At 42.7% G+C, this 60,948-nt stretch overlaps 2 protein-coding genes and 1 non-coding gene across 4 annotated transcripts; 1 reads left to right on the plus strand and 2 right to left on the minus strand.

Moving 5' to 3' along the window:
- Positions 1-13,935: 13,935 nt before the first annotated feature.
- On the minus strand, positions 13,936-15,203 carry LOC125739085 (transcription factor LBX1-like). The gene is made up of 2 exons (XM_049008826.1): positions 14,891-15,203; positions 13,936-14,417 (listed from the first exon to the last, which is right to left on the minus strand). The coding sequence occupies exons 1-2, from the start codon at positions 15,201-15,203 to the stop codon at positions 13,936-13,938; spliced, it is 795 nt and encodes a 264-aa protein (XP_048864783.1).
- Positions 15,204-35,317: 20,114 nt separating this feature from the next.
- LOC125738871 (solute carrier family 2, facilitated glucose transporter member 9-like) lies at positions 35,318-50,545 on the plus strand. 2 transcript variants are annotated; one of them, XM_049008358.1, is made up of 13 exons: positions 35,318-35,362; positions 35,573-35,694; positions 37,932-38,030; positions 39,455-39,615; positions 40,229-40,353; positions 40,793-40,938; positions 41,026-41,158; positions 41,763-41,950; positions 42,850-42,960; positions 43,386-43,487; positions 43,589-43,664; positions 49,445-49,572; positions 49,727-50,545. In XM_049008358.1, the coding sequence occupies exons 2-13, from the start codon at positions 35,650-35,652 to the stop codon at positions 49,979-49,981; spliced, it is 1,569 nt and encodes a 522-aa protein (XP_048864315.1). In that variant the 5' UTR covers positions 35,318-35,362; positions 35,573-35,649; the 3' UTR covers positions 49,982-50,545. The 2 variants fall into 2 exon arrangements, with proteins under 2 accessions (XP_048864315.1, XP_048864316.1); XM_049008359.1 differs by lacking the exons at positions 35,318-35,362; positions 49,445-49,572; positions 49,727-50,545 and adding an exon at positions 43,713-44,215 and having other exon boundaries at positions 35,474-35,694; positions 43,589-43,608.
- A 2,817-nt stretch (positions 50,546-53,362) lies between these two features.
- Positions 53,363-53,435, minus strand: trnav-uac (transfer RNA valine (anticodon UAC)). Its single transcript has one exon. It is a non-coding gene; the product is annotated as a tRNA-Val (tRNA).
- Between the last annotated feature and the right edge of the window lie 7,513 nt (positions 53,436-60,948).

Consider the following 60,948-nt stretch of genomic DNA (forward strand, 5'->3'; position numbering starts at 1 on the left):
TCACGACGACGGACCGGCTCATCCCACTTGCTACTGGTCTGTTTGTGTAACTCCCTCGCAGCCCAGCTCTGTGCAGGGAAATTCCTGTGTTGGACAGCTGGTCCACTTTCCAGTGAACAATGTGCCCCCCCCAGTCATCCAAACCTCCCTGAACATGCAGTTCTGAGTTGGAGAATTACATGACGGCCTTTAAAATCCTGTCTTGCACCCTTTGCACTGATATGTGGATCTTTGCATTCATCGTAATATACAGAGACTTAGCCATTGACCAGAATACTGACTGGTCATACTGGCTACAGATATGCTCCCATAGGACTGTGTCCAATATTCCTGGGTAATATTAAAGAAATATTGAAGAAATTCATGCAAATTAAACAATGCAATTCAAATATTACCCATACAAATAAACACATACCGTATATAATTGCTTATGTTTAATTTGCATGTATATTTAATTTATCCTTTACATTCATTCTTTCATTCAGTCAGTCATAATTCATCCACTGATTACTTAATTTTTTCTTTCATTTCTCCAGTTCATTCAGAACACTGTTGATACTACAGCTACTGGAGAGAAAAACGGTGTTCCAGAATAATAGTTCTTATTTGACATAATTTCAGTAATTACATGCCTTTAGCGCAAGCGGGGCGGCAAATTAACTGAACCACTGCAATGCACTGGGGCTAATTTATCTTAATTAATTAGTAGTGGCCTACTCCAAATATCCATTCGTATTTCTAACGCATTAATACCACCTCATAAATATATTAATGGTGACATTGTAACAGATCACAACAATAATATCTCATTAAACAAATGACTGGTCAGCCCTCCAACCCCCCCCCCCCCACACACACAGACACACACACACAGGATCTCCACAACAAACACCTGTCTGTCATCAAGGTGCACACGACCCCCCCTTCCGACATCCAGTAATGCAGCAGCTTTCTCCAAAACAAACATGTTCTCCAGCCCAAACGCACAACACGGGGGCAGCCAGCATGGTGGTGACGCAGGGCCTCAGGGGCCGGGCTGGGTCTTAATGAACCCCACTGACGGGTCCTGGCTGTGGGGGCACTCTGCACACCTCCCTGGCGGACAGGCTCAGTCATCATTGGCGCCCAGCTTTGAGGCTGCTGTCAAGTGGAGCGGCTGAAAAAAAGCTGCGGAAAAGGTAACTCTAAACGTCTGTAAATGGGTAATGAACCCGGTCAGACCAGCCCAGTTTCAAAGCAAATTTAGGCTGACAGGTGTGAAGCACAAGAGAAACATAATGTGCATTTTAGAACATAGTCCATCTCTTCTGCCACCCCCTGGGTAAATTTTGCTGACTGGATTCCTGAATTTTTATTTTGGGGCTGTTATGAAATGCTGAACCTACAAGGGTAGCCATGTCCATCTGACATCTCTATCTTGGACTGGTGAATAATGGTTTCTGAAGGACAGGGTGTGGGTCCCCTACAGAGAGGGACGTAGCCACCCAAAAAGTTTGACCGCGGGTGAATGAAATGCCGACAGCAAAGGGTTAACTTGGCAGTACCACGGCGCAGGGAGTGAAACAGTCTGGCTATATCTTAGAGTTGGCAACAACAGTTGACAATGTGGAGACTTAACCTCCGCTACCACGAAACCATAAATATCCATGATGGAGACCACGAGCTTCCTGCTAACACCGGAGTCCTCTCATAGACAGGAAGCCGGACCAACGCTGTTGTGAAACCATTTTGGGAAGAAAGACAAATGCATATTCTGGGAAAATGAGCTTTAACCTTATATGAACAACTCAACATTTTTTTTTTAAAGTTTATAAAAATATGTTCTAAGATTTTCTGGGACCTTACTGGACCACTGAGATACAGCAGTAAACAGTAAACAGTAAAAAAAAATCTATTTGCATCAGGATAAAGACGCTTATTAAATCTGATCACACCTTTGGTTTATGGCAAGATACTGTTGCCTTTTTGAAATTTGAAGTGATCACTTCATGTTCAGCAGAGATGTATTTCTGCACTAAAGACTTAATGACGATCATTTCAATCTTCAACTGGAAACAGCATTTCCAGAAAAAGGTTGTAAAATTCCCTTTCAGCTATGTCAGACAAAATCCCTGTATGCAGAACTGTAATTACACTGAAAGGTCTGTCTCTCTGGTCAGTGTTTGTGCCTGACTGCTAGTCCTCATCACGGGGGGGGGGGGGGGGGGATTCTCTCTGCTCCTTAAATGGCATCACAGCACCAGCCCAGAACAGCGTCTGCTGAGAGGGACGTGCATTCACTGGGCGAGTATCAACCTGACAGACACCGACAGTGTGACGTTTCCCACTGTCCCTTAGGGACGGCCACTTTCATCATGTTTAATTGCGCAAAGTTTTGTAAAACATCGCCGGAACACAAAAGCAGTCAATTTGGAGGTAATTAAAGCAGCCTTCACCGTCAGGAAGTCCGCCTCGCTTAGGACTAACGCCTGTCTGCCTGACAGGCGGAAGATTGATTACCCGGCCCGGCTTGCATTTATAACTTGATCAGCCAAATTAAACCCTTGACTGCGGGGGCCCATCTGAGGTCTGGGTGCGGGAAATTAAATTTAAGCAGCCGTTCACGCATCACCCCCCCGCCCTGTCCATCTCCCATCCTGGCATGCTCTGTAGCGGTAAGTGTATGAAGCCACGTTGTGGCCCCGCCCATCAAGCTTAGGGAGGGGCACGCGGTGACAGACGATGGATGGACATTAGCGGAGACATATTAACGGACTAAAGACTTAGCGACGATGTTTGTGGGGGGGGGGCTTTGCAGCTGGACAGGCAGGCGAGGCACACTTTATTAGCTTACCTCAGATTAATGGGGATAATCATTAAAGTGATGGTGATGGATTACTGTGTTCAAGCTGGCCCACCTTCCAGCTCAGCGAGAGAGCGAGGCGCCAGGTACCGGGGCAATCTGCAATGAAGGGCTTAATAAAGAGACGCACAGAGGCCGGCCAATCACAGCGCGGTAAACTGGGCCTGACCGTGAGGTCATTGCTATTTCCTTTCTGTGGAGGGGGTGGCCAGTGGTAGGGCTGGACAGCAGCACAGGCACCCCCTGTTGGCCAAAGAGGGCAGATCATTATTTATTACTTTGCCCTCCTGCAATTAAAGGGAAGCGTTTGCACCTGAGTTATAATAATATGTAAAAAAAAAACCCACTATAAATATATAAACCTTAAACACCTTCACCTTATAGTCCCACACCAAGCAGGGTCCTCATTGTTGACAAAATGACTACGAAGCATAACAATCACACCTTTAAACTGACTTTGGATTGTAAAAGCGGCAGAGAGACGGGAATCCCAGATAAGTGAAGTTAACTCAGCGAAATCTCTCCCCACCAGCTTATTTCTGCTAGTTAATGTATCCAGAACCAGGTTAATCATCAACCCAGCCTGCAGAACAAATGTTACAAAGGTCAAATATTCCCCAGAAATACATTTGAGATATTACAATAAACAGAACATTAATAAAACTTAATATAATTCATATAATTAATAAAAACATTCAGCTAAATTATATGTGTGTGTATATATACATATCTATCTATACATATACATAAAATAAAATATTTGATGAACATTAGAACAAGCAGGGATAGAAAATGAATGAATGAATGAATTATTTAACTAAATAATGAATGAATGAATACGATGCAGGGGCGGCATGGTGGTGCAGTGGTTAGCACTGTTGCCTCACACCTCTGGGACCCGGGTTTGAGTCTCTGCCTGGGTCACGTGTGTGGAGTTTGCATGTTTTCCCCATGTCATTGTGGGGTTTCCTCCGGGTACTCCGGTTTCCCCCCACAGTCCAAAAACATGCTGAGGTTAATTGGAGTTGCTAAATTGCCCATAGGTGTGCATGCGTGCAGTGAATGGTGTGTGAGTGTGCCCTGCGATGGGCTGGCCCCCCATCCTGGGTTGTTCCCTGCCTCGTGCCCATTGATTCCGGGATAGGTTCCGGACCCCCCGCGACCCAGTAGGATAAGCGGTTTGGAAAATGGATGGATGAATACAATGCATGACCCTGTGAGCCCCACCCTGGGTTATTCCTTTCCTTGCACCTGTTGGTTCTGGCTCCAGACCCCCACAGCTCTTTGCAGAGTGATAGAAAATGTTCACAGATGTATGAATGAATGAATTAATTAATGAACGAATGAATGAATGAATGAATATAAACATAAAACGATGCAATTTTTCTCAACATCCAATATGTTGTCTTTGTTCTATTTTCAATTAAATATGGGTTTGTGTCATTTGTTTTCATTTACATTTTAAACAGCATTTTCTGGAAACGGGGGTTGCGCTTGTGTGGATGATATTTGAAGTGTATTGCGTAATCTGTATGTAGACATGAATTTCTTGAATACTGGTATATGACATACATGTTGGTACATGGTATGGTGTGCGTCACGTTATTGTGACTCCGACCCTCGTGCCCCCAAAAGCCTCCCACTCCATTCAAGAAATTTGCAGAGACAGGAAATTGTATCTCTGAGGCAGCAATAAAGGTGTCGTCCCCAGGCTCCGCCTTGGCCAGCGCCGGAGCTACTGACACCCCCCCCCCCCCCCCACCACCACCACCGCCACCGCCACCAGCTGATGGATCTCGCTGTCAGGGCCGCTGGCAGATAAAGACGAAGTACGCGCACGCTCCTGCGAACGCTGCGCGTTGGCCGAACCGGAGACTCATGTTTGAGCTCGACAAGAAACGAACGTCCGGAAAGTGAGGTACGAGGGGATTTTGCGAGCCGTGGCTGAGCTCTCGCCAGCAAAGCCTCCGTCGTCACCAAGTCCCCGGTGAGGGTGGCAAGTTTTTCTAGAAAGCAAGAAAGGAGGCATTAATTTTGCAGTAACGCTACTGGTTGGGTACTGAGGCATCATACTACACACAGTGGTCGGATTATTACCGATACGCATGCTGGTGCAAACGGTCTGATCCGACCAAAGGTGAACCATGTGACTATAACTGAATACATACAGCAAGCAGACAGGGTCACAAGATTCCCATACCGCTCCACTGTGAATTTGAAAAGCTAAAACAAGTGATCTAAGCTATTTAGAACCTGGTGCGATTGTTAGTGCATTAGTGGCGATTCCAATATTTGAGAAATATTTGGCGGGATTCCCATGCAATACGGTGCTTAGGTTTCACAAAGAGTTCTATGATAAAGAAGGAATCGTCAGCCGAACACATTTCTGCAGCTGACACCATCTCGTTAATGACACAACTCAATGGAGAATAGCCAGACTCATTGAAGGCCTCAAGGGTATGACCATGGTGTGCAGAAAGGTTTCCCTGAATTCACATCTCATCAACCCTCAGTGTGGTTCTCAAGAAAATAGTAGGTCTTCCCAGGTATTCAAATGGTGTACCTAATAAAGTGGCCACTGTACATGAGCGTATATGAGGTCTCGCACAGCCTTGTTCATTTACAGCCAGACTACCCAAAACAAATGGGGGCCCCTCCAGGCCTTGAAAGCAAAGTGGGACTGGGGCTGGGGCTTGAAATGCCCTATAGATTAAAACTGATTTTTCTGAAGACAAAATTGAGACTGATCATTCACTGACATTCGTATGCTCAGGTGACACACATCGGGTTCCTGTGCTCAGGTGACACACATCGGGTTCCTGTGCTCAGGTGACACACATCGGGTTCCTGTGCTCAGGTGACACACATCGGGTTCCTGTGCGGACTGTGGCACATGAGTAGCGATGAATCCATTTTGACTGAAACAGGTCAGGGTGCTGAAGGAAACTGGAAGAGCAAACCGGGGGGATTTCGAGGATGAATCAGATTCCCCAGTGTTTTATCCTGTATTTAAGACAGCAGCCAATCGCATTTCATTGAGTGTACAGTGACCCAGACCACAGGAAGCGCCGGGCTTCAGGCAAGTGTGAGGTGGGGGGGGGGGGGGGGTGGGGGGGGTGCGGCCATCTTGCTTAGGAAGTGAGTTAGGAAACTGGGACTAACATACTCATGCAATGCACCTGCTACTTGGGGTGTAATTATTATAAATGTATGGCTAATGTTTCCTCTTGGCCCCACCAGTCCGGCTCAGACCCCATACCTGATCAGAGCAAGACTCACAGCGGGATGTACCTTGTGCACGACACACATGCACATATGGGCGAGGCGACGGTGCGGCCTGAAGATTGTAGAACAACTATGCGAGTCGCAGATTTAAATCATCATAAATCACAGAACGCCGCTGGTCAAAGTCACTCCGTGCTGAAAAGCCAGGGCCTCGCTTTCAGCGTCTCGCGGTTAGCAGGCCGTCACACGGGTCCTCCAGCGACGCCTGCAGCTCAGTGTTGACAGCTGCCGCCTTTTGGATACTGTTCTGCTTGAGGAACCGTATGCATCAGCTTAATCCCCAGCTTGTCTGCAGAATACTCAGCGGGTCACAGAGAAAAAGCAGACGCAGGCCCCAGGGCAGAAAACATCAGTTCTTTGCAACATGAGGCCAAAGGTCATTAGTCAATGGACTTTGTCATTTTGCTTGAACTCTTAAGACACTTAAAGAGAGGAATACTTTTAAGATATTCTCTGTTGAGTCTCCTACGCGACACTGAACCTGTTGACCATTGAGAGTGAGGCATACGGTCTGCCATCTTACACAGACCTGCTTGGAGGACTGGCTCATTGATGAAATCTGACTGGAACCACAGATTGCGATCTGATTTTATTATGGCAGAGTAATTTCCTCATTTTTCTTACATTAACATCCTGGGGGGTGGGGGGGGGGTTGGGTAGCCAGTCAGCCTCTGAGGTTATTTTTTTCACTACTCACTAGCTTTTGGTTCCTCTCCTCTGTTGTATTCATTCACTCATTCATTCATTCATTCATCCTTTTTTCTTTCCCATTCCAATAAGCGTAGTAATGAATTGCCACACTCTTGTCAAGTGCCTTTGGGCAATTCTTTTGTGAAAGGCGCTATATAAAATAACATCGAATTGAATTTATTCTGACGTTCAGCTTCTCTCCGTTTGTGTGGCTGCAGGTTAATCTGATAATTATGGGCTCTGTAATTACAGTCTGACTGTTTGGTCTGACCTTACTTGTTGTATTACTTAAACTTTCACTAAAGATAAATGGCCCTGTGCTGGTAATGATACCCCCCAGTCACAGCTAGGTGTATACCATGGGGTTCATCCAGTTTTGACCCCCCCCTCACTGACATGAGCTGTCAGTGGTGAGGCCCAGTAAGTGACAAACCAGCCCGGGTTTCCGCACAAGGGCTATGGCAGTTTTTGCTTCAACCAACCAGCTGAGCATAAAAAGCCACATTCACACTGTGCTCAATTAGTTGACTGAGACAAAACTTTGGTCTGGATCTGTACTTTCCAGACCTGAACCTTCCACCTCTGCTCTATGGAGACAACTACTCCACCTGGTGCTTACAAGACTTGGTGGAATTCAGAAAACAGCAGGTATGTAATGATGCTCACCTAGCTCTCACTATACACACCAGAGCTAACCTTCATCCTACCATCATTGCCATGGCTGTCAGCTGTTGAGGGATATTAGCCAATTCTACGCTGGGAACAAAATTGCGATCATCATTCTATTAAATGGAATTATGACAACTGTCCACCAGGGGGAGCCAGAGAACTGTCTATCATCTCATGGTCGCGCTAATAAAGTTATGTCCACCTGTCACTTAAAAATATGCTAATAAAACCTCAAAAAAAACCTAAAATGATTAAATATTAGCACTGACTGTAATAGTCTGCCAAATGTCGCTTAAGAGAGGCAGGAAAATGGTCTAGACATGTAAAATTATAATAGAATATCAAATAATTCAGTACCTAACTGTGAGATTTTTGAGTAACTTAATATGTTTAGTTTAGCAGCAAATTTAATTCCAACTTACTGGCAGCTCAAACTTTTCAGAATTACTACGAGACATTTTAAGATTATGAAAACCAACAGAAGGTGGCGCCGTTGCTTCAAACCCAGCGTTTGGCTCCGTTACTGCCGTTGAACGGCCTCTCCGTTCGTGTGTAGGTACTCCGTTTTCCTCCAGAAGGTCAAAAATACGCAGTTATATGAATTGGTGTCCCTAAATTCCCTATAGTGTGTAATTGTGTGCTCTGTCATAGACTGACATCCTGGTGGCTGAAACACATCCGATCTCAAATCTTTAAGGCTAACACCACATTAAAATTTAAATCACCAAATTAAAATTTAACCAAAATCGAACCCCTTAAATGTTATTTTTAAATTATTACCGTAACGTGAGGGTTTTTGATAATCTTCATTCGGGTGGGGGCGGTTAATGGTTTCCCCCCATATATAGCCTAGCCTCATAAACAATTACGGAAGATTGATTGTGTTAATCAAAACGCGATTACCAGCACATTGCGCGGTTAGTAATAATAATTGGTAACAAACAATGGCACTTGATGTAAACGAAAACAGTTCATTTGCTTTCGATCTGTTTCAGTAAGGCCGCTGCCTTTCAGTATAGTATGTGCAGTTAATCAGCACACAATTAATTAATTAGTGATGAAGAAAGAAAATACTTGAAAATATGAGAGATCTGAAGTCTTACCTGCATGCAATCGCATTTCTCGTTAAATGTAGCGAAAGCCTGAAGCTTGTCGCGGCGCACAATTCCCGCAGCCTTGACCATGCATGTCTGCACAAACTCACCAATCGCAGTATGGTTCAATTTAACCTTGACATGTTTAAAAAGTACAAATCGTGCATTTTTAGTCTCAATAGCAATTCATTTATTTTGTTCATTCTAAGTTACTTTCAGCATGGTCTGACAGTGGAGCTGAGTAATATTTTCCTTAACCGCTCATGCGTCCTCGAGTAGGAAAACTAATGTATTTGGATGTTTTGGGTGTTAGGCTGCTGATACCAGCACTGTAAAGCAGGAGCTCTCAGTGCCCGGTCCACGGCCAAAACTCCACTGAGGCTTTTGCGGAGGCGCTGCTTAATTTCCCAAAAAAAAGTACACGCTTTAAAAGTATACGCCCCCTCAAGTTCACGCTTCTGAAAAAACGAGAACGATTCAACTCGTGAAATCGGACTGTGAATTTGTGCACGACGCAAAGCGGTCCGCGGCCATCGAACGGTTGGGAACCCCTAGAGCAAAGTATAAATGGTTATGAAGGACTCATGGAAGAGGCCTAGCACTGGAAATTATTTAAAATATGTTGATATAAGAAATGTAATTAATATATATATATATATATATATATATATATATATATATATATATATATATATATATAAACATTGTAGGCCTAGGTCTATACATGAAAGTATAAAGATAATACAGTAATAATACAGTATATTATACTAAAATGGGTTTTAAAAACATAACATAAATTAAACGTAATTCTAACACGCCGTAAATAAGTATGTTTTCCACAAGATGGCGGTAATACTACATATTTCGTTGCGATTTTCTGGAAATTACACTGGCCGTTCAAATGCACATGGGTAGGTTATCCTTGTACAATACAGTGTTTTTATGCTGGTTGTGGGTTTTTATGTTGGTTACGGTGGAGTCAAAAATCCAAGCAGTGAAAACTGGGATTACTAAGGACTTATTAGACCGTACATTTCACAGCTACCACCCCAAATTATGCTGGTACGTATTAATGATTGTAATTCGATCCAGCCAGTCTTCAGGTAGGGCCTGCAGTCTGATTTTTACCTGTCATGTACGCAGTAGCTGCTTGATGTGTTTGTCAACCAAACGATAAAGAACATATTTAACAGGCTGTCTCATAGTACAGCACAAAAACAACCAAAGACATTTTACTGTATTTTACGAGTATTTTCTTTTCATCGGGGGCGTTGATTGGGAGTGCAATGTGCTGTAAGAGATGGTGTCACACTCGATCGCGGGCAGAGCGGCGATCGTGCGGGCGAGCAGGCAGAAACGGGCAGACAAGCCGTAATCAGGGCAAACAAGGGGTTTATTCCGAAAGACGGGGCAGGGAACAGAAGACGCCAACTAACATCAATGACAGACACTGGATTAGTACACAACAGGAACTTAAATACAAGAAACAAGGCAGCAGGAAACAAGACACGACTGGGCACGATCAGGAAATCACACGTGGGTAATTAGGGGGCGTGGCACACACGAGGAGCGGGCGTCACAGATGGTAATGGGGAACCTATATAAGAGATGCATTTTTTTACGAATGTACTGCTAACGTGAGAGAACGGCATGAAAAATATTCCTGTACGATCTGGTAGGCCTATCTGTTCATTATTCACAATACAATTATACTTTGAAAGTTTTATTTGGGAATCCGCCTCTCTCTCTCTCTCTCTCTCTCTCTCTCTCTCTCTCTCTCTCTCTCACACACACACACACACACACACACACACACACACACACACACACACACACACACACACACACACACACACACACACACACGCACACACGTGTGTGTTTGTGTGTTGAGCAAGCTTCGTTCCCCCATAACTTTCAAACATGCTGCCTGATCAGCGCGTTTTGAAAATTGACGGGACATTTATGTTTATACAGCCAAGCGCGCTCGTTATGCAACTTTGATTTTAATACACTATACACGAGGTTTAGCAGCAAGGGAGGGAAAATATTTGGCTCAAAACAATATCACCCCGACCCAATTTTATACCTAAAAGATCAAATAAGTTGTCATTGATATGAAAATTCGACGGAATCAGTCTTTCATACTTCGCTTTGGGGAGAGCAATTGATCAGAACTTAAAGAAAATTAATACATATATCAGCGTTGGCAGGAACATGATCACGTTCAATCGACCGTAGAATTGAAGTTTGAAATATCACGCCGATCTCCTGTAACATCATGAGTAAACTTTCAAATCCATTGTATTTAATGATCAATCGGGCTTCCCATTTACTCTTATACAGTTAATTTTCCGTTATATACTTCTGTAATGTGACTTGTGAAAATGTATTTGTGGTAGAGAAATCTATTAAAATTATAGTTATCAAATAACTGGTTCAAAACCATCAATCGTCTGGAAAATTGTGTGATTCTGCATTTTGTGACATTTAATGTACAACGCACGAATGTATAATAATAATAATAATAATAATAATAATAATAATAATAATTTGAGGTCAGCCTTTAACCACTTGTGTAACGTCACTTCGTATTACAATAAGACATTTATTTATTATTTATTTCACAACTTAGTCATTTTATTTCAGAATCTTTAGTGTTAAAGTGAAAAATGTTAGAAACATCATGTATGTATGCATCTTTGCATTACAGTGCGTAATGTAGCCTATATAACTTAAATTAATCTTTTGAAAATCAAATCCTGAAGTATATAGAACATACGGATGTGTTTGTATTTGGAGAATATTTATTTATTTATCACTGCTACAGTATCTGCTGTAGCGCTGTATTCGTAGAATGGGATAAAGTACTTCGTTATCACTCGCTTGGGTTAATTCAGAATTTTTCTGATTTTTCTGTCTGGAATTGATAGTGAGCTATCCCAAAATTCATCTCGAGCCTAACAATTTGTCAATATTTTTAACGAGTAGCCTCGACTAACATTCAAAAGAGTCTCTTCAATAACAAAAACGTGAAGAAGACCAACATAAAAACTTAAAATATATATTCATCTTATTGAAATTTTCACTTAAATATCCCAAAAAAATAAGCATGATATTTAGCTTGCTGTGAAATTGATTAAAATCCTACAAAGTAGGTTTCTCAGACGCATGCAATTTGGTAATATTCCCTCAAATATCCTCATATATAAAACAGACGGAACTCCGCATAAATTACACACAAATATCAATATTTATTAAAATGATATTACAAAAATAACAATAATAGTTGCAAGGCAAACACCTACTTACAAAAAATCGGTATATGTCAATATTTTCTATAGAAAAAACACATCATAATATGCTTCTAACATATAGACATGTCCCTTATGGTTAGATTGTTACAACCTAATAATAATAATAATAATAATAATAATAATAATAATAATAATAATAATAATTATTATTATTATTATTATTATAGTCATTGAGTTGTTGTAAACGTCTGTCAAGTTTTATAATGTATAAAATTCCGTACACTTCCGATTTTTAAATGGCCTTGGGTTCAGAATCTATTGTATAATTTATAAATCATTTAGAAGAGAAAATAAACAAGCTGCATAAAAGTTGCAAATATTTGTATGAAACATACATGAATAATTTGATCGTTTAATATCACTCAGTTAAACCGAATAAATATTCATGCGAGGTTTGTTGTCTTCTCTGTTCGTTTTATAAATGTATTATCCGTAATGATAAATTACTATAAATAAAACCGTACAATAGAATTGAATATAATATAATATTTACTTTGATTTGGCGTGTTTCCAGTATGTCAACAATATTGGATAACAAAACGATTTTTAAAATGGAGACAAAAATCTATGTTCTTTTTCAAAACAGACACATTAGTTTGCCGTCTATATTTAAAATGCGTTCAAATGGCGGGTTTCATTGTAATTCATAGACTTGTTCAGCACAGCCTCTGAAAAGAGATTACGGCGTCGGCATTAACCAGCACAGATGTCGTAGGGTCTATATACGCATTATTGCTTTTGTGAAACGGTGTAAGCGTTTTACGGACAGGGTTAACTCAATTCATCAAATTGTCTAAGAATTGTGAGGAGAATCAGGAACCATATGGTGCCCAAACGTTAGCCTGCTTTTTTGTCAGTAGCCTTGCTCCGGTTTTAGGGCTCGGGGCCGCAGGAGCCTTCGCGTGCCCTATTGTGAGGACCCCGCCGGGGGACGCTGCTCATTTGTTACCAGTTTTCACGCTTCGCTATAAAAAATACAGCCTCATCCCTTCAACAAAAAAGGGAGCTACAGTCTCAGACAAAGTCAGCCCTCGTCGTTCTGTTTTCCTGCTTTGCCTTTTGAACACATGTTTCTCTAACACTTTTAATTCATAGCGGGAAACCGCGCGCTGAAAGTTCATCATGACAGGATGCACGTTTAGATTGAATCTACGAATGTTAATTTTGTAATAATTATGGATAGTTTTCATTTAAAGTTACCTTAATTTAATAATTAAGCAGGACAAATCAGCGGTACTATTTTTATGTAAACGATACGAAAATGAACATCATTATAAATGAAACATTGCAGTGAAACAAAGTAACGCCAACAGTTAGTGGCAGGATGCTGCAAGTTTTATATAAAATGCAAAAATATTTATGAGAAATTTGGTTTTATTTATGCTTAACAACACATTTGGCTCTGCTTTGAATAGCATAGTCATCTGGAAAGGCACTTACATGAAAAATTAACATAAATGGACTTTGAAAATTAAATTCAGCTCAATCAAAAGAGATTAACAATAAAGAATGATGACATTTAAAAGGGCAGCAAAAATAATGCGTTTTGATCTATATGTCTTTAGAATCTTCTGGTGAACATAAACATTACATTACGGTAATATAGTATATGCTACATACAGTAGCATAATATGTTCTATAACCCTATTCATATTAAGTTTTAGTAAATGGAATAACGTATTCAAAAATGAAGTCAAACGAAAAACAAGAAATCCCAAATGACATATCACATGTAGAACACGTACGGAAGCGCGCTTAACTGAATAGCATCATACAAGCCTATATATGATCTTTGGTTATTGCTTTTATTTTGAACATAAAGTCTATTTAAAGTAAAAATGAAAAAATATTAGTAGATGACAGAGTTTCTGTGGATGCATATAAATATAATATCGTTACGCCGACCATGCTCACTTTTAATATATTTGTTAGAAAAATCTCTTGAGACTTAAAAAATGTTGGCGCCATAATGTCATTAATACCAGTCTTCCAAGAATGACTGCGGCGATATTATAATTATAATGGATTAATTAAGCAGTCAATCATCGACATCAATTTCCACGTCTTCCTCTCCGGAACACCCTTTACTTGAGTGGCTGGTAGAAGGAGAGTATAGGGACGTCTCCCCATCGGCCGAAATTTCGTTTTCACGCCTCAGTAGCGTTGGAGACCCTATGTTTGAATTTCTGAACGTTCGCCTGACACTTTGCTCGAGGTCTGCTAGTTTGGCTATTTTCTCAAGCGGTACTGCACCAAGTGCTTTTGCTGATTCCACGTCCGCCTTCATTTCCTCCAAATCCCTCTTGAGTTTGGCTCGGCGGTTCTGAAACCACGTGATGACTTGAGCATTAGACAGCCCGAGATGCTGAGCGATTTGATCGCGGTCTGCGGGGGAAAGATATTTCTGATACAGAAACCTCTTCTCCAGTTCGTAAATCTGGTGATTGGTGAACGCTGTCCTGGACTTCCTTCGCTTTTTAGGGGTGTTACGCTGTCCAAACAGCGTCATCCCGTCCCTTCCTGGGTAGGTATATGAAACTGGAATAAGTCACGGCTATACCCAAACAAACTTAAAAATATTTTCTAATCATGATTCATGTGCACACAGGCCGGGCGTCCTAAAATTTCCCATTTTATTAAGTATGTGTCATACAAACTATCCATGCAACATAGCCTTTACCGTTTTACATAATCTGTATATATTCTTTAATGTAACGATTGTTGCATTTATTAAATGCAAAATATCTTTTCATATGACGCCCAACCGATCAAGGCCTACTGAAAATAATCGACAAAAATTTATACGTTTGTTATGCGTGTGTATTTTTAGCTGTTGTTTGCAAACTGCTTGTTAAAAAAATACATTTCATTGAAAATATATTTTAAAAAAATAGTAAATATTTTAATATTGCAAGTTGGGTTATATATGGATATGTATATAAATAATTTTGCTGTACTGTGTGGCATATAATATTAGGGAAAGCAGGACATACCCTCCGCCGCTTGAAGGACACTCACTTCCAAACCCTTAAAGGTTTTGCTGGCCAGTTCTTCCAAGGCGCACAAAGGCGATGTCTGAGAGAAAATGACCCTTTTAGGCAGGGGGGTCACCGGGTGAATGAATTGCTTGGTAGCAGAAAGCAGGTGCGATGTCCCACAAATCGTGCTATCACGCTTCACCGAGGGTTTGCTGAGAATGTCCTCTATGCTGAACGGAGTTGGGGGTTTGATAGAATTCCCTGGCGGCGGAGGAATTCTGCTTCCATCTTCAGCCGAAGAACTTTTATGATCTTCATTGGATGTCATCGTTCACTCTTATACCCCCTCTCCTGTCTTTTATGTTTTATAATGTCAAACTGTCGGATGAAGTTTTAGATCGAAATATCTGTGACATTACAACTACCAGTCAAAAGGTTCGCGCAAAGGTTTCGCCTTTGCAGTCCACGATTTCCAGGGTACTGCTCACCCACAGCGTATGGCAATCCGGGGGACTGAAATGCTTTAGAGGAAACAGTGACGCTTTAAGTCACTATCGATCGGAAGGTGCACGCATGGACCATCTCCCGCGCTGTAGTCCAATGCGGGCAGCAGTAAGCACCGTTAATTAAAAGGCAGGACCAGTAGGAGGAGCCCAAGCGAAGCCCAACGCCGTGTCCTCTTCTTAGAGTGAAAGTGTGGTTTTCATAATATTAATTATACGAACAGAATTTTTTGGTTCCTCATTTGTGTTTTACGCCTCGTAAGTTAAGTCCAGTCTCTCCAACGCTTTTTTTTTGTTGAGCTTGAGATCAGATGCTCAGCCATTGTTAGTATAGGCGGCGGATAGCCAAGTGGGTTTGGGTAATCAGAAGTCTGATGACAGGCTAGAATGGAAACAGCGGGAACGAAACTGACAAGTTGCCGGATTAGATTCACTCAGTACCGCCGTCTGTGTTACCAACCGCAAAATGCCACCTTTCATTGTTGTAGCTGCAATGTCATTTAAAAACCCGGCAGGTGCACTCTAACCATGGCCTGGGCTATAACCAATGAATTCAATTTGCATTAAACTTTAAACGTTACATTTATTTAAGATCATTACTGTTGTTGTTTTTAATACTGAAGTTGACAATAGACTACAATATCGCTGGGCCGTTACAATATTTCAGATTACAGACAGATTGCATTTTCTTATAGTGAATAATTAATTTCAGACTCAGGTATTTCAAACCGGAAAGGTGACAAGGATCAGGATTTTGTAGTTGATTGCGTCAAACTACATCGAAATGTTAATTATTTTGGGAAGACGTAGAAGTTGCAAAGATTCCATGATTTATGAAGTGTCAGTATCACAGCTTACAAACGGGTGGTAAGGAGCATTTTACTATAGGCTAGACATATAACCTACTAGACTAGTAGCCTTGATATTTAAGGAGCACGAGATTCTAAGGTGCTGTAATATAAGCTTAGCGCTGGTCTCACGTATACAGTCCACGGATGGACATGCGCGTTTTCAGTTTCATTCAAACCCACCGGCCTGAATTAATTTATGTGTAACTAGTAGTTAAATCTATCACTCATCCCTCTATAATACGGCCACTGAAGTGTAAAGTATAAATATTTTGTATGGCACGTAAAATGCCAATTTTGTAATTTAAATGTACTACCAGATTGAAGCGAAAACTGTATATTTACAGTATAATTAAGTATAATTAAGATGAAAATTCCGAGAATAAACGTCCCGCTGCGGCGAACTGACAGAAGTCAGAAGTCTATATCTAGGGGTTGAAATGCGAAGAACAGTAAGGGCTTTCTTGTTAATAAATATAAAAATAAGATGTCGATACAGACTGCGACATAGCTCAGTCACGTTGTATACATAAACAGTACGGAAGGACAAGAAATTATGGATTTAAAGTTTTTGGTAATCGAGAAAATATTTGCGCGTGGGTAGAGGTGCGATTGAGAACTGGTGGGTCATTAAACATCAGGATTAGGATCAGTTTGCAATGCCTAATCAAACCCATGTGCGTTTGACTTGATATTAAGCTATCATATTAGACTTAATAGGGCTGCACCTGAATATACAGAACCACTTGAATTGTATTCTTTGTGTACTATGTATATAGAAAGTTATAATTCATGTTGGAGCAGTGTGTACACAAACAAATAAAACAATTGATTTTTAAGTTTTAAATGCAATATTATAATTATTTAAGTAAGACACGGATCACTTTAACAAGCAGTAAAATCACATAGTTCAGAACAGTGGGAATATTCCTTAAAGTAATGTCTGCGATTAAAAATCGGACAAAACGCGAAATATTAAAGTAAACCGAAACACAGTTTGATTCAATATGTTAAGCAGTAAAGGGATGAGTCGCGAACCAAGCGATCTGCTCACAACTGACGCTTTTTTCGCACCTGAACACGTGCGGTTCTAATACTTTTCCATGTATAATGAAACGTTACGACTATGAACACACGCGACGTCAACCTTCATCTAGACAAAAAAAGGATTGTTATTTATGCTGTAATTAAATACACAATGGAGAGAAAGATTACATATATTTATCTTAAACTGAGTTGTTCGTCTAAGATTTGAAGAAATGTTATTTTTTACATTTTGTAAATGCTTAGACATACCATAAATATCGAATGGGAGTAACGTAACAATATAATAATAATAATAATAATAATTTATTATTATTATTATTATTATTTACCTCGACAAAACGAGACATATATGTCTATTTGTGTTAGTCTGTTTACGAGCAACATGCATGAACGACAAACTACAAACCCATATTCAAAATCAGAAAATCTTTTTGCAGTCGTTTGCTTTTTTGACTTCTTTAGTGAAAGGGTTTCTTGCCTCTTCACGATATCAAAAATGCCTGACAGTCTAAAGAATACTGAGCGACTGGTATCACAAAAAGAATCAATACTGGTATATTTATTAATAATACGTTATTTTCTGTACTCTGTACAGATTTATTGCATATGTTGAGTCAGTTGTTATATTATATAAACATGTTTTCGGTTTTTAATTAACTGTTTTCTATTTGTGTTTTTGGTTTTACTTATACAAGTAAAATAATACCAGGCAGTCCGTAATGTTGAGAGGAAATTTTACGTTTTAATGATGAAATACGCAATTCAAACATTTGGTTATAATGCATAGACTGTTCACATGGTCATCAGCGTCATAGTTTCTGCATGGTTGACTATAGAGTCCATTCCTACTTCTTCCAGATTTCGTTCAAAACGCTCCGTTGACGCGCAGAACATCGATCGGTAATTCAAGGAAAAGCAGCTATAGGCAAGGGGAAAGCGGAAGATGCTTGTTCTACAGTTACAATTATGAATTTCGGGTCCTCTCCCCCTTTTGTATGCTATGCTTGCCTTTACGAAAGACTCTAGGCTATAATTACATTTTATTTGATCTTATTGCAAGATATACTGAGGTTTCCTGCCATTTTCCCGGTAAGCAGAGCAGACGCAAAACAGATCTAAACGGTTCTGTGACATATATAATGTTCAGAATTTTGCGGATTTTTTTTTAATTTAAATTTATTGAAATTCAATTTTTGTGCACGGTCTTCATCTGGTCATCACTTCAAGAACAAATGTGATCCTCAATCATTTCAAAACGGTTTCCAGACAAGTCTTAGGGCCCCGGTTATCCAGGAGATTTGATGTCACGTGCATTCATGCTTTGGTGGGATGTGCGCAGTGAAGACGTACTTTGTTCTGCATTTATAGAAAATGACTGTCCTGTGGTGTCTGATCATGAAATCATCGTTCGAGAACTTCCAAGAAGATTTCAGTCACCGTGCTAAGAGTTTGGTCAACTTACTCAAAGTCTGAAGGTACTTGTTTAAACATTGGAAACAGCTGCCTCTGTGAAGAAAAAGCATCACTTTCATTCTCCATCTACCTGGAACCTTAGCAAGCCACAGACCATACTTTGGCAGACTTAAAAAGCGGTGGTAGGCTTAGGTCACCATGACATCATCATTGTTGTTGACCTGAATCTGTTTTTAGCTTTAGACCCCCTGCCTCTGGATTTCTGGCACAGGCCGTCATGCCATTTATGATGGTCGAGGCGGGGGGGGGGGGGGGGTGTTTCGCAGGCCTTCAGAATGTGGCAGCGGCCCAGAAATGGGTCCCCTTGAAGTCAAGAGACTCTTTCCATTGGATTTGATCTTGCATCACGTTACCGCTCCCTGAGGAACCTAATGCTTGTCATTTTACACAGTGACTCGGGAACAAGAGCGGGTACTGGACAGCGGCGCTGCCAAAAGCGACAAGAGGTATCGATTAGCCCGTGCACAACTATAGCATAATCCTCAATGCGATGTATGTGTAATTCTGGAGGATGCTATGTCCCTAGACCTGCCCGTGAACATGAGAAGGCACACATGTGGCCGTCAGAGACCGACCGGCATCCAAGCTCGTTTAACACGGACGGAGGTGTCTATCATTCATCTTTATATTCGCCGATTCGCATGGCTGCTGACGTGCGTGTGTGTTATACTCCTGTAAACACACTAAACCCACTAAATAGATTAATAAGTGACACGTTGTCTTTAGATCATGAAGGTATCAGAGCTGCAGTCAAAAATAAGCTTGTTTTTGACACGGTGATTTCAGATATAGTGCATGTGTCTGGACTACAATAAATATTTAATGGCAAACCGCTAATCCAGGCCATTATTTTTTTTTTACATAAAATCACATTTTAGAGAGAATTTAGCATTTTTATTTATAGCACATCACAAAAATGTTAAAATCTTGACGACTTACCCTATAAAACTAACCCTTTATTAATGGGGTCTAAAATTCATACACATAAAGAACGAATGGTTGTGTCTGAAAGATACTGAAATGTTGTTTTAATATTTCACGATCAGAAAGGGCTTAATTTAGGGTATATGAAAATTTAGATGCCAGTAAAAATGTGAGTTATATGATTTTTAACAAACTGTATTGGGAACAGTATGACTTTTCTTAAAGAGGTTCTTTGTTTCATATGTGATACTGAGGGTCTCATTCCCTGTTCAGTTCTGTGCTGTGAGGAAGGGGGGGGGGGGGGGGCAGTGTCTTTGCTGAAAACTGTTTGCTACCTTGTTTATTGCTTCTCTAGTATCCATCTCTCTTATTAGCAAATTATATTCAGATGTTTCAGATCAGATGGTTCACCTTCTAAAAGAGTCTTATCTTGCCAATTTTGCTGAAAGTGGTTCAGATTATGGAGCAGATACCTGGAGATGCTTGAACACCATCATTTTGCCACTATACAAGCAGGAAGCTGAACACAAAGCGCCAGTCTACCATGGAATGAGGCACAACTCCAATCCAACACATCCACCATATCAACTGCACCCTTGTTACTGATCCAACTCTCCGTTATTCGAACAGCTGCAGTGCATTTCCATACTGGTCCACTATATCCGTATAGTCTAGTTCCCACAATCTATTGTTAGGGATACTTTCGATGTGCATCCCATTCCCTGCATGAGTGTGTAACTCTGCTTTCCCCCATCTACACACGGGTCTGCTTTTCTCTGCACCCCCAGACCTCTTTTTGAGCCCGGTCCGTGCTTCCAACTCCATCTCAGATCTCTGAGATTCTGATTTTTAGCTTCCTTTGCATTCGGATCCCCAATTTTGTAGGTCCCCGCATTACACATGATCCTGTTGAGCGGATAAGACATAGCAAACAAATCACCATGGTATTCCGGATATTCTCTTTCTGAGGGTTTTGAATACTGCAGACTATTAATGGCGGTAGGATTTTGAGGGGTTTGGAGGTGTACAAGCAGGAAGAGGAAGAGGGGCAGATTCCAGGGTAGCTTTTTGTTGGAAAGTTCGGAAATCGGAAGGAAGAAAGAAGGATTTCAGAAGAAAAATACATTGACGGAAATATCGACCAGGGGATAATAACGGCATCAACTGACACCAAAACTACCCCATCCACTTCCACTAGTTTATGAAGACATCCATCTGGTCTGTATTTCATCAGCTTCCACAGACCAAGCGTCAGCCGATGGCATTTGTGACCGCGGTGGAATGTAGAAAGCAGGTCGCCAAATCACATTTTACTCTTACGTAAATCTCTGGTCCCCAAAGTAGCCGTCCTCGCAGGCCTTTGTGTAGGCAGGTTTTCAGAGTACTGAAGCACCTCAGTGCTTCTATGAAGTACGCATTACAACAGCTGAACCAATCTAAGAGTCTCTCTAAGCAATGAAGCTGTTTCGAAGAGCCACTGAACCAGAGCAGACTGCCGCCTGATTTGGAGCGGGATGGTTGAGAATACTACTCAACGCCAACTTGGCCCATGTGAGTGCTGAGTCGCGGAAGGATCCCGTCATGTCATGCAGATGAGGCTGAGACAAATGGCGATGAGGAGGCCGAGGAAGATGATGAGGTGCACGACAATGGATGTTGGCATCAGCAACCGAGATATGAAGTGGGTGATGTGGAATTTGTAGCAATGATGGCATAGACTCAACAAAGCTCATGACTGATAAGCAGGCAGAGACCAATAAAATTTGAAAGGAGCAATTTATGCAACTTGACTTGAAGTTAGATAATTTATTGTGTCTATATTTACTGTTGAAAGCTCAGGGTCAACCAGGTTGGGGTGGATACTATATAGAAATAGACCTAAAGTGAAACTGAGAATAAAGGTGGCTGTAGGACACATGCTCTGAATTGGATAACCTCTACAGTCCATCCAGAGTATATTTATTTCAACTAACCCAGCAATGCCCAGAACTATTAATGGCCCAGTTTACATATATAATGGACAATTTGTTTTGATTCCGCCAATACATAAATCCAAAAGATGTAAATGTCAGACTTCGGCACTGTGCTCCTTCAAACACGTAGGAAAGCCTTTGAACATTCTCTGCGCTCTTTCATAAGCCCCTGAGTTTCTTTCACACCAGGCGAAGTCTGGAGCCATGCCCTCTGACCTCCCTGTCTGCTGTAACCCAATCCCTGTAGGTCGACTCCACCAGCCCATGTAGCAGCAGCCAGCCGCCAGTGCTGTGCATGCAAATATGGCCCTAAGAGCCATGACCGGCCTCTCCCACAACCCACAGCTGATTGGCTTAGGAGGGATCATGCAGATTTATTGTTGCCAGTCTTGATAGATTTTTGACAAGCGTTTGTCCAAATGAAGCGGTGTGGTGTGCAAGTCCATGCAGAATGTTTTCTATAGAAATATTATGCCTCTGAAATTCTCTTGGCAGTAATTTAATATGAAGTAACTCGAATAGAGTCGAATAAACTTGTAGGCCGCTGTCCATCTCATGTGCTTTTTTTCCTCCCAAAGATAAATAAGACGATGATACGTTTGACGGAATTTGAATGGTGTGAAAGCTGTCCCTGAGATGGATGACCAGAAGGTCAAATACGGTGACCTTGGTCATTAGCCTTGGCTGTTGGTCCATTTCATCCATGTTGTCATAGCTGTTTCCCCTATTGGTAGAAAGCTTTTGCTCAGTTTTATAAGGATGTCTGATTGTATGTTATCGGAGTTAAATTAACATTAAATGGAGGACAAGTAAAATTTTTCTATATGAATTTGTCTACCTGCCACCCTGCATAGGACAAGCGGATACGGAAAGTGAATGAACAAATGAATGAATAAATGAATGAATGAAGGAATTTGTCTGTGTATTGTATTTGCAAACTATGAGCTGTAGATCTTTATATATTAGGCCTAATCAATTTTGCATTCTGTGTTAGAAATCCTTCATAATATGTCGTATCTACTTCTAAATTAGGTTGCCATCATATACAGTCTTTCTGCAATGCATCATCCCATATACCCAGCTTCTGTCATAGTAAACGGTCATTCATGCTTAGATCTTCACACACCGGTTGGTGGGTCTGAAGTTTAAAGCATTTCTGTACCATCTTTCACTTCCTGCCCATTTTTAAGATGTAATTTATAACTTTGTTCTCCTTCAGATTTCATCCCAGTCCTGAAGAACTGCTATAAAATGTGCACAGACAATTACTTAAAGAGAACCCAGAGATCTTTGGGGTAAAACATTTATCATGGGAAGGCTACTTGAATGTGCTGTTGAATCAGTTCTGTTAGCGTGTGGGTTATGGTCATATGAGGAAATATAGACGTTACAGAGCACTGTTCTGCAGCATTTAAGATGTGGCTTATCTAAGGAGAAACCTATCTGGGAAAAAAGCCGAAGGAAATAGATCCTTTGGTTCCATTTAGAATGTTTGCTTAATCGAGAGCAGAGGTGGACATAGACTAACACAATCCTATCTCACTGGCCAACGCCATTGGACAGATCTAGCCTGGGGAGGTATCTGCCTCACTATCCTGCCTGACCCCTATGTTGTGTCAGCTGCAGAGCCAGGTCCTTTCCATCCCATAATCTCCACGCTTGCCGGAGACGCTCAACTGACCTGACCCGACTCACAGTGCCTCCGTGGACAAACACCAGCAGAACCAGGCCCGTCTGGACCGCCACGGCACCGGCGATGAGCCACTAGTGTTCTACCCACCTGTCTCCTTCTCCTCTGTCAGCAGAGTACAGGAGGATTAACCCACAGTAACCCCTCCCGTGGATTTTTGAAACACCTCCCAAAGAAAAGCTCTGGCTCAGGAGCTGGTGGTCCGGCGCTTCCCCTGAAGTCCGTCCACGACGGGCCCCTGAGACAGCTCTGCGTGGGACTCTTTCATCAGCAACTGGATTGGCCAACCATAATTTGGCCGAGAGTTAAGCAACTGTACTACCTTTGTGCCAACTCTGTTACTGAATTCTACATAACTGCACATTGACTTTGTTGTCACTGTGCTACGACTTGCGTCTGAATATGTGACATACTAATCAGCATTCGAAAGATGAACTGATTTTCTTGACAGTTTTTTTTTTGTTTGTCAATTTGCTTTGTATCTCAACAAGTTGAGCGACGTTGTGACCTTCAGTCCCAGGAAGTGCACACATAAATCGTGACCTTTAGCTCTACTGCAAATTGCTTTAGCTAAAAGTGTGAGATGAATCTATTGTGACGATTTTCTAATTGTTTATATCATATTAACAAATTAAAATGATAATTTACTAAGGTATGCTGAAACCTGCTTAAGTCGCCAACTTCTGTATTTACAAAATCAGCTTATTGCTTTTAAATTATGTGTATTTCAACGTCTTGAACATGCAGGCTTCGTGTGTTTGGGCTGAGCGTACTCTAACATGCGTGGAAAGCTGTGTTAGATGACATGCCTATTGAATCTATTTTTCATCATCAGCACCTCTGCTAATTTTAATACTATACTAGATAATACTAATACTATACTAGATATTAATACTATAAAGTGTATTGGGTATTTTTTTTACTAACACTAATCACTGACATCACAGTATGCGTCCTCATTGGATACATTTATTACTACATCTGTCCCTATTGGATAGACTTATTATCGTGTCAGTTTTTATTGGCTAAACCATTATTTATCCGAGATGCAGAAAGAGTGACAGCAGAAGATTCGCCTTCTCGGTCAGCTTGTCTGCTTTAAATCATATTCATAATCATATCTCCCTCTCAGTATGTTGAAAGGAGAATTTGGTGAGATGATGGTCTTCATCATATTACTGGTCAAAGCCATTGTCTGGCTCTGGGGTAGATGGAGCAGCTTGGCCCCTGTCATTAGCTGTTCATAAATATCAGCCCCCCCCTCTCTTTTCCTGTAGCCACTGCATTCAGGGTTGAAGAAGTGAGCAGGTTCATGATTTATTTAGGTCAAGTTAAGCCCCAGATTTTTATGGGCACATAAAACGCAATGGGTTTGCCTTGACACGCCAACCTAGTAATTGTATCTGTGTTCCCACATGAAGTGTCTTGGTTTTATACCTAATCTAGTGTTAATGAACCCATTATTGTAGAATAGATGATGAATAGAGTACAGGGTTGCCCTAATGGGGTGTGTTTCATTGGCAGCCAAACCGACAATCCTTTATTTCCCCACTTCTGTATGCTCGCGTGTGTGAACACAACTGTTTTATGCAACTACTGATGAGGTTATTGGTTGAAAATGAGCTTAAGTTATGGTCCAGAGATCTGAGAATGAGATATAGATGCAGAGTAAGGATCTTAAATGTTACACTGTGGGACTGGGTCAACATAATGGCAGAATTTCCAGAATGACTCAGTTCAACGACAAAAATGTGATTTAGATATGAGAGCATAGCACTAAGCCTCAATTTTAGGTGTCATCTTTGCAGCAAAAGACTAAAAAAATAGACTTCAGTGTAAAAAACTCATTTAGCAGGGACTGTAGATTCTTCTTGTATTCTAGGGGGAGATAGTAGAATGCTAATTAGCAAAGTTAACTAATTCCAAATAAAGTACTACTTTTTAATGGACACAGAGTCCTCAAAGAAACAATAAATTATGAAAGTACTAGAGAATGGAATGTGATGCTGCCGCTGGATTCAACAGCACCCCCTAGAGGCCCCTTTGAGAATGACAAGACTGCATAAATTTGTATAAATAAGAAAACTTGTTGCTGTAAAAAAAAATTTGGTTCCCCTGGAATGCTGAACAGATCCTCGGAAAAGGAGGATGGGATGGTCTAATCAAAAACCAACAGATTTAGAAACCTCTGAACGTGATACCTCTTGTGAGTCTTGAGAAAATATTATATACTATCTATGTTTTTGTAGCATTAATTAGTAATAATGGATTACAGGTAATGTGAGATTATGAATATATGTTTTAGGTGAACTATCTGATGAAATAAGCCCAAAAAGAAACAAGTATTCTCTGGAATAATTACAGTGGTCAAAAAGACTCTGTCAGAACAACTAAGGGTTTGTGCTTTCTTTCAACTTTGTTCTGTTAGAAATTAACTCAGAATTTTGCAGATAACCATAGTTTTTGAGTGACCGCAATTTAAGGCTATATTGATAGTGCATTAAATATTTATTAAGAATGTAAGAGCATATTAAAGTTTATTTTAGGAACAATTATTTCGTTTCTATTTGTGAATATTTTAAAAACTTTACAGAAAGGCACACAGTACTAAGTATGTTTTGCCAGAGTTCACAGGCTCAAAACACATTGGGACATGTGGAGAGGATTCTGCTCTCTTTCTCTGATATGGAAAAATGGTATCAAAGCAAGTGGACCCCAGTATGCCTGCTGACTGCTGCTTTACTCTAAAGAGGGACGTTCCTGAGGCCAAGAACAGCAGGAAATCATACACTTCTAGGCACATATACTGCAAGTATACGTCTAGTGTAAAGATTAATCATGTGTGACTCAATATCCTTATATGATGACAAAACTTGATAACTGGAATCTGCACAAAAAAATTACTGATCTGTTTTGATTTGTGTGACTAAAACAAAGTTAAAATTTGTTCACCAGTGTTATTACTTCATAATCGCAACTAAAACTGCAAGCGGATGAAAGAAAAATGGTCAAAAATGAGGCGGGCGCTTTACTTTCAGGGAACAGATAATATAGCATTATACTATGGTTTAATTATTAATTAACCACAGACTTAGTTACATACTGATCTCATGTTAATTCATCATTAATGAATACTGAAGCATGTTTTATCTCAGGCAGTTACTATACTTGTGACTGTATGTGTTAATTCTGTAAACCTTTGCGAACTACTGAAGGAACAAGTAATGAACAACACAAGTGAAATACTGGGGTCCGTGTTAAAGCTAAGTGTTTAATTAAAGCTGCCTTAAGCGGCATGTTGCTGAACCCCACCCTGCTCTGACGGAGATGGAGAAGCTTGTCAGAGGGGCTGTGGTTGGGAAATAATGCGAGTCTCTGATACCATGTGACTTTCAATTGAAAGTTTTAATTAGTCCACGGGTCAGTGCTGGCAAATTGAGAGGGTTGACGTTCATGCAGTGCCACTAGCATCAGGGGTGGCTGGTCACAGGGTGCAGCCCACATTGGGAGAAGGAGCTAATGAGCAACACATTAATCAGGCATTCATGTTAGCTGTGAATCTGTAAGGGCCCGCTACTGCCCCCTAAAGGCAGCCAGCCGCTAGTGCGCCCAGTGTCAGCAAACCCACACAGATATTAGCGGTCTGGTCAAAGGCTCATGCATTAACTTCAGGCATGGCTGCCTGCACTGTGCACTCCCTTGACATTCAGATGTTTTTAGTTGGCTGACGTTACATGTTTTGTTTTACCTCATCATCAATGCAACAGAAACAAAAAAGAGGAGAAAGGCTGGACAAATTTGGATAAAATATAAATGAGATTATACTCATTCACAATAGTATTAGACAATCAGCTCATTCCCCACTTATAAGAGATCTCAAAGTACTGGCTCATCACATGTTTGTAATTCATTATTAAATCTGGCCTATTGATCAATAACTTTACAGAGAATAAAGATCGATGTGACGTCGTTCTGCTGATCTGTACCGGCAAACTCGGCAAGTATCACAGACCGCCAAGTCACTGGTCTGGCTCTTAGGAATATTCACCATGACGCCTCACTGACAGCGGGGAAGCACTGCAAGAAGCCGATGTGACTGGGAGGCAAGAATGCGATTCAGTAGCAGGCAGGTTCCTGTGTGTGTGTGTTGGTGGGGGGGGGGGGTTCAGCTTCATACCCTGAGATATAATCCTGCAGGCACCTCTGACTTCAGAGTTCAGGGTGATGAATGCAGAGGTGTGGGGAGTTGAGACCCCCCCCCCCCTCCCCCATTTGTGGGCTCATCTGGTGAGCTGCTGGTACTCTGGCCAATGCATCAGCCTGCTCCTGGGGGGCTACACCCACCGATAATGATCTCCTAATAATTGTGCCAGTCTTTTCAAATGCACACACAACATTTTAGCTGTCAGGATTTAATCAGTCAAGGCGGCAGTTGTCAGGGGTCTCCAGTAGGAATCACTGACCCCAGGCAAAAACAAGAAATTGCTCTAATATTTGAAAAGGATACATCTGTTTCATTTAATTTTAAATGCCTATAAAGTCCTTGTGGTTCGTTAAAGTCACTGTAATTTGTTTTAATTAGTACATCAGTATTAGATGGACTGTTGAATTACAAATTAGATACCTAGTAACAGACAACAGTGATGATAATTAGGTACATTCTTCAAAAGCAACCATAATCATACATTTGACAGTAATGGTCTAATTAAACTTACTTATCCATGTCTCTGTTAGTAACTTATTCCAGTATGTGGGCAGATAGATATATTCAATTAAAAATGAACATGCCACGTGAAGCAGTAAGGTACAAACAAAAATAAATCTTGTACGTGCGTCTTGTGAGAACTTCTTGCAAGCAGATTTTCTATTCAAGGATGATGCTTCTATGGTGCTATATCATGCACGGGTTTATTAATAATCTCATTAGTTTTACATTTATCCGAGTGTAAGGAGTTGGAAAGACTAGACGAAATAACAAAATTTTAAGTGTAATTGTGGCAGATCAGGCAGATTATGACAATAGCGGACCCCTAGTGGTCGTGAATTCATAAAATCAGTAATGAAAATGGAATTGGATACATACAACCGCACGGTGCTGTACTATAGAAAAGCTGGTTCGGTTCGGCTCGGCTAAGGGGAACACGGGGAGTTTGTGAAGAAGCCTCCGAGTTTCCTCCTTGGGGTTTTCCCTTTCCCATCCCATGGGAACAAGACAAAACGAAATCATTCTTGAAGACAAAGGAATCCCGTGGGGGTGGGAACAGACCAAAAAAGTAAATAAATAGCAAGGACCGTGGATATGTTCTTTTAGGCATTTTAGAAAAAGTAAAGAGCATCGGGTGGGAGAAATGCGCGTCATTACCCCGCGCCAATAAGGACATTATATTTCTATAAGCGTTATGTTTTGATCTGTATATACATTAGGCCACTTAAAAAAAATTGCTTATCGTCCCCTCCCGACCCGCCGAAATGCCTCCGACCCGAATTATTTTTTATTTCGTAAAAATAGCATGGAAAATTTGAATTTCCCGCGCATTCCACATCGACGATTGATCCACATTGTGTAATCCTAGTCTTGGAATGGTTTCATGAACCTAAATCTGTCTCTACCTGAGATGGGCTGGTGCAAAGATTTAAATCTGGGGAAGTGATGTGGTACATGTTCTTAGGTACTTGTTTGTAGAGTTGCATTTCCTTGTTCAACCATTCAGGTTCCTGTATTTTGTAAATTCCTCGTGCTTTAACATGTTTTAATACACTTTCTTTCTAGATATATATTTTAAAATCTTGATTGTTCATTTAGAATGGGAATGACAAACAGAATATTGGTTTCAAATAGTATCATTTTTATATTCACGAATGAAACAGCATAAAGTATCCAAATCCATAGTTGGGAAGGCATTTATGAGATACACATGGATCAAGGAATTTACATTCTTGTATTTTCTTACATTTAATATATTTGAAACGCAACAAACTGGAAGAACTGAGGAGGCGTACTAAGTAGGTCTGCTCTCTTCGGTATGTATTTTCAAATATGTATTTTCTTACATATTTGAAAGTCCAAACAGTCAATCAAAATTTGTAAAAAAAAAAATAATAATAAAAAAATCCCTCCCCCCCTACCCACCTCCTCCAAAAAAAAGGACGAGAACCAATTTTTTTTTTAAGTGGCCTTAGTCATACGAAAGCCGAACGGTAGCTAATTACCTTTTTAAACCAGAGCTTCGTTCAGTTTCATCAGTACAAGTTTCTCATCGATTGTGAAAGCATATGTGCGTTTCTTCTAGTAACACCGGTCAACAAAGATTCTGTTAGAGAACAGTTAAGAGGTGTGTTACAACGCATTATGTAATAACTCGACGAAATGTGGAGTCCCGGGCTGATTACTGACTTCTGCCAGACCCTTAAGGGAGCATTTCTTTGGGGCAAAAAACGGCAGAAAATCATACAGCGTGACGTTTAGTTATATGTCACTCAAAATGCTTGTGTGATGGAGATATTACAATTAGATAATTGCCAAAATACTGTACGACTCACCTGTTTGATTCCTCTGAAACTAAAAAAGTGTTGGGTGTTGTAGTTTTTATTGCAGACGCATGATGAGTTGCGAGTTTCGTCGGAAACATTGAATTTTGCATCAGGTAAAACTTCCTCCCTAGCACGGTTCCAATAAAGCACTTAAAAGTCTTCCGGATCATTTTATACTCAACCGGCACGCTTTTAGCAAAGGGAATCCAACGGGATCCAAACGATTGGGATCCTTCCTGGAACGCAGTGGTGAATCTGGCTGGATTCTTCATATGATTGTTCCCAGCCTCCTTTCACATTTCAGGCACTCTTACTTTAAATTATACATGACATAATTTCCATGTAACAGAGGTCACGAATTTCATTATTTTGCATGGTATACTCTCATATAGTAGGCATTTTAAATTTTAATATCAGTTCCATTATTTTGTTCTGGATGAGCTGTGTACGGGTTAGGATGTTATCCGAAGGTCGCAGGTTCAAATCCCACTGTTGGCACAGCAATTTCACCGTTGGGCCCTTGAGTGAGGCCCTTAATCCCCAAGATCTCCGGCGACTGTCTGACCTCACCTTCTCAAGCAATACATGTTGCTTTAGATCAGGAGTAGGCAGTCCTATCTGCAAAGGGTCAGTGTGTTTGCAGGTTTATCGAGTAACCTTTAGGTCAGCTGTTCAAATCCAGGTGTGAGGACTCTTCAGCCAATCAGTCTTCTAATTAGTTATTTAATTACTGCACAATAGCCCTTTCTGGATGAGATTGCCCACCCCTGCTTTAGATAAACGTGTTCGATTCAAACGCTGCCGACAGTCGGAATGACTTCGGAATGACACACTTACCTCCAGCTATTCATTTCCCCCATACTGCTTCCTTTGACATGTCAAATCAAAAACAAAAAGCATGTGCTTTATATAGAAATTCAGTTATAAGTACTGTATGTGTTTATATGTCTGCGGAAGTTTTGTCTGCTTGTCGGAGTGCCACCGAGAGAGCCAGGGAGCAGATCAGGAACATTAGAGGCCTTCTGTTGCTCAACTGGCTTTGCACTTCTGGCCTGCTTACTGATCACAGCCACTTCAGGGGCCAAGCGCTGGTCAGCAATTCCAGCTGGTTTCCTGCCTTCAGGTTCACGCAGGGACAGATTACGGACTGGGCCAGCGGGGCAGCTGCCCAGGGGCCCTTGGGGTGCAGGGGGCCCGTGGGGCCCCTAGCCCAAAACAATTTGCAACGCTTATCAACAATGTATTTTCGTTTGTCTATTTTAGAGGGCCTACATTCTTTGATCCTCTGCCTACAAGGGCCCCTGACCCTATAGGGAGGGTGTTTGGCTGCCAGGGGCCCTTGAATTGTGGTGGTTGTGGTGGTGGTGGTGGTGGTGGTGGTGGTGGGGGGGGGGGGCCCTCGCGAACGTTTTGCCCAGGGGCCCACACAACCCATAATCCGTCCCTGGGTTCACGAGACCAGGACTCACCACCAGCACCACCTCTGCTATGGCAGCTCCTCTCCCACCACACAGATAGACTTTCTCATAGAAGGTCAGCTCACCCAATCAATACCCGTAAGTGTCTTGTATGTTTCTCCTGACAACTCATGCCCCTATTGATTAACCATCACTATACTGAATGTGCTCTTTTAAGTGGATTGCTGCAAAAATAAACTCAATTGCGAACTACACCTACAGCAAACACGTTATTGATCCAAAGGTGCTATTGTGTTATTCGAAGCTGGAATTTGGCCAATAAGATTGGTTTTATTAATTGCACCCTTTCTAAAGGGTATGTTCCTGTCGGACGTTGCATGGTATTTCAAACTATGTGGGAAGAAGATTGTCAAGGATTTTTTAAATTATGATAAAAATTTGATGTTTGTGTGGGGAACAGTGATTCACAGATATCATCGCCCCAGCTTTTGGGGAAGGGGTATGTAAGGTGTATCATGTGAATCACTTTCATGGTCATCGCCCTGGGCTGACCTTATTGGGGGAGTGGCCTCATGCTTCCATTTCATTGGCTGTAGTTGCAAAAGTCCAAGAGCCAAATAGCAGCCTGCATCTCAAAGAGACGGCTGTCAGGAATCCAGGATGCATGGTTACAGAAGGAATTGGGACTGAGGCAATATTCCTTTTTTATGGTGTTGGTGGCAAGAAAAGCTCATCCTCCTCCACAAGGTAGTAAATAAAACTGTAGCTCAGTCATTGAGCAAACCTGGATGTCTCATTGAGAAAACAGCTAATTTATTCATCACAAATTGTAGTCAATACTAAGAGTCTGACTTGCACACATTTGTGGATAATTCTGGGAAGCACCTTCTAGTGTCAGCAGCACACTGGTGCCTGTCCTGACCTTCTTCTTTTTCTGAAAGTACACAGTACTTATAGAATACAAGATAAATACAATTAAATGTACACCAGTCATCATTACTGTGACTGTAATAGTGACAATAAAGATCTATCTATCTATCTAGTAAGGCTTAGGTGTTCCTCTGTCAGCAAAGTCAACTCAACTTTTTGAGCAAATATCACACTACCAGCTTTTAAAAGACTCAGGATTATACCAGTGGCCTGTACTACGAAGCGGGGTTACTGGCCTATCGGGTAGCTTGTCGAATTTATGGTACCACAGTTTAAATGGACTTCATATTCGTTCACTTACATTTTGCCCAGACTACCTTAAATCCAACAAGGTACCCCGATAAGTCAGTAACCCAGCTTCGAAATACAGGCCGCTGATTTTCAAGGACAGTATTAAACAGATTACAGCTTGGAAAACGGAGCCATACTCACAGGCTTGCAGAATTAGCTAAGATGAAAAACAGGTGAGTCATAATTTTAACGACATCACACTATCACTGTGTTCCCCAGCTTTACTGTAACATCTGCACATATGAGTCATAACTGGCCCTGCGGCTTAACAGAACTGATTACTGTTGCTATAATTATTTTTACCGCAGTGCATTTCAGCTGGTCTCTGATGAGGTTTAAATAGCACTTGGGACTACGGTACGGACGACAGGCCCATATCACACTGATCAGTCTAACTTAACCTCGCTGCCGTCGATTCCCCGCCACATGCCGCAGTGTTAACCCAGTGAGACCACCGTGTTAATCAGTAATTACGGTAACCAGGACCTTAAAATATACTCAAATAATTTCTAATACTCACTGGACTTTGGATTTGCCACGGTCACCCTTCCTATACTGGTATCCCATTCAAAGCATAAGCGCCTGTTTTGTCTCTCTCTCTCTCAGTGGGTGCCCTAAATGATTCACACACCCCCCCCCCCAACACATAAACACTCCGTAACCTATCCATATTGACATATACAATTTAACCACTAGCAATCAGAGCTAAACAGTGCAGAAACTTGGTCAATGTTACACACCACAAAACAGCACGATGGTGCCAGGGAAGTTGGCCAATCACATTAAAGCTTTTACACCAAAGGTATTCGAACCTTCCTGTGGGTGCTCGGCCATCTCTGCGGGTGCTCCAGCCCTGTCATGAGTCGAAAACTGGTTGGAATAGGCTTCAGGCCTCTGCCCCTTGCCCCCGACCTCACCCCCACCCAACCCTTGTCCAAGTTTACATCAGATTTACAATGTGAAATTAAAAAGGACCAGTTTAAGAAACTGGTGTCATTGGTGGTTAGTCTGTAATTCATGAGGAATTTGAGAAATAAACCTTTTTGGTTTTCTAGTTTCACAGTCTATGTAATAACCATCCACTTAATGTGTAATGCACGAGAAACACACAAGGGGGTGTTATCTGGTCACGATTCCACCCCCCACCACGCTCTCTCGGGACGAACAACGAACTTGTCTTTCAACAGAAGTGGTGACAGTGACTGACGAGATACTGGGAGGAAATAAGTGCAACCATGTGACCTAACAGCATCGCGGTCGCACAGAAGCAAACCTGAATCATTCATTACTGACAGCTGCAGCAGTACCCGGAAGTCAGGCCCATTAACCTCCATCAAAGCGTAATTTCAGGAGTTCGGAAAGCCATCCAACGGAATCCATTATCGTTATCTTTATCGTAATTTTAATGCATTGCCATTAAAGTAATAATCCTCGTATTCGCCTCCTCTAAAGTAAAAGCAAACAGACCACGACAAACAGAGATATAACGTGGAGCACCGCCCATTTCCCTAAAAAGCCTATAACGAAAAAAATTCAAGAATCACTGAATAACTTGCGGCTCGACTCATAAATCTGACGAATTCATGTATATGAAGCAAGAACAATTGTTGGTAGAGTGTAGTGTATACAAAAACGGCCTTTACAGCGCAAGGGCGCACGATGAAACGTCACCAAATCCTCTGACACTGGATAAACCATGTTAGCAGAACTTTTGCACCTTGAAACATTTCATAAAGCTCGCAGAAATCACTTACAGTGTGCTGGCGTGGGCCGTGTATAGATAAGCTGTAACAAGCTTATAATTAAGCTCACTAAAAACACAGAATCCTGCATTAAAATATAAAGCTGCCAGTCTTCCTATAATTACAGTGCCGTATTATTAAACACAATATCACTGCATGGGACATACAGCTGCAGCCGAGGAAATAAACGTGGACAACTGATCGAAGTGGATATAGTTTACAGGACTTTTGTTCTTCCGAGCATTCAGAGCCCCAAGATGTAAAATTGTGCCCAAATAGTGCATTTACACATATTAGGCTAATTTATTGACATTGTTCAATATATTGTCCAGAGTATTAAATTTCCATACTCACATTTTTACTGCCTCTACTTTTATATTATATATCAATTTATATTATATACCACTCTGTCTACATAAATAACACCTAGAAAGTACATGATTATATTTTCTAAATAAAAGATTAGCCCAGTACATGCTATCATGTTTTCTCTGAAACGTCTTGCGTGACGGTTCACTAGCAAAAGACAGGATTTCACGTATAGGAAAAGGGATTGCCTGAATGCAGCCTGTACGCACAGGCCAACCTTTCATTACGGGTTGAAATTTCATCCACGGGATTTGCGGCTATTAAGTCCATAATCTTTGCAGGAAATTTACTGTTATCGCACCATCTGTTGCTGTAACCCACCTGTAACAAGTGTTAACAATGTTAATAGGCTCCACAGGCCTAATGCAATACTATGTGCGTCTAAGTAAAATGTTCTCAGCATAAAGCCGTCATTCATGAATGCAAAAAGGAAAAAGGAATGTGACATTTTCTTACAAGAGTTTTGGCAGCGAGATATTCCATAACTGCTCTATCGTTTTCCATGGTTTACTGATTGGCGTTTTGATTTTTGTGCAATAGGACTATAATTGCTTATATTTTTGTAGTTGTATTTTGCGTTTTCGTTGGTTATTATCTGTTCCGGTTTGTTAATTTATGCTGTTAAAAGTGATCCAGGGTCGTAGAAGACATCGCAAGAACGGATTGTAAGAAATCATGGAGAAGCAATTAAGTCACAGAGAACAGTTTGCTCTGGTCAAAGAGGAAGGCACGTGTCACAGGACTAGACGTTAGTAAATTAACTTACCGAACTGATTACAACCCTCACACTGATGATCACGTTGCCGCCCACCATGTGATTACGGCTAGTTTCTGCTCCTTAATCATGGGGTATTGCTTATCTGAAGACCGCCCGTGTATTTTACTAATGTGAAGAGCTTTTCTGAGTGTAATCTGGACGGAAACGGTCAATTGAGAGTGACCACGCCTGCTTTTACAGACTGAGGTGAACAAAAATGCCAGACGCTCTTTAACACACCCCCGGCTGTCTAAATGCTTCTCTTCTCACTTCCATAAATGGCTGAAGAAATATTGATACCGCCTTCGGGGAAAATTCGATCGGTAAGTCAGTATCATTGGACATATTCATAGTATTCCATGTTAAAACCAGTGTTAAGCAACCTATAGTCTATATGTAATCCTTGAACGGTCACAATTAGTCCGCTGGGGTCATGGTGAATTTCACGTATAGGAACATACTATGTATTGGATAGTAGATACCTCATATATGAGAATTGGTTGGTTAAGTTATTGAGTTTTTTCCCCCGTAAAATTATTGACATTTTAAATAAGAAGTTAAATATATAATCTTGTTATAGGATTTTTTCTATCCATAAATTTAAGAATTATAATGATTAAATAATTGTATCAAATGATAATTTAATAAGTATTATTAATTATAGCGGTATAGATAACATGCTAATCTATTTCATATAGAAAGTACTAGGTGACGTTCTTACATATCCAATATATTTCGATGACACTTGGCTCAAACTTCTATGAAAATGAAGTACAACACTGACTTTGAAACATGTTCATACTATGTGTATTTGCTTATCAGGAGAGTTGCTCTCCAAGATGGTACGAGTATCGGTCAGTTTGTCCACTGTATGGGAGAACAGCTGGGTTGAATTCCAGCACAAGTCTATTTGATAAATGGATTAAAAGTTGTTTTATTACGTCTTATTTAGTATCACTGAGTTTAATCTTGATAAGGATTTGATTTCTACATTTGGACAAATTTCTGTATACTCTCACATTTTATTATGCGAAAGATGTCTGTTTTATTGTAAACGATGTGTAATGTTGAGTAAAGTATGACTTTATTTAATACAATACAAGCTCTTAAGCATGTATGTAGGGCCCACTGGGATAGCTTAAGAAATGCACTTGTACTTGTAGGTTGCTTGTTAGATTCCCAGTAGGAGCTTTTAACTTGTTTTAAGCTCATAAATGGGCAAAAATGTTAAGCAGGTGTAGATGAAATCGTCAGGTTTGTCAGAACTTTTTGGAGGTCGAAGAAACTGCTTAAAAAACAGTTGTTTTTGGAAACGGGGATTCGGATGGGGAAGGGAGGGAAGAGAGACCTTTCCACTACCTACTGGGAACCATCGCCCGGCCGCAGGTCACAAGGCAGCATTGTCTATGCAGCCGATGTCACGTGTGTGTGTGCGTAAGTAACAGCATCTGACCATTTAGTGTCCAGATAAAGTTTTCTGCTTTTCGCTCCGTCTTTCTAATGAAGAAATGGTGGTTTGACACCCTTAGCATTACACTCGTGGTCGCTGGCTACAAGGTCTATGCCAGTAAGCAAAAATTAAACCATGTCAGAATGTTAAACCAAGACCCGAGTATTAAGAGGATTTGTTTTGCAATAATTCTTGCTAAACAAGGTCAAAGCTACTACTCGTTTTGGATTTACCATTGCCTGAGTCTCGAATATGGCTTCGCGTCAGACAGGCCTATTGGCCATTTCAGAACCTGTAGACTGCATTAGAGCCTATTGCCATCAGCCGCTGGAATAAATTTGGGAGTGAACTGAAAGGCAGATGTCTTTCAAAAACCGCTGCGGTGTGTAGGTCAGTACAAATGTGCAAATGTAGAGGGGCTCCTCTGCCATGCTGATACAAGGAGGAACTTTATTGAAAGTAGAAACCATGGACATTCAGAACATACCAACTCATGACTGGAGAAGGGGTGACGATCCATGATGCAGCTGCCTAAACAATAAAGAACAAGGGCAGGAACATATATACCCAGCTAAGGAATAACAAACCAGAAACAGGTGTGAATAGTTGACACATCTGTCTGGAAACAATTAAGTGATTACGGGATGACCAGCAGCCTCTGCTGGCCAAACAGGAACATGATGGGCAAACAAGACAGGTACGGACAGGAATGTGGCATTATTATGAATGAAGGAATTGATAACACTTGAGGCAAAGGGTAGTGATGGCAAAATTAAGCTTAATGAACCACTTGCTGTAATTTCTGACCCCACTAGATGGTGCTGTCTGCTCATTAAAAACAGTTCAAGGCACGAGTGTCATCTGCTGGGGTCAGAAAATACAGCAAATGGTATATGAAGCTTCATTTAGCCATCAGTGCTGATTAGGTGTGGCAGATATATAAAACAACAGCATTAATGAAGGATTGGTTTTGTCCAGAGGGAAGGGTTATAATTCAAGTCCCTGGGATACAAACCCACAGCCTTTGCATTGTTAGCACACTACTCTACTTATTTAATTGCAGGAACTTGGCAGATGGGGTGACCACATCAGTTCTGCTCTGTCTTGCAGCACCTTAACTTCTCCCTGCTGGCAGTGACTTTATTGACGTCCTTTGGCAGCTCCATGCTCTATGGATATAACCTGGCTGTGGTCAACTCCCCCGCCAAGGTGAGTATTGTACTGCAATCTTCATGCTTTCACTTGAGGGGCAGACAAACAGTGTTCTTTGGATCTTGGGTATTTTCGGAATATTGTCACAGTAGGCCAAGCCCCTGGACCTGGGCCAGTGCAGCTTATTCTCATTTCTTACAGCCTACAAGACGAGACTAAAAGGTGTAAATATTTAAATACGTGAAATTTATTTAGCCTCAGCAGATTTCTAGAAATAAGTTAGGAGATATGTTCCGTGTGTTAATTTAATTGTAAGTTACATTTGATATGAATGTTTGAAATTATGGCGTTCAAATGCTGTTCGCTTTACTGCAGTGAAAATGTAAAGTGCTAACTCTCTATATGCTAACACCATTTAAAGAATCTTCCAGAATTTTGATTCTTGTCTAAATGAAGGGATGCCGACAGATTTCTGTCACTATCACGCTAATTAAGTCTTGCTAGCTTGCTTCCCGAGAATTAACTTGGGACGCAATGAATCATGGGACTGGTTCTCTTTTGGCGAGGATGCAACCGATGCAACCTTGAAATTTGAGGCAGGGTAGGAATGACATCCGGGGAGTTTTATGCCCTCTGTACTTCTGCTTTTAGTATAGGACTGGGTCGTCAGCAATGGAAGATGCTGTAAAAGAAGTAATGCGAAAACACAGGAATGGTCAAGTACGCATATTGAGAAGCGGCCTGTGTGGTGAATTGGAGGCACGCTGGCAGCCCTGCGCTGACTCACCCCAAGGTTATTAGAGGACGGCGCTATGAGGCTCCGTGATTCAATTAGCGTGCGACCCAGCAGTCTCTGAGAGGGAGCGGCGACTGCTGCGCTGAGTGGCTGTGTGGGTCTCTGACTCGGCACTCTCTTCAGGATTGACAAAAGGGCCCAAACGGTTTTCTGAGTGAGACACTACAGTCAGAAAAATGGTGTCATGGAGCAGGGCTGCGTCTCCTGGGACAGGGTTTGAAGAAAAGATAATGCAGAGTAACACCCCTGACGCTGAAACTAAGATAAAGAGCTTCAAAGTTTTTTTACAGTCCAGAAGATGTGTTTATGTAGTTGGCAGATAAATTGTAGTCTTTTTCTTCAAAACCAAGCATAGTTAAACTGAGAGATTTTGTTACTGTGATAAACAGAGCTTAACAGCTACGATTGCAGCTATAATTCAGTCTTGATATAATACGCAGTTGGGGTATTTTACCTTCATACATAATTTTGACACTGGAGTCTGTCTCTGGCTTGAAGCAGCCAGTATTGCCTCATAGATGGTCTTAATCAAGCAACCTTTCTCTGGATATTAACGTGTTATATCATCTAGAAAAGTGGCTGTTTTTGCTTTTTTAAAAAAATTGAATGGAACTTGTTTCATTGGCCAATCAGAGCTTAATGAATATGTCGCATGTTTTGCGATGCTCTCTTCCCCACCTCCCAGTACATAAAGGACTTCTACAACCACACCGTCGTCAGCCGCAATGGCACTGGGGTCAGTGAGGAGACGCTGACTGTCATGTACTCTGCCACTGTGTCCATATTCGCCATCGGCGGTCTGCTTGGGTCCCTGATGGTTGGCATGCTGGTCACCAAGTTCGGCAGGTGAGATGGCAAATGCCTTGGAGTTAGAGACGCTGGCAGAGATAATCTGACATCCCTCATTTCTACACTTCTGACTTTTGTGCCTTTTGTGGATGGATGGATGGATGGATGGATGGATAGATGGAGCTTTTCAGCAGCTACTAAAAAGACAAAGGGGCAGAAAACGGTGGCATTCTTTGACAAATTACAAAATTAAAATTCGAAATTAAAAATAAAAACTTGAAATTAAGTGCAAGGAATAAATACAAATGTGCAATAAAGCTGCAATGTGCAGCCAGTACTATACAGTAATAACCAATATTATTATTCAGAATTTATTTTAAATATATGTAATAATATGCAGAAAACCATTTTGTGGCTGACAGTATTTGCAAATAAAAATAATTTTAATTTTCATTTGCTACATTTGTTGTAAGAAATAGAGGTTATTTATGCTGCTGAAGAAAGGAAATTGCACTACAAATCTGGATGCAAGTTTATTGTCAGTCTGTAGTTCCACACATTGATTTGTTTGAGGAGTATTAATGTTGTGGTATCTTTGCGGGTCCCCTCCCTCGCAGGCTGTTCCTGTGTTTGACCAATAGGTGGCGCTTCATGCCATTTACCTCCACAGGAAAGGGACGGTGGTGAATTCCACTGTGCTGGTTTTCGTTGCCGGCAGTCTCATGGGCTTCAGCAGGATATGCGGCTCCCCGGAAATGGTGATCTTGGGTCGCTTTGTAACCGGGATTCACTCGGGTACGTGTCCCACACCGGGAGGGAGCAGACTGGATCCTGGTGACAGATAGAACAGGATTCAGAATCTGTGCTTTATTATTTTAAGTCAGTGGGAGATGCAGAAAGCATCATAAATTCATAAAATAATTATCTGCATATGCAGGTGTTTTATAATTTTTCCATCGTTATCAAAGCAGTACACCCTGCGGTGACACATGGCATGGCATGGTGTTGCTTTGGTTTGCAATAGCAATGGCCAAATGAAGCTTCATGAACCATTCACTGTATTTTCTGACACCACTAGATGGTGCTCTCTGTTCAAAAAAGGGCTCGAAGCATGCCCCAGAGCAAACCAAGAGCGCCATCTAGTGGGGTAAAAAAATACAGCAAATGGTTCATGAAGCTTTATTTTGTCATCACTCGTTCGGTAAGCACAGTGAGGTCCCCTTCCTCTCCATAGGCATCTCACTCAGTGCGGTACCCATGTACCTGGGAGAGATCGCACCCAAGAACCTGCGAGGCTTCCTGGGCCTAGTGCCAAGCATCTTCATCTGCCTAGGGGTCTTCACAGCCCAAGTGCTGGGGCTGCAGGAGCTGCTGGGGAAGGTTCGGCTTCTGCGCTCCGGCTCCATGTGCCAACCCCCTGTCTCAGGCAGCCACCAGGCTATCAGCGGCTCTGCTTTCTTTCCTCAGGAGGAGTACTGGCCCCTCTTCCTGTCCCTGGTGGTGGCACCCACCTGTGTCCAGCTGATCCTGCTGCCCTGGTTCCCAGAGAGCCCACGCTACCTGCTGATTGAGAAGCACAACATCCACGCTACCATCACTGGTAAGACGGCGAGGCCCCGGGCTACTGGGGAGTCATAGGGGGGTGACCTTAGGGGTGAACAATCATAAACACTGAACTGATCAGAGCAAAGATCTCTGAGATTAAACTCAGGATTAAACAACATACTGAGGATCCACTAAGATGTTTCAATTTTCTGTTGTTGGGCTTGTAAGGGTTGCACAGTGGTACAGGAGCTGCCCAGTTGCCTCACATCTCTGGGGCCCGGGGTTTCATGTATCTGGAGTTTACATGTTCCAGCCTTATCGTTGCGGGGCACTCTGGTTGTTCTCTGCCTTGCAGACGTAGCCTTTGGGATTAGCTCTGGGCCACCCACCGTGACCCTGATTAGGACAAACGGTTATGGAAAATGGATGGATGGTTAAATGCTTGCATTACTTGCAGTATTTGTGTTTAACTTTACATATGAGATGCTCTTTTACAAAGCCGCATATTGATGACTGTGGGACCTGAACCAGCGAACTCCTGATCAGAGCACAGCATCCAAAGCCACTGAGCCACACTGAAGCCCACGCTCTTCTCCGTATTGTGTTCCTGGTCCTTAATGTGTTCAGCTAGCGAATCCACACTGTCACACATCCTACAGCCCTGAAGTGGTACCGTGCCAAATGCAACATCCAGGCAGAGATCGAGGAGATGCAGGAAGAGCAGCGCTCGCTGTCGTCGGTGGAGACGCTGTCTGTGTGGCAGCTGCTGCTGGACGGCTCTGTGCGTTGGCAGGTGTTCTCTGTGGCTGTCATCAACGTCGGCATGCAGCTGTCCGGCATTGATGCGGTAAGACTGGGAGGGGTGTGGCAACAGTATGTGACCACACCCATTTAATAGAAGGCCACACCCATTTAATACAAGGGCACACCCCTGTGTGTGTGTGTGTCTGTGTCTGTGTGTATTGCCTTGTTATGATGTGGTGTCCATAGTACACAATATTTTTTCCTCTATATTATTTGCTTTCAATTGATAGACTCTTGCTTACTGCGTAGCTAGATAAGCTGTTATGGAAAATAGATGGATAAATCAAATTACATTTAATCAAAAGATGGAGTTTGGGCCAAAACCACACAATGGACACTTTTAGCAATTGTGATTAATGGGAAAGGCATCATTCACCACATTTGTGGCTGCTAGTTTATGCTAGTTTATTGCAGAAATGTGATTCAGGCAAACTTATTATTCAAGGCACTGGGTTTGTGGCTAATATTGATCACAGTATTGGTTTTGCATTCTCCCATTTGTCATGGAAATGCACGCCTCTCCGTTACTAATGACGAGGATATAGACGAGTCTGAGGAAAGACCAATCAATAGCGTGCCAAGAAATTTGGCTGTGGGGGCTGAGTGGGTGGTCCTCACCATGAAGACATTGCCCTCCAGGTGGCGCTGTGAGGATTTTATTTTTTATCAAACCAAATACTCAAAAAGCAATCAAACCCTAACCACTGATGTGTAGTAGACTCCTCTTTTGTGTATAATAGAAGGTTTAATTGTTTTTTTTAACAACTTATTTCCACAAAATCTCTTTGAGTTGAAGCTGAAGCCTTCCATGCTGCGAGAACAGAATACTGATGCTGGGGGTTAAGGGTCTGGCGACTGGAACCGACAACCTTCCGAGCACGGGTACAGAGTGCTAACTCACAGAGCCACATGAGGTTTTTGTCTCCTTTCGGAAACCCACAGATTTGGTTCTACACCAACGACATCTTCCAGAACGCGGGCATCCCGGCTTCGCAGATCCAGTACACCACGGTCGGAACGGGAGCCATAGAAATCATCGCCGGGCTCATTGGGGTGAGCAGGTTGTTGAGGGGGCTTCTCATGGGGCGTGAATCCCATGGAGGCCTGAGCCTCGGAAATTCTGAGGCCTTTGAAATCACATACGCTTATCATTCCTTCAGTTAACACAGTTCACACCAGCCTCTGTTAACGCAGACTCATTGTCTCCATTTTGAATAATGTTATAATGGCCAGGTGGGTGCTGGATATCCAGTCAATCCTGGACCCCTCCAGTGTCCTTTCTTTCATTCTTTCTTTCTTTCTTTCTTTCTTTCTTTCTTTCTTTCTTTCTTTCTTTTATTATTCTGCATATAACAATAAATTGAATTGCAATCCAAGGCTGACCCCTGGTATTGATGAGTAAGCGTTTGCTTGGTGACTCTGCGTGACTCTGGAATGGGGGTCGTGTTCCTTGGTGATCTTCTTGCTTCCCACCCCAGTGCTTCACCATCGAGAGGCTGGGCAGGCGGCCGCTGATCATCGGCGGCTTTGGTGTCATGGGGGTCTTCTGTGCAGGCATCACGCTGTCACTGGTCCTGCAGGTGAGCCCGTGTTTCATCCTGGGGGACATGCAACCTTTTTGCCCCCCCCCCCCTCTGCAAAATCACTGGTCTACACTTATTTAACCTCCTTGTTCTTGCAGGAACGCATCAGTTTCATGCGGTACGTCAGCGTGGGTTGTGTAGTGGGCATAATTGCAGGCTTCTGCATCGGACCAGGTGAGCCCCACACTCTAACCAGCCATGTATCACTGCTCTGTTTTGGAGGTTCTGGAGGTAGAGAACTTTCCTTGAAGAGGTCCTTCAGGCCCCCAGTAGCCAGCCAAGCCTCTCTTTGCTCTGCCCCACTCTTCTTCGGTTTATTATGTTCAGCAAGCATGTGCTTATTGTTATGAGTCGTCAGCCCACCGACTTATTCCCAATAGGGTAGCTTGTACTTGTATTGAATCAGTGAAATAGTGGCATCTAGTGGTGAGATTGTAAATACCTCCTGTATTTCAGATACATGACTTCTATCGAAAGTTTTGGCTCTGTAATTAATTTAGAAGAAACCTTGACAGACATTGACTTACTAGTTATAACTTAATTCATACTGCTTTATAAAAAGACCCAAATTACAGAAATTCTCAGTTTGCTCTTATGTGTCAGAATAATACAAAACTACCAGTATACTATGCTGGAGAATCACTATAACAAGGTAATAATAAAATAATAATGTAGATTTTTTTTCATATAACTGACATGATGTGAGATGGATGGATGGATGGATGGATGGAGAGACGCTGTGCAACGAAGATGCCCAAAATCTGTAGCTCTTCCCCTGTTAAAAGTTGAGTGGCATTGTGTTTAACTGTGTGGCATTGTTGCCTCGCTCCTCTATGTTGTGGGTTCCATTCCCACCCTCCCATGCCTCGTATGAAGTTTGCATGTTCTTCCCATGTTTGTGAGGGTTTTTCTCCTGCAGCCCCAAAAAACTTGCAATTACGGTTTCATTTTCACTCTTCGGTGTGTTTCCTGCGAGAGTGATGTCTCCTAGGATTTCGTCCAAGCTCACTGTGATCGGGTGCCGTTTAAGCAATTACGGGAGATGGATAGATAATTAAAGTCAAAGCATTTTTCCTTCATCCCCAGTGAAAACGTTGGTTTCTAGGGCAGAAATTATGTTTAAGATGAGTTCTCAGCTGTTTGTTTTTTCAACTGAAGCTCGTGGATTTTGCAATATTTGTCACTAACTTACTGTGCATCTTGAATATTTTACTGTGACTTAGAATACAGAAGAGTTTTTTTTTCTATTTTATCTTCAGCTCGTCTCACTTCCAGAAACAAAGCAGAGTTACAGAATTACTGTCCTGTCAGCCCCCCTTTCTTACACTGACGATCATCCCCCATTCTCTCACTAACAGGGTTAGTTATACACACGTCTAAATCCAAGCATAATCTGACAAGCTGATTAAGGCCCCGTGAGCGCCAGCGTGCTGGACTGCTAAAGAGCTTAAAGCCAGCAAACTGGGAACAAACTTCTAGGAAAGACCAGCTTCATTAGCTGGTGGGGGCAGATGTTACACTACAGCCTTGCTGTCCTTGTGCATAAGACCATTATCTTTCCTTATACAAGTTGCCTTGGACCAATTCAGTTACGTTCCAAATTCTTACTAAGATGTAAGAATCCAAATGGATCTCAGTCAGGGCCATAGATATTTGATAAGACCACAAAAACAATTATGTTTTACTAGTAGGAACTTTTCCCATGGGAAGGGGGGGGGTGAGTTAAAATGATTCCAAGGGCCCCCATTATCAAATATCTATGGCCCTGACTGGGATCCATTTGGATTCTTACATCTTAGTAAGACTTTGAATTGCTATCTGAACCCTACATGAATCAGTATCTCTGTTTTAGCCATTTATCTTCCTTTTATCTGACGTCCTTTCTGACACTTTGAGTTTAAGTCTTTAAAAAGATGTATAATTTCAGTATTCATCACACCTGTTTGCAGTTATGTAAGCATATAATGAGCGTCTTTCTCACTTGACGTGTACAAATCACACCCGTTAACTAAATCTATATTTTATGCACAACTCCTTAACATTTCAAGCACTGCTGCTGTCAGGCTCATATTTCATAAAATTTTTTTTTTACAGTAATTCATTACCTTCTCTATATAATTCCACCCACAGAATTTTTATTGCAGGAAACATTTTCATTCATCGCTCATAATAACAATGATCACATCCAGAGAATTTCGGACCGGATAACATGTCTTTTACAAACTGCTAGACTTGTCCACAGTTTTTGAACCGAAGCCCAAAATTAAATTTTAAATCCGAATTGTCCCGTCGATGTGAATTTACCCTTTGGTGCTCATAGCATGCATGGCGCTTGCTGTGTAAAGCACTGCATCCCATTGCTTGTAAATATGTGTACGAGGCAGATCGAGCTCTTTATCCATCACCTCTGTAAGGTCACGGCCTCCCATTCAATCACATGCCTGCTTCTATGCCAATGTGAGTCCAGCTTTTGGCTAAATGAGACCACATCCCTACAGCCACTCACCCTGGTCAGATGAGGGGGGGGGGGTTCTGGAGCATATCCCAGGAAACACACAGGGGGAGTAACCCTGGATGGGGTCCCAGGCTGTCACAGGATGCGTACACACACACACACACACACACACATACACCTGCACCATGTGTAGTGTAGGGATGCCAGGTCAGGTAACTGCATGCTCTTAGTCTGTGGGAGGAAAGTGGAGAAGTGGAGCTCCTTGGTTGAGGGAGGGGGGGGGGGAGAAGGCACACTCCACACACAAAAAGCAGAGGTGGGATTTGAGCCCCCCCCCCCCCCAAACAGTGATACCTACTAACTCAACTGCTGTCTCCCAATCGACAGTATTGTGCACGTGATCCTTAATGTCTGTTCGTAATACGACTCCTTCGCCTAATGAGATAATGGGGGGTAAAGTAAATTAGGCTTGATTCCTTACAAGAATATTAACATCCTTGTTAAGGACAGAAATGCAGCCAGAAATGGGGCAGGGATTCTTTCATTAGCAGAAAAGAAAAATGAACTGGACAGTGAGGGAGGCCTATATGAGAGCTGAATGTGCCAGTAAACCATGACTGCAGGTATGTACTAATATTACCAATAGCAGTAGCACGCGTATCACAAATTCTATGTGAGTCACTCTGATTCACTGTGTCTGCAGGGTAGTGAACGGTTCGGAATTAAAGGTCCATCATTTTAAATTTGGGCTGCAATGAAACGCGATCAATGAATGATTTTCAGACCCAGTGATAATAATCATAATAATAGTTATTAATGTTGTTGTTTAATGAGTTTTTAACACTGCAGCCCACGCCTGTGTGTGGAGTTCACATCTTATCCCTGTGTCACATGGATTTTTACCAAACTTCAAAGTTCCTTATTTGTCGCATGCAGTCGTACTCCTACAACATGCAGAGAAATGCTTGTTCTGGCTTGTTCTTGACCAACTGTACTGTATAAATAGCTAGTATACTAGGTATAGTGTATATAAGTATATAAGACGTCTTACAATTTAGATTTTTTCAAATGTATTTTTATTTTTAATTCCACAGCATGTCCTCTTTAGTGTACAACAGGAATAAATACGTTTCCTTACATCAATGAAAAGAGATGCAAAAACAACATGTCCATTACAATGGACATAAATGAATGGGTGGGGTCTCAGGAGGTTACGAAAGGGAGGGGGAGACCGGGTCCTCTGGAGCCCCCTTCAGTCCAAAGCTGGGTATCGCGCCAAACCTGTGCCCGTTTATGACTGGCATCCTGGGCACAGGGCTCCCTTGATTTGAGCCCTTGGCTCAGCGCGGCCCAGTATGGGATCAGTCTGCAAAACAGACTGGCTGATTATCTTCATGTCCGGTAGAAAAGCAGCACTTTTCCGCTGCTCTTATTATTCTTAGAATCGTTACGCTTTACATATTTGTGCCCAATAATATTTCTAGGACAATGAGAGCTTTTGTGTCGTTTTATGTAACCAGCTTAGCACCCCTCTACAGCTTTGCTTAAGGCTGGGCTGAGGTCCGCCGCCATGTAAGAATAATTAATTAAAGCCGGACCGGTCCTCAGAGTCGACGCATGATCCAGCGTGCTGACTGATCTATGCTTCATTGTCTGATATATGTTTCTACAGCTGTAATTGCTTTTATAATTGGCATTTTAATGGCTCATTGTCTGTAAATGATGATGGATCTGGGTTTCTGGGACAAAAGCCTGCATGGACTGTGCATTAGCGGCAGATTCTCTCATCACCAACCGCGTCAGTCGCTGTTTTTCAAAAACACGCCGGAAGTAAATGCTCACCTCCTGAAATAGTTTCAGAGATATTAAGAGAAATTTGTGCTCGCTGATTCTGCACTTCTAAAAGGATTAGAAGTTCGGCAATGGGGCTGTTTAAGATTTCTGCAATCTGAGCTAACAAGCCCTACGCAAGCCAGTTGTAATCACCTTCATCCGTGCAATGTGCCATTTCTCCTGCGCAGTTCATCTAAGGCTGCTGTGGTAATCTGTAAAGTGACTGTACAAACTATTGTAGAGCACTATTTCTCAACTGGTGGGGAGAGACAACTCAAAGGTGGACATAGGGTGAACAAAAAGGCTTTATTAACCCAAAAACAAACTCAAACCAAAAACAAAGGACTACATGGAGTACAGCAAAGGAACTAATGACACCTAAGGGGGAGATCTGACTTATACTGACTTACAGGAAGCACTCAGGCAGGGGGTGGGCACAGGGAACGTAAGTAGGTATGTAAATTAGGCTTGATTCCTTACAAGAATATTAACATCCTTGTTAAGGACAGAAATGCAGCCAGAAATGGGGCAGGGATTTCATTAGCAGAAAAGAAAAATGAACTGGACAGTGAGGGAGGCCTATATGAGAGCTGAATGTGCCAGTAAACCATGACTGCAGGTATGTACTAATATTACCAATAGCAGTAGCACGAGTATCACAAATTCTATGTGAGTCACTCTGATTCACTATGTCTGCAGGGTAGTGAATGGTTCGGAATTAAAGGTCCATCATTTTAAATTTGGGATGCAATGAAACGCGATCAATGAATGATTTTCAGACCCAGTGATAATAATCATAATAATAGTTATTAATGTTGTTGTTTAATGAGTTTTTAGCACTGCAGCCCACGCCTGTGTGTGGAGTTCACATCTTATCCCTGTGTCACATGGATTTTTACTAGTTCATCTAAGGCTGCTGTGGTAATCTGTAAAGTGACTGTAGTCACTCTAGCTAAGGGCGTATGCCATATACCATAAATGTAAACGTAGGGAATGACACTGATGATGACAATGACCAGACTGGGAAGCACAAGACAAGCAGACTTGGACTAACGAGGGGAAACGAGAGGCAGGTGTGATTTAATAGACATGAGTTGGAGTGAACGCAATGGCCAACCACGACCTCTGCTGGCCAAACAGGAACATGACAGACAGATCCTGACAAAACCAATTAAGAGCTACTGTAGTAGAATATCCCGCGACCCAGTAGGATAAGCAGGTTGGAAAATGGATGGATGGATGGATAGATGTAGTAGAATATATCATCATCCCCAAGCCAAATTACCTATATTTATCGTTTTGCTCTGCACTACCTTGTCTAGTTGAGCAATACTGTTTAATATTTGTTTAGTATTAGTATTACAGTGTTTGTTTAGTAATGCATTGCTCTTTTTTCCTGCCAGCCCCCATGCACCAGTCCCTTCCTTTGCAACTGTGGTACTTTCACTTTCACTGTGTTCCCCAAACACACGTGACAATAAAATTTGAAACGAATGTGCAGTATGTAAATTGACAGTACGCTCTGCTGTGTGTGTACTGCGCAGTGTAGTGCGTAGTGACAGAGCATTCTCCCATGCACACAGTGCCACTGCATTGCACTGCACTGCACTGTGCTCTGTGACAGCTCCCGCTGCAGTGTTTAATGTGACACCTTTGGGCTGTGCAGCTGGAGTGCCATTCCTGATGACTGCCGAGCTCTTTAAGCAGTCCCACCGGCCTGCCGCCTACACTGTCGGGGGGTCCCTCAACTGGATATCCAACTTCACTGTTGGCTTTGTCTTCCCCTTCTTGCAGGTGAGAGGATGCCCACATGGTGGCGCTGTTTAGCGTGTGCATATCATAGCCATCTTCTAGTAGGCCAATGGCTAAATTGGCACGAGAAAAATAAGACACCATATAGAATGATTGCATGTCAGCAGCCAGTTCTCCTTGGGGTTCCTTGTTCTAGATGTCAGCTGGGTCCTTCTGCTACCTGGTCTTCTCCGGCATCTGTCTCCTCGTGTCCACCTACGTGTTCTTCATCATCCCGGAGACTAAGAACAAGACCTTCATGGAGATCAGCCAAATGTTTTCCACCAAGGAGGCCGTGCCGGAGACCCAGGCCCTGAGTTTACCGGATCAGCTCAAGCTGAAGAAGATGAATGGTTATGGGGCACTGGAAAGCGGCTCGCTGGAGTTCGACAGCTCCGCCTCCGGCATCTGAGCAGACAGGAGAGGAAGGGTCTTAGGAAAGAGGGTTAGATGGCTCCTAGCTTAATTCTCTCTGGATTGTCCACTAGTTGGTGAGTGTGGTATTGGACAAAGTCCATAACTGAGAAACTATAGCTTAGTAGACTACCAAGACAGCGCAGACTGCTTGGTGAGGGTAGTTTTGTTTTTGTATAAAATTTTTTGAACATTTTTGTAAAACTCCCATAAACCTACCAACTATCAGACTGATATTTGTGATAAAACGGGAGTCAATGGGAAGTCCCTGCAAATACAGCTACAGTTAAACTCAGCATGCGATTGGCTGCACTAAGGTATCTTCACACATGCCCAGAGCCAATCAGCCCAAAGCTTGTCTGTGGGAATCTGCCCGTCCACTCTGTCTCGGTTCCCGTGTGATAGTCCGCCACAAAGGTGAGCTGCTCTTCGTGAGTGCAGTCTATATATGTGAGGTGCTCCTCAATTGGGACTAGCTTTAATTTTAATCTTTATTTTTTATTCTTTTTTTTTGAGAGGAAGTTCCTCAACTTCCTGAAAGCAAGTTTTTTTTTTTTCCTTTACGCCACCTGACACCTGCCTGGCACAAATCCTAGGTTTATTCTACATATTATGAAAAAAACAACATTTGTTACGATTGTGTATAGACTATAAGTATATAAATATGAAGTATAGAAATATATTTCAGATTGCATTATTAGGGTTTTTCCAAATCTTTATAGCATAAATACTGAATAAAATTATTTTTAAACCATTGTGGATGCAATTTTTTTTGTTTGCTTTGTTTGAGTGTGTGGGCAGCTGGAATTATTGGACTGGACTTTGGCCCGTCTCACATACATACCTACAAAAAAAATCCGATTGGGGTCTCCCACTGACTGAACGGGGTCGCCGCCAGCAAGTTTTGCCAGTCCGCAATCCCATTGGCCCACTGGGAAAATGCCTGGTATGCCAGATGGCCCTGGAAGCTGGTAGGAATCCCAATAGGATATTTTCTGCATCAGTTGTAGATGCTCAGAGATTAGATGCTGTGCAGCTGTCGGCCAGCAGGTGGCAATGATATTCCAGCAATGTGGACAATGAGCAAACTGGATCGTTTCATACTCCCCTCAGCACAAAGTAGTTAAATTTCCAAAGGGCTGAACATATATATAGTACTGTGTGATCGTCTTAGACAATGAAAGAAATTGTTTAAAAAGGTGTTTAAATGATTTTCATGTTAGTGTTAAACTATGATATATCTGTCAGTGTGTTAGCTCAGCAATTTCAAAACCTAAAAAAATACCATCTGAAAGACCCAGTGTATTTTATAACTCTACCCCACCTTGTTTGGGTAATGAATGAATGTTGCATTTATACAGTACATTTCTAGGCCCCCAAAGCACTAGAGAAGCAATGGGGAGCTGATGCCACCAGCACCACTGTCTGGCCCCCACCTGCAACGGCAGCCATTCTGCACCAAAACACTCACCACGCAGTAGCGAAGGAAGAAAAATGATCAATTAGATATAGCAGAGAATTAGCAGGCCAGATGTGATAAGGCCACGGTAGGTAATATCAGCCAGGGCTTCGGGGTCAAACCCATACTCCTTCAAAAGACGCCCAGGGATCTTTTATGAGCTGCAGGGGTCACATCCAGCCCCATCCTGCCTATTTGCTCTGGGGTGTCTCCCTTGAACGTAGCTGCTAATGCTAATGATGCTCCAAAATCAACTTCCAGCTGATGCTAATTCAGGCAGCCTCGCATATCACAGATCTGTAAGAGTTCCCTCTCCCATTTTCCACCTGTTAGAAATGCTACAAGAGACTGCCTCATATATAATGGGCCCACGTTAGTGACTATTCCTGGGATGCTCTGTGACACAACAGAATCATATATATATATATATATATATATATATATATATATATATACAGTATATACATATATCTATACGGCTCACAGAATAGCTACCACACCCGGAAGCACAACCCTCCAGGCTCTAGGCGGACAGCTGCCATGCGGCCTGAATGCACTTTGCCAGTGGAAGGCACTCTCACGACAAACGGGCAGCGTCTTCTGCCCTCTTGACTCTGGAAGTATTATGTTGACGGATGTGCTCTGTCCCCAGGGCACTCTAGATGAACATTTACACGTTGCTTTGGGGGACAGGAGGATTGCAATGACAGCATTAACAGACAGTTGCGGCGGAAAAGTCGGGGGGTAGACGAGAATGACAAATGTTTTTTTTTTTTGTTTATCAGTGAACAAGGCTGGTGACAGATCAATTCTTTCACTGGAACAGCCCCACACTGCTGTAACATAACAAGATGGATGGCCTTCTTCGACAGAACCTCTGCTAATGTGCTTCCAATGACTTTCTCTGGCTCCAAGCACCATAGTGGGCAGCAGGGGGCTAGTTACTGTAGACGGTGTTTGGGAAGTCACTCACAACAGCAACCCACTGCAGACAGTTCAGGTCCAGAAAGTACAAATCCAGACCAAAGTTATGTTTCAACCAACCAGTGGAGTATTTTCCCTGGGGAGAAGCATGGCTTCTCAACAAGCACATCAACAATCATGGCTACACCAAAAATTCTGTCTCACACATGATATAGTGTCATTTCCCTGTTTCACTTCTTGTGTGTGCTTTCATAACAAAACGTGGTTTGAAACGACAGACTCATAAAGGATTCCTCCTACAGTAGGAGTGGGCAACCTTGATACTGGAATGCCAGGTTTTTTATACTACCTGATGATTTACTATCTGCCTGAGATCAGCTGTGGTTCATCAGAGACCATGTAGGATAGAAAACCTGCTGGATACCGGCACTCCAGGATCAGGACTGCCTCCCCCTCTTCTATAATTTGTGTCCTCTGTTGCTGATCAGCAAAACCACATTGATTTCAACATCCCTGACTACAAGACAATAAGTTGTGTAGTGTGAACGGTACGGCCATCTAAAGACGTTGAAGGTCATGTGGTGTAAACTTAGCCTTTGGTGCAGCCCTAATTGAACACACCTGACAGCGGTAATCCAGGCTTTCGGTAGCATCTCAGTATGAGAGTCGGCTATGTTGAACCAAGTAGGCAAACTAAGTAAGCAGTACGCATGTCAGTGAAGGTGAATCTGCTGTGATGCGCCGGATTCTCTGTATCAGGTGTGTACATTGGAGCTGCAGCTAAGCTCTGCAAGGTGGCTGGTCTCCAGGAGCAGGATTAGGTAGCCCTGGTCTACACAGACATATATATGGAGCAGGGAGAACATTCAGCATTCGAAGCACAGGGTCAGCCGTTTAATGCACACCTACAAGGTGTGATTTTACCAGGTGCCCAAGCACTTGCTCCAAGCCATAGGGGTCTATTCCACTGCAGCACACACACTACCTGCAAAAATCTGGTTCCACTGGGGCTTGAACCCAGGACCTTCTGCGTGTAAAGCAGACATGATAACCACTACACTACAGAACCAGTACAGGTAAGGCGTACAAGGACAATGTGTTAATTTAGTGGTTCGCACAAACAAACGGCATTAACAGTCCCACCGGGACAGATTTATTCCAGTCTGCACTGACTGCAGGGATTTTATTGTTTCTAATGAAAAGCTTAGGAAGCATAACTTTGTCTCAAGAAAAATGTTAAAACCAATCTCACTCACACCGGGTGGATTTGATATGATAAGGATGGGGGCCTTTGTGTGGGTGCACCTGGCACATGAATGTGAGTTAGCTTTTATTATACCTGAGAGCTGGTAGCGAATCTCTCATGTTAAATGAAAATATTCAAAGACACAGACGCTAACGTGTGTCACGCCCCTTACCTTGAGTCACAGTGGCCGAGCAGTTAAGGTGTTGACCTTGAAATCAGAAGAGGTCTCCCTGCATGGGTTTGAATCCTATCTGCAATGGAGTGGTGCTCTTTTTGAGAGTGGTGTGTGGATAATTCGATTAAGATTCTTGTGGATTCCTCTTCGTGCCTTGGATCAGAAGGGCACTGGTTTGAATCCTGGAGTCTAGCAGACCAGTGCTGCCTTTGAGCCCTTGATACCCATTTGCTCCAACGGTGCGCCGGCTGGTCCTGCATTCCAACCCCAAGCTTTGCCCTTACCAGTATATACATGTTTGTCTCAAAAGGAGAGCAAAATGGAATATGTGAAAAGGGGCATTCCAAATTGCTTGCACTAATGGCAAAGCATTTTTTTAATTGGCTGTACTGCTTGATAGTCTGCATGTACAGCTGTGAAAAAAATTGAGACCACTCAATATTTTTAAAGAAATCTGCATTTTTAAAGTCTGGTTTAATCCTGGTTCTGCTGGCAGAAGGCTACACTGAGCAGAAGGTAGCTTCCAGGTTCAAAATTTCTGAGACAGCAGTACACAAGAACAAGGTGAAGCAGGAGACACTGGGAACGACCAGAAACCAGACAGGTAAAGGGCAGAAGCGACTTTCTAATGCCAGTGATGAACGTTAACTTATCCGACAGTTTCTCATGAACCAAAGGATGACATCAAGTGACCTTCAATAGGAGTGAGAAACATTAAGTGCAGGTGTGAGGTGCACTGCTAGGACAGCTCGTATCAGGCTCCTAGAAGCACGGCTGAGGTCCCATAAAGGAAGGAAGAAGCTCTTCATCAATAAGAAGCAGGGAAGAACCAGACTGCAGGTTGCAGAAAAATATGTATTATTCACAGACGCACACACATAAATTCAAAGGCGGTTTTTTAAAAAATTAATTAATTAATTAAAGAAGCGGGAAAAAATACTTGTGTAATTACCAAAAGTCCCCACAAGGGGGAGAAATATCACTGTAAGAATGTCCTTCGTCACCATTTCAATAATGACTTGGAGTTATTTCAAATCTATTGTTAACAATTTTCCAATTATTAGTCAGTTATTTTGGAGCTATTGTTGTAAAATGTAGCCCTGTTATGACCCATCAAAAGGCGATTGCTCAGACACGTTTAGGCATTCACATAATTAATCCACGTATGTCAGAGGTGGAAAAGCTTAGTGAATTATTCACTGTGTTTTCTAAAGAGGGACTAAAATTACTATTTAATATGACCAGGCGGAACATAAAAGCAGTTTATTGCAGTCGGATGGGGTTATACTTGTGGGACCGTTAATATAAATGCCTGACGTCTAAAGAATTTGCAGCTCTATGCCGTGAATCTGGGGGCTGTAGTTAAGATCGTCAACCGGTGGTGATACCTACAGCTGTGGTCACACATACGCCCAGCTGCTGTAGCCATGCGATGTGTCTTCCTTAACGCCAGTGGATGTAAGCGGAAATCACCCACGTTAAAGGAGGTGTCGTCACCTGCGCCTTTATTGGCTGCTTTTTCCTGATTATCTTGTTCTGCTTGAGTTTATCGATCCATATCTGTGTATCCGGCACGGGCTGAGGTTTGAGCCCCTCCCAGTAAACACAGGATGCGGGGGGGGGGGGGTGGAGCTGGTCCATCATAAGGCTTACAGTTTACAAAAAGTATGATTTTATGACTGCAGCTATACCAACACAGAACTGCCAATGGAAACTGAGCCCACAACCCTGGACATGTGTGGTCACATTATTAATTAATCATTGAGCCATTTAGCCCCACCCACCTGAATTTCACCCATCTCATAAAGAGACAAAGTGGCGGTTCAGCAGGTTAGGCTGCAGTGTTTGTTGGTTTCAATCCCAGACTTGACAAAGTGATTCTGGTGGTGGGCCCCTGGTGGTGGGCCCCTGGTGGTGGGCCCCTGGTGGTGGGCCCCTGAGCACGGCCCTTAATGCCAAGTCGCTCTGGGGTCTGTCTGACCCCGCTCTCTCAGGAATGCATGTCACTTTGGATAAAAGTCTCCGCTAAACTAATGTAACCTACAAAGGCAGCACGTAGGGTATATAAACCAGTATAAACCGGAAAGCTGCTGGTTTCAGTCGCAGGACGGGCCAGAGGTACTTAACCTGCATCGCTTCCTAACACATGCCACCATATAAATCAGTCACAGCTGTAAGTCACTTTCAGCTCCGGCAAAGTTGAAATGCAAATGCAGAAGCGACTCGGGGGGGGGCGTGGGGGGGGGGGCGCGGGGGGGGGGCGCGGGGGGGGGGCGTGGGGGGGGGCGTGGGTGGGGGCGCCGCGTCTGTTTGAAGTTATAAGTAACCCGGGACAGCAGACAAAGTGTAGTTTGGGTTTTACAACCTGCCAGGGCACTCCAACTCGTTTGCTTACGAGGCAAAGACAAAAAGCCAATACACAGCGAGAATACGCAAGGTGCGAGTGTGTCTGTGGCCTGTCTTTCCCTCTCTGCCGCCCTAAAGAGGGAGTTTACCCACAAGGGCCCATTTGAAGTCATTGTGCTCCCATTCTCTTTGTGTACTGGGCCTGAAAGTCGACAAATGGCCGCAGTTCGCAACTACCTGCAACCCGTGAGCCCGCCCTCTGTCTGCCCCGGTCCGAATAACAATTGCTGAAGTTGTTTTTTTTCTTTTTTTCCCCCCAGGATGCACGGCGCTGTGGTGTGATGGCCCGTGGGCCGGGTCGCCCCCTCGCCACCTCGTCTGACGGCGCATCCCTTTGAGCAGCGAGGGCCACTTTACGGCCCCTTCACAGCGGGAACAAAGCAGGGGCCTCGGCCATGCGGGGCCCAATGGGAGCGCGGCCAGGGGAGCCCCATTCCGGTCTCTCACAAACAGCGGACGCTGATGCTAATGCGCTATAATTAGATTATGACCATTGTCGTTCCCAGCCACCGTGGGCGTCGACTACCCCGCAGTTTCTAGGGAGGTGTTTTTTTCCCCCCAATATTTCCCTTTGAAAGTAAATGTCACCACCGAATGGCAGTGGGTACGGTGGAGGAGAGGGGGAGCAGGAACACGCACTGAAAAAACGAAAAGAAACTGAAGTAGATCTTAACGCTATTTACCGGAAACGTCCTGCTATCCTTTTACAGGTGCTTCTGAGAGACAAGGGCTGCAGGAACCAGGTTATCGCCGCCTCAGAGGTCGAGCTTTATTACCGGTAAGAGGTCTGCCCTGTGTTTGGTGCATCTGGCAGCGTTTCCCAAAGCATGCTGGGTATTGCAGTCTCGTGGTTGTGTTGGAGTCCCATGATGGCACTGGTCATCAGCAGATGAAGAATGTGGTTAAACAGTTTAGTAATGAAATGATTTATTTGGCATGTGTAAGTATGAGTACAGGTACATGAGAATGCTTGCTTTCACGTATCCCATCATGCTCTCCTTCTAGACACACACATACAAAGCAGAGCCAGGATGTTTTTCCAGCATCCCTGAGACATTTTGTTGGAGGTAGTGGTGGTGGTGGTGGTGGGGGGGGGGGTTGTTAAGGGCTTTTCTCAAGTGCCCAACAGAGATGTGACTATGCTGCCGAGGACGGGATTCGAATTGGCAGCCTTCCAATCGCAGCCATAAAACCCTAACCTGCTTTGCCACACACTGGTCCCAACTGCCCAGCAAATACACTAAGGGAATTATTTGAGATTTCCCTTATTTCTTGTGAGTGTCCTCCATCGCTGCTGCCGCACAGGTGCAAACCCAGTGCCAGGCAATACTAGACGATCCTAGGAGACATGATCAGGAACAGGCATGGTAGACGAGATAGCCTAAACGCACTTTAACATACAGCCAATTGGCTTGCTTGTTAAAAGCTAAACAGCAATTTTTTCTATGGCTCAGCAAATGGGAGGGGGGCACAGCTGGATGGAGGTGAGGGTGCTAATGTCTCCTCACCCAGAGTCACATGATCCCCGGCCAGCTGCAAAGGGTCACTGGCTTCTCCCTCCTCCCTCCTGCGCCGAGGGCCCCCTCTCCGTGATCACATTTGTTTACATTTATTCCTTTAGCAGACGCTCCTGTACTGCAGTAACCTCTCCGTGGTCAGGACAGGGGGGGAGAGGGGTGCGGTTTGGACCACACAGGGCTGCGTACGGCAGGCCCTCGCATGATTCCGCAGCGTGGTATCCATTTTCGGAGGCCCCTCTGCACGCCTGTCTCTGTCAGCGTACCTACAGACACGCTGATCTTAACAGGTTTGCCGTTAATGTGCTGGAAAGCACCAAAAGGCTCATTATTGCCTCGGCAATACCTTTGTACAGCATCTGGGGCGAAAGCTCAGTGTTTAAGTCACACAAATTTGCTATTGTAATATTTCTGATTTACACCAAGAAGCACCATATTCAGCTGGAATGTGCCTGCAAATACCCAGCAAGATAAATTTACAAAACTGCTGGCTTCCGTGGGAAAAGCAGGTGTTATCAGTGTAAAAGTCATGGGTTTGAATCCCAGGCAATGTGCATAAAATGTTCTCCTCCTGCTGTAAATTACTTTGTGTAAATGTGTTGGGTAACTATACTGACTAGCACTGCCCTCGATTTGGACTTTAATCACTACACGTCCAAGCCATTTAAATCTGCCTAAATGTTTATTTCCTTTTTATTTCAGATTAAAAAAACACATTCCGGTACAAAACATTACCCTTTTCACTGACCTGTGCAAACTACTTGCATTTCAAATGTGTGAATTAAACAAAAAGAAACACACTGTTTCTCTCTGAATTCCTTCACAAAGTATCACATCTTCACCCTTTTTTTAATGATCTCTTTGTGCTGTTTGAAAGCTTCCTCCCTAAGTATACAGTTGCATTGTAATGCTATCACTTCACTTTGAAAGGGAGGCTAATAAGTCCCCCTTTGCTCTCGCCGGGGCTCTTTTCATGCTGTATTTATGAGGCACACTCACTTTACATATTCACAATTGGCCACTGGCTGCCCCCTGTGCCATTACTGAGGATCTGTCCAACTGGCCCGCGACAGCAGGCCGGAGAAACCCGCTGGCTGCCGGAGGTAGGCCTGGCCTCCGCTCTCCAAGAGGCAGCCAGCACAGGAGAATATCACCAAATACAGGTGGGGTAACATGCAAAGACCACCCCCCCCATGCAAGTGGGTGGTGGCAGAGGGTTAGGATCACAGAATGATGTTTTCTGTGAGCACAGGTAGCTTGTAACCACTGTCCAACAATTTCTGAAGATCCATCTCCAGGTGTGTATATTGGTAGAATGGAACTTGTGAAGACCTTCTACCATTAAGAAATTTTAAGCGAGTCAGCAGCAGCATGTATATCATGACAGCATGTTCAGATAGTACTTGGGGTCTTGCTAAAGGGCCCTATGACGAAATCACTTTGGCGACTACGGGGATTTGAACCTGCAACCTTCTGTTAACAGCCACTGTATCAGAACCCACTGAGCCACACCCAGCGAAACAGCGTAAACCCAAGACAGCTGGGTCGATAATGCACAAATTGGGCAGAATGTGGCTCGTGATGCTGAGGCGGCTTGGGGGACCCCCCCTTGCCCCTGATGACACCCTGACACCCATCCCCGCCCCTGTATCTGGATGACGCTTGGTTTCTCGACAGGCCTCCCCTGTCCAAACACAGCCCCTGCTCAGCCCGGCTGATGGATAAGCACCCCGCCACTCCCTTGACAGCTCCTGTCAGGACTCCTGCGGTTCCCTATCAAATGTGCCCCTCCGAATCCACCCCCCCCCCCCAAGACAAGCTGAGAGGCTCTGGTTTCAGCAAGCTGTACCCCCCCCCCCCACCACCACCACTCTCATATCAACATACAACCATAGTAAACAACACAGAAAAACACTTGTCATGCCTTTCATACTGTACACCCACTGACTCACTGTCTTCATTCCTGCAGTGCGCCATATTGCTGAATGGGCAATGCTGGCTTCTTTCATTTTGAAAACTGCATCTTTGCGACAGCGGTCAGGCCGACCGCTAAGGACATTCAAGAGGGAGAGACGTACATCTTCTCTGGCCCCAGCATCATAACCAAACTGCACTTAGACTCTTAAATCACACCCCCTTGCCCCCAACTACCTGTGACACTCAAGAAACCTTATTTATCTGGCATTCAAGCACAGTGTTGATCTTTCATCTGTTTATTTGATTGCATAGAGAAACTGAACAGCCTTGTTATTGTTTTTAATGTTTTTTTTTTTTTTTAAATCTTAATAGATGGAATGGTGCAAGAATTCCAGCTTATTTGTACTTCTGAACATCTGCAAATAAAGTTTTAATTCGAATTCAACTTCCTCTGCCGAGTACAGCAGTAACAAAGGCCAGCTAGATACACGTCCTCCTCAGCTAGCTTTCCTCGTGTGCTATATGTCATATTTTTAAGCTATTGCACCAAGCCAGAACAAGCAATTTATATGTTTATCCATTACGATTGCAAACTTGAACCAGCTTGTTGACCACAAGGGATGTTGAAAGAAGGGTTAGGAAACTGATGACTGTGACTGCGCTGTATCTACTGACCATTTGATTACTTAGAATATGATTTGTCTTGTTTCATATATCTTCTTCTAGAATATTCCAGCAGAGCCCCTCCTGGGACTGGAACCAGCAGCCATCAGCTTACAGGTCCAGTCCTTACATAAACTCTTTATATATCTGTTCGTGTCAATTCCATGTGCATAGTTCACACTCAACCCCCCCCCCCCCCCCGGAGAGAACAAAACAAATATACAGTGTCGTTTCCCAAGCCAGTCCTCAGAGACCCACAGACGGTCCAGGTTTTTGCTCCCTCCCAGCTTCCTGCCAGACGGTGCACATTTTTGCTCCCTACTGGGGGTCAGGGAGGAACGAAAACATGGACTGTCTGCAGGTCACAGAGGACCAGGTTGTGAAACACTGATACAGGGGGTTAGTCCATGGACTGATAAACCACAGACACACGTAAATATAATACATACAGGAGACAGCAGCTCCGAATACATCAGCTGGTGCAGGCTATGCAAAATCAGAGGGCATCCATTACACAGGCTAACAGATAGGCCTACTCTCCCTATATCTGAAGGCTATGCCGCCAAATATAGTCTTACTTATTCTAGGAAATAGAAGTACACCAGCCTTCTGTGGTCTGATTTAGTTCAGCTAGATAGGAAGAAGAATTCCAAAGTCC

This window comes from Brienomyrus brachyistius, chromosome 3 (assembly GCF_023856365.1).
Source record: "Brienomyrus brachyistius isolate T26 chromosome 3, BBRACH_0.4, whole genome shotgun sequence".
NCBI classification, from domain to species: Eukaryota; Metazoa; Chordata; class Actinopteri; order Osteoglossiformes; family Mormyridae; genus Brienomyrus; species Brienomyrus brachyistius.

Coding starts and splice junctions, on each gene's coding strand:
- LOC125739085 (XM_049008826.1), bottom strand. CDS start 15,203: ATGACATCCAATGAAGATCATAAAAGTTCTTCGGCTGAAGATGGAAGC. Junction 14,418..14,890: donor TGTCCTTCAAGCGGCGGAGG/GTATGTCCTGCT, acceptor ATACCTACCCAG/GAAGGGACGGGATGACGCTG.
- LOC125738871 (XM_049008358.1), top strand. CDS start 35,650: ATGGCTGAAGAAATATTGATACCGCCTTCGGGGAAAATTCGATCG. Junction 41,951..42,849: donor AGCTGTCCGGCATTGATGCG/GTAAGACTGGGA, acceptor GGAAACCCACAG/ATTTGGTTCTACACCAACGA. Junction 43,488..43,588: donor CGCTGTCACTGGTCCTGCAG/GTGAGCCCGTGT, acceptor TTGTTCTTGCAG/GAACGCATCAGTTTCATGCG.